The sequence below is a fragment of the Lynx canadensis genome, chromosome X (genome assembly GCF_007474595.2).
Source record: "Lynx canadensis isolate LIC74 chromosome X, mLynCan4.pri.v2, whole genome shotgun sequence".
NCBI classification, from domain to species: domain Eukaryota; kingdom Metazoa; phylum Chordata; class Mammalia; order Carnivora; family Felidae; genus Lynx; species Lynx canadensis.
The window spans coordinates 83,965,975-84,038,063 of record NC_044321.2 but is presented as its reverse complement, the minus strand read 5'-3'; the positions used below and the strand labels follow the sequence as shown (position 1 = coordinate 84,038,063).

Here is a 72,089-nt window from a genome sequence, read left to right as displayed (position 1 = left end):
AGGCTCTGGCAGCAGAGCCAGAGAGGCATCTCTCTGGCATCCAGAGAGGCTCTGGATAATTTGGGCCTTTTGGACCCTACTGGGTTATCATGAGGGAAAGCTTGGCTTTATGTTTCCTAAGCTTCGAGTGCTGCCCCATCTGTCCAAAGCAACCAAAGATCTCACAGACACAGATAGGAGGGTTCAGTACCAACCTCACTAAAAGCATGACTTTAGGAGTCAGATTCATGATGGCTGCTGAGAAATAATTAAATGTTAAACCACTATAAGATACTATTCAGGAGACTATACAGATGCCTATTTAAGGAAGGTCATAAGACCTTAAGCAGGTTTTAAGAAATCTTTGTAGCTATGTTATCTAGGATGTGGTGATGACAACCTAAAATAGTGGTGAAAGAATAGAGAGTCAGGCCATTGGCTGAAACCTCAGGTAGATACCTGAATAGACGCTTGCACAATTTTCCTCACAGTGGTTTGACACATGAGATTCCCCCCCCCCCAAATGAGAAACTTTGACTCTTAATTACAGAATAGGGAAGAATATTAATTGTACCTCTAATTCTCAACCTAATGTAATTTTAATATGAAATGTGGCTTGTAATTTAAAATGCTATGGCTAGAAAGCAGGAAGCAAAATGAATTACATTCCAAGTTCTCAACATGTTTTTAACATGAAATATTTTGTGAAATGGGGAAAGCTTTATTTACCCAGTATCTCATAAATTATGGGAAGGCTGGTCCTGTGATCTTCTTGTCTTGATTCTTACTCCAACTGCTTGTCCGGCAGAGCCTTCTCCCTGCTCAGCACTTCTAAGGTCGCACTGCCTTTCTAGGGCTCAACTGAGATCACATGCAGATTTCCCAAGTCATGTGCATCTTTGATATTAACCTACTCTGTCCAAAAAGAGAGAGGGAATCAAACCAATTAAATGGAAAAGGCATAAAGAAACTTCGCTACCAAAACTTTAGCAGATGTGTTATTCTGAAGCACAGAAATGAAGTGAAGTTTCATCTGTGATGAAGATGCTATGTTCATTACCCGTTTTGTTGTTATTTGAAATGCTCTCTGTGATACAATTGCTATTTGGTTCATGCTAAAATAAGCTCTCTCATGAAAAGTATGATTTGGGGACAGGAAAGAAGGGACATAACAATTGCCTGTGTCTTTCACATCCAAACCTGTATAGCTACTTTTTTTTTTTTTTAATGCTTTCTGTTTGAATTCTAACATCGGTCCTAGTATGGATGCTTTTTCTGTTATACATGTGAAAATTTTCAATGGAACTACAATAAAATTCTATGTACTGTTTCATAATCTGCTGATGAAAAAATATGTTTCATTGCTTTGTTCATCCACTTCATAAAAATGGGTGCCTGGAGAAAAATTAGGACACCTAGCAAGTGCCATCTTGTGACTGTAAACAGAACTGCAGATACCCTGGTCCTTTGTGGGGAAGAGTGGGACCTACAGTTATGCAGACAGTGGCTTTAGGCTTCTATATGTTTTCATTCTTTCTCTTTTATATATATATATATATGTAATATATATATACACACATAATATATTTCCTTAATTTAAGAATTGTGTTAGACAAAAATGGAATCATAATTCCTCATTTTAATGGCTTTTATTATAATATCTCTCATGCATTATTGTAGTTCTTACTTCATCTTTTAATTTTTCAAAGAAAGCAAATCCCCACCATAATGGTCAAAATATAATGGTTCGCTCTATATATTTCTAGATTTTTTTCTACAGATATTTATAAATGTGTATTTTTTTAAACAAGAATGTATTTTATCATCTCTCCACATCAATAAATATTTTCTGCATTATCTTGCCATTCCACTTGCCCTTGGGATAAGTAGGAATTACTTTTAAACAAGTTGTCTATATTTCTAAAATTTTATCTCATTTTCTCATAATGAAAATTATTTCAGGTTACTATTTTCAAAATAAGGTTAAGAAAATTTTTTTAATGTTTTTATTTATTTTTGAGACAGAGAGAGACAGAGCATGAGCAGGGGAGGGGCAGAGAGACAGGGAGGCACAGAATCCAAAGCAGGCTCCAGGCTCTGAGCTGTCAGCACAGAGCCTGACGCGGGGCTCGAACTCACGGATTGTGAGATCATGACCTGAGCTGAAGTTGGATGCTTAACCGACTGAGCCACCCAGGTGCCCCTCAAAGTAAGATTTTTTTAATGGAGAAATATTATATATAGAAGATTGAAGTGTGCTGTCTGTGCAACTAAACCTATATCCCCAATTAATAAAGTAGCATGCATATTTCCAGATTTTTCTGGCATATATTGTATTAACATAATATAGGCCATTCTGCAATTTGCCTATTTTTGGAATATATCATGGACACTTTTTCTTATTATTGCATTTAGCTCACTGCATTAGTTTCTTCTTTTTACAGCTGCATAGTACTCAACATTATGGATGCACTATCCCATGTAACTATTCTATAATATGTTTTAAGCATTTTTTGAATTATTTCTCAAGAGTACATGAAAATAAAAATAAATACCTTCTGCTTGAACCCAAGTCTGGATTGTAGTCCAAATATCTGAACTGCAAGAAAATCCAAGCAAACAGATAACCAGCCTTCTCAGATACACCTCCAGATAAAGACAATGGAGTGTGCATGGTATCTATTTAAATAACGGTAACAAAATGGATTTTCCTTTTCAGCTCCATTATGTATTTCCAAAAAAATCTAAAGGTACATAAAATCTAAAGAAGAAAATACACACTATCATTACTTCAACCACTGAGATGTTTACTGCTTACATTTGGGTCTAATCCCTTTGATTATTTCCCTCATCATACATGTTCTAGAATGTACTATCTGAGATTACATTTATTCACCCATATATTTGAATATCTTTCCATGTTTATACACACACACACACACACACACACACACATTTTGGGGAAGATAATTTTCTCCCCCATGTTTTAAAATTCTGTTTTTTATGCTGACATAAGTATTACATGCTAAGTGAAATGTGGAAAAGTGAAGAAGTGGAAAATTTCCTCTTTTTTTCCTCCAGACATCCTTTATTACTAGACATAGTGTTTGTTGTGTTTTATTATGTTAATATATGTCCATTATTCCTTAGCTTATGATTTTTCAGGTATTTTTCAGATTATAGCAAATAAAGGAATACATCATTCTTTTGATAGATAGGTAGAGATGTAGACAAAGATGGTCTTCTAAACATCCATAAAAAGGCAATTCTTTTAGGGCATTGAGTATCCCTTGACAAATAACCAAACTCCTAATTTTCAGAAGTATTTAAATCTGCACAGTTATACATTACTTCAGATTATTACCATACAAACTCCACCACAACAGTTAAGATTTGTTAGAAATACAATACAACCAAAGTAATATAAAAAGCCAACAACCCCAACTAACTTCATTTTTCATTTGGGATTATCACAATCTTTTTTCACAAGAAGAAAGATTAATTTCTCAACTTTTGTTTCATCATTTATCTCTTGTTACCACTGCTTTTTGTTTCAAACCTAAAATGCCTTATTCAGAAGTTAGCTTTGGCAACCTCATGAACTATTTTTCCTGCAGGTGTAATCTGATCACCACCTCCCCCACTTTCAAAATGTGGGCTTTTAAAATATCTGGAGGAATACAAAATCCAGATATCAATTCCCTCACAGAAACAATGACTCCCACGAAAAGACACCCCTTTCCCTTTACTCCAAACCAGCAGTCCCTTCTTTTCTCACCTTTACTCGGAAGTTTCCAGAAATCTCCGAAAATAACTAGCTTTTACGACAGCCATTACCTCCAAGCTTCTCTTCAGCGGAAGCCTCCAAGTCTGTATGTTAATACGGCTCCTCTCCCAAGACTGGCCAGGCACAGCTCACATCCAAGCTTCTAGAGAATGCTCCGCCCCCTCCCTGTGATGGAGAAAGCAGGAGGTGCTTCCTTCATTTAGAGGGAGGAGAATCACAAGTTAAACAGAAATACAGTTAAAAGGAAGAACTTACCCTTTTAAAGAATTTTGAAGTGTAATGGCAACATGTCTGTTCAGTTTCCATTCAAACCCCTAGGGTGGGTGATTTCCTGAAAACAAAAAAGAAAAAAAAGAAAAGAAATAGAGGTAGCAAATTTCTTTTTCCTCTAATAAAGATGCAGTTAAAGATTTCCTCACGTTTTTTCCAGGCCTTCTCTTATACTTTATCTCTGGTAAATTTGAAACCTGCTAGTCAAGCTCCACTACAAAAGCATGCTAAGTGTCTTGATGGGGATTTTAATGAATGAATACTTTATTTTAGGTAGAATTAATTATTTAAAATTTTGAATCTGAACCTGGGACATAATATGTATCTCTTTTCACTTAGATCTAATACTTCCTTCCTTAAGTCACTTCTAAACAAAAATCCTGAAACAAAATCTAGCTATACTCAAATTGAAAAAAAATAACCATATGTGTCAATAGTAAAATCACAATAAGCGAAAGTAAAAAATCAACCACAAACTTAGAATGCTTTTCAATCCATATGATTGGATAAACAAAAATAGCCCTAAACTAGTTCTTATATTTCATTGAGAAAGAAATGAACAGTAGGGTAGAGAAACTGGCAAAGGACACAAAGCACAAGTAGTGCAGTTAGGTTTTGCTTGTAGACTAAACAGGCCTCTAGGCTGATGGATAGTTTGCTTAAACCATGGGGTCTGTTAGTAGCATTTCACTCTCATAATGAGCAATATCCTGCAATTCGCTTTCCTCTCTTAATAAAGCTGACATTTTTGTTTCATCTGCTATTTCATGTATTTTGTTGCTATTGTTGCAATTTGTTCATTGTTTCCAGGATGTATAAACTTTTATGTATCTACAATTAACCTCAAAACGTATAATAATGTAAACACATTGCTGGAAAAGTAAGAAACTTTTGTGTATCTCAATCAGAAGTAGGAGAAAAATGCTGGTCAGCTCTTCCTGAGGCTCTTTTAACATACAAAACATTTTGATCCCTTCCAGATTAAAGTCTTTTTATTTTGGTCTTGTAATATCTGATATGATTTCTAACAGCACATTCTCTCAAGGGCTCTAATATAGTTTTGAAAACCAAATCTTCTCAGTATTGCAATTCTATGAAAACCGTTTCTGTTCATGGGAATCTTTACAAAACTGTGGAAACAGCTCTGCTGTTTATCAAGGACATAATACTAAGAAACTGCTCATTGAAACATAGCAACATTGACAACAGAGAACTGCTCAACTTTGTTTTGCAAAATGGAAAAACCGTGAGAAACATTGCTATTCAGAACAAAAAGGTTCTACTCTGAGCGTTGCTTTTTTATTGTTTTTGATACTGTTGTAATTTTCTTTGGTATTGAAAAATGCTTTAAAAAGAAACCAGTGGAATATAGACAATAAATATACCAAAATATAAAATATTGAATATACCAAGTGTTGGTGAAGATAAGGGGAAACTAAATGTTCATACACTGCTTGACTGTAAACTGGAATTAGTATTTCGAAAAATGTTTGATGTGATTCCCTAAAGTTGAACATTATAGAGATTAACAGAGAACATTTAGGGCTTTTGGTAGCAGAGTGGCATGACTAAATAGGTGGTAGAGCAATGATCTCCACCAAGAGAGATACATATACTCCAGAGCACATATGAGACTATCCAGTCGGGCCTAGGAAGCAAATATTCAAAAATTTTCATTTGTTTCATTTTATTTATAAGCTTTTATTTATAAACACTTTTAAATGCTCATAATAAATTATTTTTACTCTAATATATACTTTATAAAAATATGAACTGCGGGGCTTCAACAAATTTTTCACAGTAGTGAGAATAAAAAATATGTAGAAATCTCTGCTTTATGGGCCTCATAGTTGACCTAGTCCTTTGACTTGTCTTCTTGATTTGCATTGTTTGGGACTATTATATTATAAAAAGGCTAATTAATCTGAACTTCCTACATTGCCTCAATTACTGATTTTGCTGCTCATAGAAGTTGCCATTACTCATGAAATGTTTAAGATAATAACGAGAAACTGAATTGCAGTAAGCCAAGTTTTTACAAAAGGATCAGTTCTTGCCAACTTCAGACAATGCTACAAAATATGTGGCCCTACAATTATTCTATTTGGAATATATTATAGTATAGGTTTTCTTTGAAATATTATACAGCCAAAATTTTAATATTAACAATGATTGTGGTTTTTTAATTGTTTTTTTAAATGTTTATTTACTTTTGAAAGAGACAGAGAGAGAGAGAGAGAGCACAAGCAAGGGAGGGGCAGAGAGAGGGGGAGACAGACAATCCCTAGTAGGCTCCTTGCTGTCAGCACAGAGCCAGATATGGGGCTCGAACCCATAAACCACGAGATCATGACCTGAGCCAAGATCAAGAGCCGACTGAGCCACCCGGGTGCCCCATGATTGTGTGTTTTTTTTTTTTTTAATGTCAACTTAATTTCTAAGTTCTGTAGTTGACTTTAAGACCTCAAAAGTAATGAGGGAATATTTTTTGGATACCTGGGAAATTCCTCAGAAGATCAGAATCCATAAACACAGAGCATCAAACATACCAAGTTGCAATGCAATAATTTTTAATTATAGTTTTATGTATAAAAGTATTTACTTTTTATATATTTCTAATTAAAATGGCAATATTTTCAGCAGTTAAAATTATATTTTAAAGCTTAAGGTTAAACCTTTTCATGTATCTGGGGCTGTATGTTTAAATATATACATATAATGATACATTAGTGCAAATAAGAGCAACCTAGGAATAATAGAAAGGAGAGGATTAAGCAGTTAAAATGAAAACTGATCTTAGAATGTACAACTTCCCTTCCCAATGAGATCGTATAGACTTATTATTTATTTTTCCTTTATTCTATCCAGATTGCAGAAAGTTTTAATATGCCTCACCTGTATGTATATTTTATTTTATTTCATTTTATTTTATTTTATTTTATTTTTATTTTTATTTTTTTAATATGAAATTTATTGTCAAATTGGTTTCCATACAACACCCAGTGCTCATCCCAACAGGTGCCCTCCTCAATGCCCATCACCCACTTTCCCCTCCCTCCCACCCCCCCGCACCATCAACCCTCAGTTTATTCTCAGTTTTTGAAAGTCTCTTATAGTTTGGCTCCCTCCTTCTCTTTTTTTTTTCTTTCCTTCCTCTCCCCCCATGGTCTTCTGTTAAGTTTCTCAGGATCCACATAAGAGTGAAAACATATGGTATCTGTCTTTCTCTGTGTGTATATTTTAATTTTTTTTTAATGTTTTAATTTTTTTTGAGACAGAGAGAGACAGAGCATGAGCAGGGGAGGGGCAGAGAGAGAGGGAGACACAGAATCTGAAGCAGGCTCCAGGCTCTGAGCTGTCAGCACAGAGCCTGACGCGTGGAACTCATGGACTGTGAGATCATGACCTGAGCCGAAGTCGGATGCTTAACAGACTGAGTCACCCAAGCGCCCCTCTCTGTTTGTATATTTTAAACTCAGAACAGTTAAGTTGTATCCTTTTACACTGTCTTTTATTGTATTCATAGATTCTGCATTTAAAGAAAAGCTAAAGTTTTTACTTATTGATTTGCTTCTTTCTGCTATGTTTATTTTATTATACTTTGTAGTTCTTTTTTATTGAAGTGTAGTTGACATACAATATCTATTAACTTCAGGTGCTATGTTTATTTTAAATGTTGCATTGTCACTCGGTTTAGCAAGGTAGCCAATGATAAAACTGTTCCTTATTCTCAGATACCTATGATCAAATTTGAACTGAGCAGCCAGTATCCCCTAAAAGACCCTTTTGTTATTTTCTTCTCCAAAATCTAACCCTAAATGTAGAGTAATAAAACTGTCAAGATGTCTCTTATACCCAAATCAACTTTAGCAGTTTCTAGATACCTAGAAAATAATACAAAAGGCTTATTCCCTCACCTTATAAAAGAAGGAATGAAAAACAGACAAGTGTATTTTTTATGCTCTTTATTTTGTAATTGGATTCACAGTGTTAGAAGGACCACTATTTTTTCAGATACACTTTATAGAAAAACTGTCAAATCAAAGAGGGGAAATCAACTCCTACATTAATTTTGTATAACTGAAGTACTATTGATATAAATATGTTTCAGTAACTGTCCCTTTAGGATATGTAGAAACATGCTTTTAGGTGCATGGGCAGACACAACTTACATAAATCAAAGAGTAAGTCAAAATGAGAATGATTATTGTTTTTTGGAGGAGGAAACCAAAAGGAGTGACAGTCAAAGAAGAACAATTGTCCCCAAACTAAGAAATGGGTAAACTTTATATTCTGCATCTTTGTATCAGCTTGAAAAAAATTACTGGCACTACCATCATTTAGTGATTTGTTTCCAATATCTGTTTATTATGTTTCATGCTTTCCTGATAGATGTCCCTATTATGCACATTGCTGGAGAATAAAACCGAGCCCCAATCTCAGGCAGATATATTCTGAACATTTGCTACTTAAATGCACTTGCTTGTTATCTTCTGACTGATAGCATGTACCATCCCGCTACAAGCTTCCTTTGTAATAACTGGAACATTATATGTTTAAAGACATTATGTGTTTAAGACTTTGTGAAAGAAGATTTTAATTGGTATAAAAATCTACTTGCTTATGTAAGCATTCCTAGTCTCCAAATTTGTAATCATTCCATTTCAATATTCTTTCTGACTGGGCACACTCCTTTTTAAATGACTTTGTCATCTTCGTGGTTCCCTTACTAGTGAGTTAATGAAATTTGACACCTTAGAGATAAACTTATTTAAAGCAAATTTTTAACTTGATGATATACAAAGCATGTAACAATCGTGAAGGCATACGCCTTGACCAATACCCAACACTGGCTATAAGTAAATAGTATGGTCATAAAAATGTATCCTGTTTGCACACCTTTAGTACAAGAGCAGAAGAAAAGAACTTCCTGGAGTTGAGTGCTCAGATACAGAAGTGAGTCACTTCCAGGGCCAAAGGGGGCTGAGAAATTTCTGGTCAAATGTGTGGGAACATGGTGGTGAAGGACAAAATGCTTCCAGTGGAGAGAAATGAACTCACTCTGACACATTGCCTGCAGGGACACAAGTTTGAGTTTGACTTGTTTTGGGGATTTTGTGTTCTTGAGTCAATACTAAAACCTACATACTGCCAATTGCTAATGAAACTATGGGGTAGACCACTTAGAGTGATTTAATAGTAGGATTTTAAAAAAGATATAAGTGAAGTTGTTGAAGACTGACAACTACATTAGCACAGTGCACAGTTCACAACCACCAGCTCTTGTCACACTCTGAGATAACAGGTTACAGTTGCAGTATAGACACAACTCTTCTTGGAATTAACAAACAAAGAACAGGACCCTTTGTGGTCTTTCTGGAGGACTCCAAAACAAGAAGGAGCCATCTGACTCTCTAGGGGACCCCTAAAAGAAGGACTAGGTTGGATCAGAATTATTATTATATGCACATTAAATACAGGTCATCATCATTTTCCAGTGTGTGTGTGTGTGTGTGTGTGTGTATATATATCTATATCTATATATATATATATATGAGACTATTCACAAGGTCCACTGTCTAGCCTTTAGAAATTATTAGGGAGGTTTATTACTGGATGGTTACATATTTGATATTCTCAATAAAACAGGCAATCTTATAGATAAGAATTTATTTCCCAGCTCTGCCACTTATTAGTCATGTGATCTTTAGTAGCTTCTTTCACTTGTATGTACAAAGTACATACAAAGACAAAATGTGAATAATCTTAATACCTACCTCTAGGTTTGATAGAAGGAATCAAAACAACTTGAAATGTTCACTTGAAATGAAACCATCTGAGAATTTCCAGGAAACTACTGAAAAAAGAACTGTAAGTAGAGAAGACTAATGCTATCATTTATGAAGCCACATAAACAAAGTGACAATGATTGAAACTGTTTAGTTCTAACCTACTTAGGTGTATAGCAAGAGGCTAATGAAGGCATAGCAAGCATAGAAAAAAAAAGGGAAAATGAAACTTCAAATGAATTACAGAGTATCTGAAGATATAGATGAAAAATCCAGCATGGATTTTTTATGCTCTAGAAAAATCCTTGGGGCATTGATCTGTGTTTAATTCCTGGTTTTCTACTAAAGCAGTGCTTTTAATCAGACTCTTGTTTTAGGATTACTAATTGCCCTAACCTTGTCTTTTACTGCTTTAACTCTGAGGAGGTTGAAACTTTGTTTTTAATGGACAATATTTGAAGATACTGTGTTAAGGACAGGACAGAGCAGAAGAATCAGCAAAGAAATGTCTATATCAAAGAAGGAATATTTTTAAAAGTTTTTGTTTAAATTCCATTGTAATATTAGTTTCAGGTGTACAACATAGTGATTCAACATTTCAGTACAACACCTAGTACTCATCACAAGTGCCTTCCTTAATTAACATCAGCTATTTCACCTACCCCCCCCCCAACCTACCCTCTGGTAACCATCATTTTGTTCCCTATAGTTAAGAGTCTGTTTCTTGCTTTGCCTCTCTCTATCTCTTTTTTTCCCTTTGCTCATTTGTTTGCTCATTTGACTTATTTCGCTTAGCATAATACTGTCTGGCTCCATCCACGTCACTGCAAATGGCAAGGTTTCATTCTTTTTATGGCTGAGTAATATTCCATTGTGTGTGTGATACATATAGCACTTTTTCTTTATCAATCCATCAATCAGTGCACACTTGGGCTGTTTCTATAATTTGACTATTGTGGATAATGTTGCTATAAATATGGGGGTGCATGTATCCCTTTGAATTAGTATTTTTGTATTGTTTAGGTAAATACCTAGTAGTGCAATTACTGGATTATAGGGTAGTTCTATTTTTAACTTTCTGAGGGACATCCATGCTGTTTTCCATAGTGGCTGTATCATTTTGCATTTCCACCAATAGTGCAAGAGGGTTCCCCTTTCCCCACATCCTCACCAACACCTGTTGTTTCCTGTGTTGTTGAATTTAGCCACTCTGACGGGTGTGAGGTGGTATCTCATTGTAGTTTTGATTTGTATTTCCCTGATGATGAGTCATGTTGAGCATGTTTTCATGTCTGTTGGCCATTTGTATGTCTTCTTTGGAGAAATATCTTTTCATGTCTTCTGCCCATTTTTTATTTTATTTATTTTGTTTTTAAATTCTTTAACGTTTATTTATTTTTCAGAGAGAGAGAGAGAGACAGCAAGCAGGGGAGGGGCAGAAAGAGAGGGAAACACAGGATCTGAGCTGTCAGCACAGAGCCTGACACAGGGCTTGAACCCATGAACCGCGAGATCATCACTTAAGACGAAGTTGGTTGCTTAACCAACTGAGCCACCCAGGTGCCCCGTCTTCTGCCCATTTTTAACTGTATTATCCATTTTTGGGGAGTTGAATTGTATAAGTTCTTTTTTTTAATCACAACTAAACATTTATTATTCTGTTAGGTGAAGCAATTGCAGTGGTATTTCAGAATATATATATATATATATATATATATATATAAATGTAATGTATGCTCATAGACTCTAAACAGTATTTTAAAATATAAAATCTCTCCAAAAGAAAATATTCAACTACAGGTAAGATAGATAGCTTTTAATATAATAAAGGGGCAGCTGGGTGCCTTAGTCAATTGGGCGTCCGACTTCGGCTCAGGTCATGATCTCATGGTTTGTGAGTTCGAGCCCTGCGTCGGGCTCTGTGCTGACAGTTCAGAGCCTAGAGCCTGCTTTGGATTCTGTGTCTCCCTCTCTCTCTGCCCCTCCCATGTTCATGCTCTGTCTCTCTCTAATACATAAAAAACGTTAAAAAATTTAATATAAGAAAATGTTACAAGCTTTTAAAATTAAAGTCATCATCAGATTTTCCATAACACTATGTACAGAAATTTGCAAACTTCCTGTACAGAGCAGACTAATCTTTACTCTTGAGCAAGATGTTCAGTAACATATTGGTAATCTTCCACAAGTTCCCGAAAGCTTTCTTGCAGCTGTTCATGTTGACTGCTTATTTCTATTTGATTCATCTGTTTTGTCAATTCTTCTGGTCTGAGATATTTTCTCATTTTAGCAAGATCTCTCTGCTTTTTCTTATACCGGCTAATCCATCTTCTTTTAATGCCCAGTCAATAGCTTCTGAATTGTTCAGCATCACTCTTGTCAGTTACCAGTAGTCGAAGATTTTCATAAACCTGTGTAGCATGCACTTACTTATTTTGAACTTCTGTTGGGACTCTATTGCTATATCTTCATTGAATTCTTGCATCAACTTTTCCTGGGAAAAACATGACAAGTCTTGACAAAGCTTCACAAGCACAAAGTCTCTTAATTTCACATAGCTTTTTGATGGATCTTCCACTGTAATATCAAGAACAGAAGGAAATACAATGTGGTATCTATGAGCTGTTTCCAAGAATTTGAGGACCATGGCCTTGACCTTGAAATAGACGCAGTATCAGCATCTGACTTATACATGACTGGGTTTTGTCTGGATACACATAGTAATTATAGACTGTCAGGTAGCCTGTGGTTGCAAAGAGTGTAGCCCCATCTTTATTATACTTCTCAAAGACTAGAAACTAGTGTTATCTTTCATAATCCACGTCAATACAGCTAGCACTTTCAATAAACCACATCAAAAATGACTGAAGCCTTTAATGATATTCTCAAATGCTTTTACATGCCATGCCAGACTTGTATATCTGAAAGGTAAAGTTTTCTCCTCTTGTTGGACTGAGAACAGAGTATGTATGCAGTATGATTCCAAATGTCTTGAAATCAACTTCTTTTCCCAGCAAAGAGAGAAAATCATTCGTGTTTGTACAAAATTTAGGTGGAATGATTTGTCCAATTTTGCCCTTTACATCATCTGCCTCTACACAGTCGAAGTTTTCATCAACTCTAGATGCATATTTGACATGAAACAATGTTGACAGGCTGCAAGCAATATAGCATGATAGGTTCTTCAGATCCTTGTAACAAAATCATTTTCATCATCCCCAAAGAGTTGATGGGTTTATTCAAGTCAGAAAGTTCTAATTTAATTCTCAAGATCTTCAGGAAAATGAGCTATTTTTAGTTCAATTACTGTGTTGGTATTACATTTGTACTCTGCAAGTTTCTTCTCCACTGCACTCTGGCACTTAATCAAAAATTTCTCCAAATTTCACAAAATCCAACCATTTCCAAGCTGCAAGAAACTGTGGCTGAGGAAGGATGAATCTATAAGTTCTTTATACATTTTGAATACTAACATTTTATCATTTGCAATATCATTTGCAATAACCATTTGCAAATATCTTTTCCCAGTCTATAGGTTGCCTTTTAGTTTTGCTGTTTCCTTCCTTGTGCAGAAGCTTTTTATTTTGTGATGTCCTTTTATTTTATTTTTGTTTTTGTTTCCCTTGGCTCAGAAGACATATCTAGAAATATGTTGTTATGACCAGCGCCAGAGAAATTACTGTCTGTGCTCTCTTCTAAGATTTTTATGCTTTGGGGTCTCAAATTTAAGTCTTTAATCCATTTTGAATTTATTTTTGTGTATTCTGTAAGAAAGTGGTCCAGTTTCATTCTTTTACATGCAGCTGTCCAGTTTTCCCAACACCATTTGTTGAAGATTCTGTCTTTTTTCCATTGGATATTCTTTCCTGCTTTGTCAAAGTGTTAATTGACCATATAGTTGTGAGTTTATTTCCGGGTTTTCTATTCTGTTCCATCGATCTATGTGTCTATTTTTGGGCCAGTACCATGCTATTTTGATCACTACAGCTTTGTAATATAGCTTAAGTCTGGAATTGTGATGTTTTCAGCTTAGCCTTTCTTTTTCATGATTGCTTTGGCTATTCAGGGTTTTTTGTGGTTCCATACAAATGTTGGGAATGTTTGTTCTAGCTCTGTGAAAAATGCTGGTGGTATTTTTATAGGGACTGCATTAAATGTGCAGATTGCTTTGGGTAATATAGACATTTTAACAATATTTGTCCTTCCAAACCATGAGCATGGACTATTTTTCCATTTCTTTGTGTCCTCTTCAATTTCTTTCTTCAGTGTTTCATAGTTTTCAGAGTGTAGGTGTTTCACCTCTTTGGTTAGGTTTATACTTAGGTATTTTATTGTTTTTTTGGTACAATTGTAAATGGGATTGATTCCCTAATTTCTCTTTCTGCTGCTTTATTATTGGTATATAAAAATGCAACAGACTTCTTTACATTGATTTTGTATCCTGTGACTTTACTGAATTCACTTATCAGTTCTATCAGTTTTTTGGTGGAGTCTTTCAGGTTTTCTATATAGTGTATCATGTCATCTGAAAATAGTGAATGTTTTACATCTTTCTTGTGAATTTGGATGCCATTTATTTATTTATTTATTTACTGTTGTCTGATTGCTGTGGCTAGGACTTTCCAGTACTATATTAAATAACAGTGGTGAGAGTGTACATTCCTGTCTCATTTCCAACTGTAGAGGAAGATCTCTCAGTTTTTCCCCACTGAGGATGACATTAGCTGTGTGTTTTTCGTATATGCCCTTTATTATGTTGAGGTATGTTCTCTCTAAAACATGAGTGTTTTTATCATAAATGGATTATGTACTCTGTCAAATGCTCTTTGTGCATCTATTGAAATGATCCTATGGTTCCTATCTTTTCTTTTATTAATGTGTTGTATCACATTGATTGATTAATGTATACTGAACCAACACTGCAACACAGAGGGAAATCCCACTTGGTCATGGTGAATGATTTTTTTAAATGTATTGTGGGATTAGTTTTGCTAGTATTTTTTTGAGAATTTTTACATTTATGTTCACCAGGGATTCAAAGAAGGAAACTTGTCAATGAGAATATAGTAGAGGTATGAGAATGAAAAGAGTGGGGATCATACAAAGGCTTCATGCATGGAATATACTTGAAAGAAAAGAACTATAAGAGTCCTATCATAACACCCCAACATCATCACATTCTAACTATTGTTAATTTACTTTAAGGTGTAAGTATGTATGTATGTATTCATGTGTGCAAGAGAAAGCAACACTGGTGTTACAGATGCCCACAAGCTCAAAGTAACCTGTCACTTTTCTCATCAGAGCCAAAGCCCATGAGTGCCCTGAAGCTATGGGGATCAGAGCATACAAGTGTTGTGTTACCAAACCTTCTGGAACTCCCAAGGCCACTGTTAAAACAAGAGCCAGGAGCACATAGCTGCCTAGGCTGTTAGAACATCTGTGACTTATCACCATAGCTGGGACCCTTCTGTTTGAGTAGGAACCAAGGAGACTACACTTCCACTGAGAAGCCTGTTCCTGCTGAGGAACCCATTTCCCCACTGTTGCTGCTGTGCCTTCAGGAAGTGTGGCAAAAAAAAAAAGAAAAAAGAAAGTAAAACAAAGGAAAATAATGGAAAAAGGAAAGGAAAAAGGAAAGGAAAGGAAAGGAAAGGAAAGGAAAAAAAGAAAAGGAAAAAAAAGGAAGGAAAGTACAGGAAAAAAGAAAAGAAAAGAGAAGAGAAGAAAAGGAACAATGTCTTCTCTCTTTCTCCCACCTCCTAATCTCCAAACCTTGCCTCCCATTGACATAACATAGTAGATACCAAACAAGAAAGGGACCTGGGAAATGTAATCTATGGGATTCCATAACCTATGATACACAAGGATGAAAACAGAGCTAAGAACACCAGATACAATAGGATTATAATGTCTTTATTGACTATTTTTCTGTAAAATAATTATATGTGGTTATAGAAAAAATATTTAGCTTTCCTTAATCTTAGAACATCTTTATTTTCCCTTTGTTTGTAATGGATATTATCCCTAGAAATAGGGATTCACAACTGACATTCTTTTCTTTCAGTGCTTGGAAAATATTGTGCCACTTATTTTTGGTTTCCAGTGGTTTCTGATGAGAAATCCACTGCCACCATATTCTCTCTGGCTTCTTTCAATATTTTTCCTTCTTTAGGTTTCAAAAGTTTAATTATGATGTGTATTGGTGTGAATTTATTAACTTATCATATTTGGGATTCTTCCAGCATCTTTAATTTGTAAGTTTATGTATTTCATCAAATTTGGGAAATTTTCAGCTATTATTTCTTTGAATACCTTCTCAGTTCCACTCTCCTCTTCTTCTGGGACTCCAATAATATGAATGTAGGATTTTTTTTTGAATGTTGGATCTTTTATTGTTGTTCCACAGATCACTGAAAACGTTCACTTTATTCAGTTTCTCTCTTTTGTTCAGATAGTAAGTTCCATTAAACTATCTAAAAAGTACACTGATTCTGTCCTCTATAATGCCTCTGCTATTGAGCTCACTCAGTGAGATTTTTATTTCAATGATTGCATTTTCATTTCTAAAACTTATATTTTGCTCTATTATGTAACTTCTATTTCTTTACTGGGGTTATCTTTATTTTCAGCTTTTAAAATAATTTCTAGGTGCTTATTCAAGCATTTTTATGATGGCTACTGTAATCCTTGTCAGATAATTCCAATAGCCCATTCATCTTGGTACGGCATCTTGGTGTATAGTCTATTATCATTTATTTTGTGGTTTTTCTGCTTATTGGTATGTTTGGAATGATTTCCAGTTGTATCTTGGACATCTTACATATTATGAGACTTGTATCTTGTTTCATCTTAATTTTTCATGGCTCTCCCCCCTGCTGAGGTGTAATGGAACGCCCAGGCAATATGTATGTTCAGCTTCTATCTCAACTTTACCAACACCATCCAAGCAAAAGTGGGACACTCACTCACACTTCCTTATTGTAGACATGTGACATAGAAACACAGATCCACACTGGGCCCCACTGATTCTAGAGAGAAGGACAGGGCTGTCTCGAGGGGAAGATGGCGGTGTAGGAGGACGCTGGGCTCACCGCGCGTCCTGCTGATCACTTAGATTCCACCTACACCTGCCTAAATAACCCAGAAAACCGCCAGAGGATTAGCAGAACGGAGTCGCCAGACCCAAGCGCAGACGAGAGGCCCACAGAAGAGGGTAGGAAGGGCGGCGAGGCGGTGCGAGCTCCACGGACTGGCGGGAGGGAGCCGGGGCGGAGGGGCGGCTCGCCGGCCAAGCAGAGTCCCCGAGTCTGGCTTGCAAAAGCGGAGGGGCCTGACAGACTGTGTTCCGACAGCAAGCGCGACTTAGCGTCTGGGAGGTCATAAGTTAACAGCTCTGCTCGGAAAGCGGGAAGGCTGGAGGACAAAGGGAGGGAGAGCTGTGAGCCCCCCCCTCCCCGGTTGACAGAGCTCAGTTTGGTGGGGAACAAAGGCGCTCGCCAGCGCCATCTCCCCCGCCCATCCCCCAGCCAAAATCCCAAAGGGAACCGGTTCCTGCCAGGGAAATTGCTCGCTCTGCGCAAACACCCAACTCTGTGCTTCTGCGGAGCCAAACCTCTGGCAGCGGATCTGACTCCCTCCGGCTGACACAGGGCCCCTCCTGAAGTGGATCACCTAAGGAGAAGCAAGCTAAGCCTGCCCCCCCTGCCGCCTTGCCTACCCACCCCAGCTAATACGCCAGATCCCCAGCATCACAAGCCTGGCATTGTGCAAGTAGCCCAGATGGGCCACGCCACCCCACAGTGAATCCCGCCCCTAGGAGAGGGGAAGAGAAGGCACACACCAGTCTGACTGTGGCCCCAGCGGTGGGCTGGGGGCAGACATCAGGTCTGACTGCGGCCCCGCCCACCAACTCCAGTTATACACCACAGCACAGGGGAAGTGCCCTGCAGGTCCTCACCACGCCAGGGACTATCCAAAAGGACCAAGCGGAAGAATTCCCCTCAGAAGAATCTCCAGGAAATAACAACAGCTAATGAGCTGATCAAAAAGGATTTAAATAATATAAGAGAAAGTGAATTTAGAATAATAGTCATAAAATTAATCGCTGGGCTGGAAAACAGTATACAGGACATCAGAGAATCTCTTGTTACAGAGATCAAGGGACTAAGGAACAGTCACGAGGAGCTGAAAAACGCTTTAAATGAAACGCAAAACAAAATGGAAACCACCACGGCTCAGATGGAAGAGGCAGAGGAGAGAATAGGTGAACTAGAAGATAAAGTTATGGAAAAAGAGGAAGCTGAGAAAAAGAGAGATAAAAAAATCCAGGAGTATGAGGGGAAAATTAGAGAACTAAGTGATACACTAAAAAGAAATAATATACGCATAATTGGTACCCCAGAGGAGGAAGAGAGAGGGAAAGGTGCTGAAGGGGTACTTGAAGAAATAATAGCTGAGAACTTCCCTGAACTGGGGAAGGAAAAAGGCATTGAAATCCAAGAGGCACAGAGAACTCCCTTCAGACGTAACTTGAATCGATCTTCTGCACGACATATCATAGTGAAACTGGCAAAATACAAGGATAAAGAGAAAATTCTGAAAGCAGCAAGGGGTAAACGTGCCCTCACATATAAAGGGAGACCTATCAGACTCGTGACTGATCTCTCTTCTGAAACTTGGCAGGCCAGAAAGAATTGGCACGAGATTTTCAGTGTGCTAGACAGAAAAAATATGCAGCCGAGAATCCTTTATCCAGCAAGTCTGTCATTTAGAATAGAAGGAGAGATAAAGGTCTTCCCAAACAAACAAAAACTGAAGGAATTTGTCACCACTAAACCAGCCCTACAAGAGATCGTAAGGGGGACCCTGTGAGACAAAGTACCAGAGACATCACTACAAGCATAAAACATACAGACATCACAATGACTCTAAACCCGTATCTTTCTATAATAACACTGAATGTAAACAGATTAAATGCGCCAACCAAAAGACATAGGGTATCAGAATGGATAAAAACACAAGACCCATCTATTTGCTGTCTACAAGAGACTCATTTTAGACCTGAGGACACCTTTAGATTGAGAGTGAGGGGATGGAGAACTATTTCTCATGCTACTGGAAGCCAAAAGAAAGCTGGAGTAGCCATACTTATATCAGACAAATAGACTTTAAATTAAAGGCTGTAACAAGGGATGAAGAAGGACATTATATAATAGTTACAGGGTCTATCCATCAGGAAGAGCTAACAATTATAAATGTCTATGCGCCGAATACCGGAGCCCCCAAATATATAAAACAATTACTCATAAACATAAGCAACCTTATTGATAAGAATGTGGTAATTGCAGGGGACTTTAACACCCCACTTACAGAAATGGATAGATCATCTAGACACATGGTCAATAAAGAAACAAGGGCCCTGAATGAGACATTGGATCAGATGGACTTGACAGATATATTTAGAACTCTGCATCGCAAAGCAACAGAATATACTTTCTTCTCGAGTGCACATGGAACATTCTCCAAGATAGATCATATACTGGGTCACAAAACAGCCCTTCATAAGTTTACAAGAATTGAAATTATACCATGCATACTTTCAGACCACAATGCTATGAAGCTTGAAATCAACCACAGGAAAAAGTCTGGAAAACCTCCAAAAGCATGGAGGTTAAAGAACACCCTACTAAAGAATGAGTGGGTCAACCAGGCAATTAGAGAAGAAATCAAAAAATATATGGAAACAAACGAAAATGAAAATACAACAATCCAAACGCTTTGGGACACAGCGAAGGCAGTCCTGAGAGGAAAATACATTGCAATCCAGGCCTATCTCAAGAAACAAGAAAAATCCCAAATATATAATCTAACAGCACACCTAAAGGAACTAGAAGCAGAACAGCAAAGGCAGACTAAACCCAGCAGAAGAAGAGAAATAATAAAGATCAGAGCAGAAATAAACAATATAGAATCTTAAAAAACTGGAGAGCAGATCAACGAAACCAAGAGTTGGTTTTTTGAAAAAATAAACAAAATTGACAAACCTCTAGCCAGGCTTCTCAAAAAGAAAAGGGAGAGGATCCAAATAGATAAACTCATGAATGAAAATGGAATTATTACAACCAATCCCTCAGAGATACAAACAATTATCAGGGAATACTATGAAAAATTATATGCCAACAAATTGGACAACCTGGAAGAAATGGACAAATTCCTGAACACCCACACTCTTCCAAAACTCAATCAGGAGGAAATAGAAAGCTTGAAGAGACCCATAACCAGCGAAGAAATTGAATCGGTTATCAAAAATCTCCCAAAAAATGAGTCCAGGACCAGAAGGCTTCCCAGGGGAGTTCTACCAGACGTTTAAAGCAGAGATAATATCTATCCTTCTCAAGCTATTCCAAGAAGTAGAAAGGGAAGGAAAACTTCCAGACTCATTCTAGGAAGCCAGTATTACTTTGATTCCTAAACCAGACAGAGACCCAGTAAAAAAAGAGAACTACAGGCCAATATCCCTGATGAATATGGATGCAAAAATTCTCAATAAGATACTAGCAAATCGAATTCAACAGCATATAAAAAGCATTATTCACCATGATCAAGTGGGATTCATTCCTGGGATGCAGGGCTGGTTCAACATTCGCAAATCAATCAACGTGATACATCACATTAACAAAAAAAAAAGAGAAGAACCATATGATCCTGTCAATCGATGCAGAAAAGGCCTTGACAAAATCCAGCACCCTTTCTTAAAAAACGCTTGAGAAAGTCGGGATAGAAGGAACATACTTAAACATCATCAAAGCCATTTATGAAAAGCCCACAGCTAACATCATCTGCAATGGGGAAAAACTGAGAGCTTTTTCCCTGAGATCAGGAACACGACAGGGATGCCCACTCTCACCGCTGTTGTTTAACATAGTGCTGGAAGTTCTAGCATCAGCAATCAGACAACAAAAGGAAATCAAAGGCATCAAAATTGGCAAAGATGAAGTCAAGCTTTCGCTTTTTGCAGATGACATGATATCATACATGGAAAATCCGATAGACTCCACCAAATGTCTGCTAGAACTGATACATGAATTCAGCAAAGTTGCAGGATACAAAATCAATGTACAGAAATCAGTTGCATTCTTATACACTAACAATGAAGCAACAGAAAGACAAATACAGAAACTGATCCCATTCACAATTGCACCAAGAAGCATAAAATACTTAGGAATAAATCTAACCAAAGATGTAAAGGATCTGTATGCTGAAAACTATAGAAAGCTTATGAAGGTAATTGAAGAAGATTTAAAGAAATGGAAAGACATTCCCTGCTCATGGATTGGAAAAATAAATATTGTCAAAATGTTAATACTACCCAAAGCTATCTACACATTCAATGCAATCCCAATCAAAATTGCACCAGCATTCTTCTCAAAACTAGAACAAGCAATCCTAAAATTCATATGGAACCACAAAAGGCCCCGAATAGCCAAAGGAATTTTGAAGAAGAAGACCAAAGCTGGAGGCATCACAATCCCAGACTTTAGCCTCTACTACAAAGCTGTCATCATCAAGACAGCATGGTATTGGCACAAAAACAGACACACAGACCAATGGAATAGAATAGAAACCCCAGAACTAGACCCACAAACGTATGGCCAACTCATCTTTGACAAAGCAGGAAAGAACATCCAATGGAAAAAAGACAGCCTCTTTAACAAATGGTGCTGGGAGAACTGGACAGCAACATGCAGAATGTTGAAACTAGACCACTTTCTCACACCATTTACAAAAATAAACTCAAAATGGATAAAGGACCTAAATGTGAGACAGGAAACCATCAAAACCTTAGAGGAGAAAGCAGGAAAAGACCTCTCTGACCTCAGCCGTAGCAATCTCTTACTCGACACATCCCCAAAGGCAAGGGAATTAACAGCAAAAGTGAATTACTGGGACCTTATGAAGATAAAAAGCTTCTGCACAGCAAAGGAAACAACCAACAAAACTAAAAGGCAACCAACGGAATGGGAAAAGATATTTGCAAATGACATATCGGACAAAGGGCTAGTATCTAAAATCTATAAAGAGCTCACCAAACTCCACACCCGAAAAACAAATAACCCAGTGAAGAAATGGGCAGAAAACATGAATAGACACTTCTCTAAAGAAGACATCCAGATGGCCAACAGGCACATGAAAAGATGTTCAGCGTCGCTCCTTATCAGGGAAATACAAATCAAAAGCACACTCAGATATCACCTCACGCCAGTCAGAGTGGCCAAAATGAACAAATCAGGAGACTATAGATGCTGGAGAGGATGTGGAGAAACGGGAACCCTCTTGCACTGTTGGTGGGAATGCAAATTGGTGCAGCCGCTCTGGAAAGCAGTGTGGAGGTTCCTCAGAAAATTAAAAATAGACCTACCCTATGACCCAGCAATAGCACTGCTAGGAATTTACCCAAGGGATACAGGAGTACTGATGCATAGGGGCACTTGTACCCCAGTGTTCATAGCAGCACTCTCAACAATAGCCAAATTATGGAAAGAGCCTAAATGTCCATCAACTGATGAGTGGATAAAGAAATTGTGGTATATATACACAATGGAATACTATGTGGCAATGAGAAAAAATGAAATATGGCCTTTTGTAGCAACGTGGATGGAACTGGAGAGTGTAATGCTAAGTGAAATAAGCCATACAGAGAAAGACAGATACCATATGGTTTCACTCTTATGTGGATCCTGAGAAACTTAACAGGAACCCATGGGGGAGGGGAAGGAAAAAAAAAAAGAGGTTAGAGTGGGAGAGAGCCAAAGCATAAGAGACTGTTAAAAACTGAGAACAAACTGAGGGTTGATGGGGGGTGGGAGGGAGGGGAGGGTGGGTGATGGGTATTGAGGAGGGCACCTTTTGGGATGAGCACTGGGTGTTGTATGGAAACCAATTTGTCAATAAATTTCATATATAAAAAAAAAAAGAAGGACAGGGCTGTCAACAAGCTCTGGTTTATACCATAAATGGTATATTAGCTTCCTGCTAGACTCTCCACCACCTGGCTGAGGAATCACAATGCTGCCTGTGTCTGCCAGGTAGAGCATGAGTTAGCTTCTTGACCAGCCTCACTGACACCATTATGTATAAAAGTACACCTGATTTCATGGAGTATGTAAGATGGACAATCCACTTCCTGTTCACCCCACTGAAACTGTGGGAATGAGTGTAGTTTCTCATCGGTGTTTCTCTGAAGTAGGGTGGGTATTGTCAAAAAGTTTTTCTGTTGTTAAGCCACACTTATCCATGACCTGGCCAGGGGAATAGCTTTTTCTTTGAGCTTTGGTTATTTTTGTCTGTGCCTGTTGGTGTTTCAGAGTTGGATGTTTCTACAGTCACTTTCTGGGGCATATGAGAGGCAATAAGGAAACCAAAGTACCTCACTTGCTGTGTCCTTTAAATCCCAAGGTCCCTGGACAATCTGTCTTCTCCTTTCCAGTGATCTGTTTTTTTTTTTTTTTTCCATATTTGCTATGTTATGTCCAAGGTTTTTATTTGTAAGTATAGAGTGAGGGAGATGATCATGCTTATTAAATCCCTAAACATGCCTATGCAAACAATGATACAAAATTAATGTTTGCCTATCGCTTTTGGTAACATTAAAAATAAACTTAATATAGTGACTTAAAGTATGTAGAAAAAGCACACTGCAGGTGGTGTTATATACTGTTATAATAATTTTGCAGTAAGTGTCTTTCAATATTTAAAAGTATTTTGGGGGGCACCTGGGTGGCTCAGTCAGGTGAGCATCCCACTTCAGCTCAGGTCATGACCTCACAGTTCGTGAGTTTGAGTCCTGGGTCGGGCTCTGTGCTGACAGCTCAGAGCCTGGAGCCAGCTTTGGATTCTGTCTGTCTCTCTCTCAAAAATAAATAAACAGGGGCACCTGGGTGGCTCAGTCGGTTAAGGGTCCGACTTCAGCTCAGGTCATGATCTCATGGTTTGTGAGTTCGAGCCCCGCATCAGGCTCTGTGCTGACAGCTTGGAGCCTGGAGCCTGCTTCGGATTCTTTGCCTCCCTCTCTCTCTGCCCCTCCCCAACTCATGCTCTCCCTCTCAAAAATAAATAAACGTTAAATAAATAAATAAGCATTTTTAAAAAGTTTAAAAGTATTTTTTATAGCTAGCCCTATTGTAGTGGTTTTAATTTTATTACAATAGATGTATTCATAGATTACCTGTCATTTTGCCCTGTATTAAATGTGTATAAAGAGAAAAAAATAAGATATTTGCTTATAATTGTTGACCAATTGTTGACCAAGTCAAATGTGTTGATTTTGGGGGCACCTGGGTGGCTCGGTTGGTTAAGCGTCTGACTTCGGCTCAGTTCACGATCTCATGGTTCATGAGCTTGAGCCCCACATAGGATTCTCTGCAGTCAGCACAGAGTCCACTTCAGATTCTCTGTCCCCTTCTCTCTCTGTCCCTCTCCCACTTGTGCTTTCTCTCCTTTTCTCTCAAAAATAAATAAAAACATCAAAATGTATTGATTTTTAAATTATCACTTTTATCTTTTCAACTTGTTTTTTGTCCACTGTGTTTCACTTTTCTCAGTTGAGGCACATGTTTCAAAAATTAAAATAAATATTATTATACAGCTCAATGTCACTTCACATATATAAACATCCTGATAACCACCACACAGTTCAAGATGTAGAACACTTATTCCATCATAGAAAATTTTCTCATACCCTTTTCTAATCAGTAGATGTAGCTACTGAGCCAGCAGCTTTTTTGACCTGTATCAACATAGATTAGTTTTTTCTGATCTTGAACTTCATATAAATAGAATCATACAGTTTATAGTTTTTTGTATAGTTGGTCTATTTTATAAGCATCATATATTATATTCATCCATGTAGATTTATTAGTAACTTATTTTTCATAGTGGCATAGTATTCCATTGTATGAATGTATCTATCATACTTCAAGAGGAGTGCAGGAATGACGTCAAGATGGTGACATATGTCATTCCTGACTTCAGTCCCCCTCACAAGAAGATCATTTAGCAAATATCCTTAGACAAGATACAACTGTGAAAATCACAGATTGCAAGGGTGAGGCTGAAGCATACCCTTGGACCACAGAGGCCAGGAAAGACCAAATTAGAAGGATCAGAAAATCGGCTTCATTTTAACCACATTGCCCCTATCTGAGACCAGCACACTGACAGAGCTCCACAGAATTTATGGTTTTCTCCCGTGGAAAGAAGAGAATCCAAGATGGACATCCAGCTTCCTAGCATTGTGGGACACTTCCTGGGAGGCCCATAGAGGTTTCATCTCATGGGGTCCCGGGAGAATCTGTGGAGTTTTACTGGGGATCAGATAGAGATGGGAAGGGGGGAGGAAGTTACAGCAACCAGCACTCAGATCTTGGTGGGCCATGTTTCTGCTTACAGTGGGGCTTGAGCAGAGATCCCAGCTAGTGGCTCTGCCTATCTGCAGAGTTGAAGCTATAGCTCCCTCTAGCCAAGGGAGTTCTGCCTGATTTGGATCCCTAGGCAACAGGCCATACCACCTTTGGAGCCCATTCTAAGGCTCTACCCAGGCAAAGGAATTAATTTGCCTTAGCCTAACTGCTAAGCACTACTTCCAGTCCTGCCCCTCTGGGAAGTATGGACACAGATGCCCAACAGCTGTGGAACACATTCTATCGCCTGCCTGGCAAGAGAGCAAATTTGCAGTCTTGCCCAGTTGCTGAGCATAGCCTCCAAGTCCTGCCCCTCCAGGAAGTGTGGCCAAAGTCACCTGGAAAGTTCAGAGCCCATCCAATGACCTACCTGGGCAGAGAGCCAAGCCCGCATCCCTGCCCAACTGTTGAACATAGCATCTGGTCCTGCATAATCAGGGAGCCTGAAAAGTGACACTGAGAAGCCTTGGAGCCCATCCTATAGTATCACTAAGTCCAGCCTGTAACCCTACCCAGTGGCAGAGAAAAGCTTAAAGTCCTGCCTTATTTCTGAACAAAACTTGTGGCCTCACCCAAGCAGGCATCTCAACCATTGGGTCTGGGCAATAGGGAAGCACAGCTTGTGACCTCACCTGACCAGAGAAGCACAGCTTGTGACCCCAGCTGACCAGAGAGCCAAGACAGCAACAACCTACCTGATTGCAAAACCAAGCCTATGGCCCCATTTAACTTTATGGCACAGCCTGAATTCATCCATTTGACCTCAGAGCATAGTCTGAGGCTCCAACCAACTGTAAAGCCTGGCTTATGGCCCCACTTGAATGTGGAGTCCAGCCAGTGGCACCATCTGGTTGTTTGGGGAGCACAGCTGGAAGCCCCACCAAATCATATGTGGTTGCAGAGACCAGGTAGTGGACCCAGCTGACCTTGGAACACAGACAACAGCTCCTCCCAACCATAGAGCTCAGCCTGAAGTCCTGCTTGAACAAAGAGCCCAGCTAATAGGTACACCCAACCATGGAGCCAAGGCAGCAGCAACCCTCCCACCCTCAAGATCATGGGCACTATCTCACCCAACTAGAGACCCTGACAGCAAGCCCTGTCGACCCTTGAATGCTACCAGCTGGCTTGTACAGTACCTTGAGCTAAGCTGACTGGTGAAGCTTTTTTCCTGCCAAACCAAACCAGTAAAGTTTGGAAAAGAGACTACTTGTTCAAATGTGCAGATACCAATGCAAGCATAAAAGAATTGTGAAGATAAGATAAAAATGGAACACTAAATGATTAATAAAGCCCCAATAATTGACCCCAAAGAAATTGAGTTCTATGAACTGACAAAGAATTCAAAATAATCTTTAAAATGTTCAGCACACTACAAGAACACACAGACGACAAGGAAAAAAGAACAAAGGATGTACAAAACAGAAAACAATTAACAAAATGGCAACAGCAAGTGCTTGTCTATCAATTACTTGAAAAGTAAATGTATTAAACTATCCAATCTAAAGACATAGAATAGGGGCACTGCACGGCTCAATCACTTAAGCGTCCAACTCTTGATTTCGGCTCAGATCATGATCTCATGGTTCATGGGTTTGAGCCCCACATCGGGCTCTGTGCTGTCAGTGTAGAGCCTGCTTGGGATTCAATCTCTCCCTCTCTCTTTCTCTCAAAGATAAATAAATAAGCATTAAAAATAAAGAATAAAACCATAGAATGTCTAACTGGATTTAAAAAATATCTAATGATATGCTGCCTACAAAAGACTAAAGTGAGGGATATACTTAGTCTGAGAATGAAGAGTTGGAAAAATATATTCCAAACAAATAGTAAACAAAATAAAGCAGAGACAGCTATACTTATATCAAACAAAATAGAATTTATGCTAAAAATGTTCACAAGATACAAAGGAAGTCATTATAGAATGACAAAAAGGTCAATTCATTGAGAAGATGTAACAATTGTAAATAATTATGCACCCAACATCAGGGCATGTAATATATAATGCAAATAGTAATAGAAATAAAAAGAGAAATAAACAGTAATACAATAATAATTGAGGACTTTAATACCCTACTCTTGACAATGAATAGATTATCTAAAGAATCAATAAGGAAACAGTGGGTTTGAAAAATACTGTAGGTTAAATGGACTGAACAGATTTATACAGAACATTCCATCCAACATCAGCAGAATACACATTCCTCTCAAATTCAGGACATTACTACTGAACTACTGAAAATAAAAAAGATATAAGAGATTATTATGACCAATTACAAACCAATGAATTAGATAACTTAGATAAAATGGAAAAGTTTTTAGAAACACACAGACTACTAGAACTGATTCAAGAAGTGGAAATCTTGGGGCGCCTGGGTGGCGCAGTCGGTTAAGCGTCCGACTTCAGCCAGGTCACGATCTCGCGGTCCGTGAGTTCGAGCCCCGCGTCGGGCTCTGGGATGATGGCTCAGAGCCTGGAGCCTGTTTCCGATTCTGTGTCTCCCTCTCTCTCTGCCCCTCCCCCGTTCATGCTCTGTCTCTCTCTGTCCCAAAAATAAATAAACGTTGAAAAAAAAATTAAAAAAATAAAAAAATAAAAAAAAGAAGTGGAAATCTTAATAGAACTATAATAATTAAGAGATTAAATATCAAAGATCTTCAAAAAAAGAAAATCCCAGTAATAACATCAATAGGTAGTTCTACCAAACATTTAAAGAAAAAAAAAATAGCACCAATCCTTCACAAATTCTTCCAAAAAAATTGAAGAGAGGGGAACACTTCCTAATTCATTCTATGGGGCTAAGCTTGATAACAAAGTCATATGAGAACATTACAAAAAGAGAAAACTATAGGCCAATATGTCTTATGAATATGGATGCAAAAATCCTCAAAAAATACTAGTAAATGGGTTACAGCAGCATGTAAAAGGTATTGTAAACCATGACCAAATCCTGGAATTTATCCCAGGAATGCAAGGGTAGTTCATCACATAATAATCAATAGAATAACCTTCAGTAATAGAATGAAGAAAAAACCCAACATGATCATTGCCACTGGTGCAGGAAGAGCCTTTGACAAAATCTATTACCCCTTCATGATAAAAAACATTCAGTAAATTAGGAATAAAGGCGATCCTTCTTCACATGATAAGAGCATTTATGAAAAACCCACAGCTAACATCACATTAACGGTTCCTATGATTAGTAATAAGACAAGGTGCCCACTTTTACCACTTTTATTCAACATTTTACTGGAACTTCTAGTCAGAAAAATTAGGAAAGAAAACAAAATAAATGACATTCAAGTTGGAAAAGAAGTAAAACTATCTCTATTTACAGATGACATGCTATAAAAATTCCTAAAGAATTCACAAAAAATGAATATATCTAATAAACAAGTTCAGCAAGACCACAGGATACAAGATGAATACTCAAATATTAGTTGTATTTTTGTATATTAACAATGAATGTTCCAAAAAAAGAAATTAAGGAAAGAATTCCACTTAAATTAGCATAAAAATAACCACTTAGGAATAAATATTATCAAGAGATGTGATACTTGTACACTGAAACTATAAAGCATTGCTGAAATAAATTAAAGAAGACCTAAATAAAGAGATACACATTCTGAGTTCATGGATTAGAAAATCTAATATTGCTAAGATGATATTACTCCTCAAATTGATATACAAAGTCAATGCAATCCCTGTAAAAGTTCCAACTGTCTATATATATTTTGCATAAATGCACAAGCTAATCTTAAAGTTCAAAAGGAATTTCAAGGGACCCTGTATAGCCAAATAAATCTTGGAAAAGAACAAAGTTGGAGAACTCAACTTCCCAATCTCAAAACTCACTCTAAAGCTACAGTTATCAAAATTGTGTGGTATAAGCATAAGGATAGACATATAGATCAATGGAATAAAATAAGAGTCCAGAATTAAATCAATACATATGAAATCAATGATTTTTTAAACAAGGGTGCCAAGGCCATTCAACGGGGGACATCAATCTTTTGAACAAGCAGTGTTAGGACAACTGAATAGCCACATGCTAAAGAATGAACCTGCATCGTTACCTCATACCATATACAAAAATTAACTGAAAATTGATCAGTGAACTCTTAGAAGAAAACATTGGGTAAATATTCACGTTCTTGGATTTCAGAATGGATTCTTAGATATGACTCTAAAAGCACAAGCAACAAAAGAAAAATAGGTAAATTAGACTTCATAAAAGTGAAAAACATTTGTGGATTAAAGGACACTATGAAAAAAGTAAAAAGACAACAAAAAGAATGAGAGAAAATATTTGCAAATTATACATGTAAAATATGTAAAAATGGTCAATAAACTCATGAAAATCTGCTTAATACCATTAGGAATTAAGAAAATGTAAATCAAAACCACACTGAAGCACCACTTCCAAACTACAATAGTGGCTATAATAAAAAATGTGGAAAACAACAATTATCAGAGAGGACATGGAAAAGTCAGAATGTTAATATATTCCTAGTGGGAATGCAGCTGTTTTGGCACAGTTTGTTGATCTCTCAAGAAGTTAAACATATGGGGTGCCTGGGTGGCTCAGTCGGTTAAACGTCCGACTTCAGCCAGGTCACGATCTCGCAGTCCGTGAGTTCGAGCCCCGCGTCGGGCTCTGGGCTGATGGCTCAGAGCCTGGAGCCTGTTTCCGATTCTGTGTCTCCCTCTCTCTCTGCCCCTCCCCCATTCATGCTCTGTCTCTCTCTGTCCCAAAAATAAATAAACGTTGAAAAAAAAATTAAAAAAAAAAAAAAAGAAGTTAAACATAGAATGATCATATGAACCACACATATATATATTACTCATATATATATATATTATATATAATAGGTATATATAGGTCTCTTTTATATATATATGTATATATATATATATGTATAATATATATACATATAAAAGAATTAAAAACAGAGGTGCCTGGGTGGGTCAGTCAGTTAAGCATCAGCTCAGGTCATGATTTCATGATGGTGAGATTGAGCCCCACATCAGTCTTAGCACAGACCCTGCTTAGGATTCTCTCTCTCTCTCCCTTTTTCTCTGCCCCTCCCCTACTTATGCCCTTGCTCTTTCTCAAAAAAAAAAAAACCTAAGAAAACAAATAAACTTAAAAAAAAATTAGGAGCACCTGGGTGGCTCAATTGGTTAAGCATCCGACTTTGGCTCAGGTCATGATCTCACAGTGAGTTCCAGCCCCACATAGGGCTCTGTGCTGACAGCTCAGAGCCTGGAGCCTGCTCAGATTTTGTGTCTCCCTCTCTCTGCCCCTCCCCAGCTCACACTCTGTCTCTTTCTTAAAAATAATAAATAAACATTAAAAAAATGAAATTTTTAAAAAAATAAAAAAAAAGAATTAAAGGGGCACCTGGGTTGCTCAGTTGGTTAAGCCTCTGACTCTTGATTTTGGCTCAGTTCATGATCTCACATTGTGAGATCAAGCCTCATGTTTGGTTCCTTGCTGAACATGGAGCCTGCTTAAGATTCTCTCTCCCTATGCCCCTCCCCCTACTCTCAAAAAAAAAAAAGAAAGGGATAAGGATTATACAAAATAAAAAGAGGCATATGGACACTCAAACTTTTCTGAGTGTAGAAGACAGTTTATTCAGTTTTATTTATTCATTTTAAAAGTTTGTTTATGTATTTTGAGAGGGGGGGAGTGGCAGAGAGAGGGAGAAAGAGAATCCCAAACAGGCTCCACGCTGGCATTGCAGAAAAGATCATGACCTGAGTTGAGATCAAGAGTTGGACGTTTAACCAACTGAGCAACCCGAGAACCTCTGGTTACTCAGTTTTAAACAGTCTGCTTCTCAGGGAAAAATAAAGATAACTCAGAAAGTAAAAGCAAGATCCACAAAGCAAATGAAGAACCACAGAGACTAGATCTCAGGGGGTAGGACCAATCCCTAGTCAAGGAACGTCAAGAGGAGACTAGTTAGAATTTGAATTGCCATGTTCAGTGGCTGTTATGTGCTTATTATTTCCTTCTGAATGGTAGTGTCTATAGTAATTTTCCTGTACCTGTCTCAAATTTTATGTTGGGAAGGAAGGGAGCAATTATTTGTCACATTAACTCACAGGTCTTCAGATTGAGAATGGTACTCAAATAGGTGAACCTGAAGAACAATACCTGAAGAGCCTCATGTGCACTGGGACTTAACTGAGATGATGAGATCTTGGTCTTGAGCAGAATTTTTAGTGGTAAGAGACTTTGGAAGGTCTTGAAGGAGACAAGTGTAATTTGCATTCTGAAGGAATATAAATAATTGTGGCCATATGGCAGATTGTAGAAGACTGTATTTTCCAAAGATGGTTACTACCTCATCTTCCATCCTACATGCTGTTTAAGAACATTGTTATACACCATTGAGGCTTGGGGAGTCTATGTTCCTTCTCCTTCCAACTGGGCAGGTTTGGGAGAATGTTTCATCTAATGGAGTTTGGTGAAGATGACATTATTTGACTTTCAAGGATAGACAATAAGAGTCAATGCAACTTCCATATGGCTTTCTGGGACACTTGCTTTTGAATCCTGAGCTGCCATGTAATAAGTCTAATCATCTGGAGGCCACCATGATATAAGAAAGCTAAGTCATGTACAGAGTTCATGTGCAAACATGAGCTCTGACTTACAGTCAGCATTTGAGTTCTTCCAGTCCAGGTATGATATGTGTGAGTGAATGTCCCTTTATATTATTTCATTTCCCAGCAAATGAGTGACCCCTAGATTTCAAGTCTATCAAGCTGAGGCACCAGATATAATGGAGCAGAGATGTCTTTTTTACTGTTCCATCTCAGAGTTACTGACTAAAAAAATATAGCATAATACAATTTTTGTTTTATACCACTATATTTTGGATGATTTGTTAAATGTAATAATAACCAGAATAGGAATTGGCATCAGAAGTGTTTCTAGAGGCACCATTTTAAGGATGCATTCTCTGAATTAGTTCTTGATAATTGGAAATTGGTTCTCTGATCTTAATATATTTAAAGACATCAATGATTCTGTTTCCATTGGCAAAGGGTACAATGATAGTTCATGGTGTACATCAGCAAAACAGTTTTTTATATTATCACCTATAGACACCTGGAAGCAAATGCATATATATGGCAAGACTTTGGGTGACCACAACACATGTGTAGCTATAAAACAGGTTAGTGAAAATAAGTATTATAAAGGGAAGATTTTTTGCTTCTACATGTTCCAGAGAACTTGAGAAAGAAAATGATGAGCTCAGGGTTTTAAATCCCCATATCAAATTTTGGATAGGGAACCAAACCACACCTCTGACTGCTCTAAAAAATAGTCATCATTTTTTGTAGTCATGAGGCTAAGGTTTCTGAAAAGTTAAACTGAAGTGTAATCTTGTGGAATGCTGAAGTATGATACAAGTTTAGTTTTCAACCTCATGGATTCTCTTACATTAAAGTTAGAATATTGATAGGGAAGAGATTAAACAATGAGGATTTAGACAAGGACATACAGGAAAATCAGGTTGAATCAAAAATCCTTGAAATCCTAAATTCTGCTGCTCTGCCTTTGCTACTAGTAGCAGCCTTTACACTCATGTCTGAGAAGATCAGTCTCCTCTAGCATGAAAAACTTCTAATGGGTTTACCTGAGGTAGTTGCCTTGCAAGTGACTACTGATTCACCTTAGGACCTACCCATACAATGTATCATTGCTTTTATTTGTCATTTTATTTTTCCAACATTATTAAGATATGATTGACATATAATACATGGAAGTTTAAAATGTGTTGATTTGATATACTTATATATATTAGTCCTTCACCCCTTATCTGCAATTTTGCTTTCACGGTTTTAGTTACCTGTGGTCAACTGCAGTTTGAAAGTAGAGTATCTTTTTTTTGACAAATCATCAAAAGGCCAATAGTAGCTTAACACTATGTCACAATGCCTGTGTCATTCACCTCACTTCATTTCATTATGTAGGCACTTTACCATTTTATATCATCACAAAAGGATGAGTACAGTAAGATAAGATATTTTGAGAGAGAGAGACAGAGAGAGAGAAGGCACATTCACATAACTTTTATTATGGTGTATTGTTATAATTGTTCTCTTTTATTATTGTTAATCTCTTACTATGCCTAATTTATAAATTAAAATTTATCCTAGATTTGTATGTAAGGGAAAAAAACATAATATATATGGGGCTTGGTACTATCCATGGCTTCACACACCCACTAAGTGTCTAGGGATATTAGAAAATATCTGCCAACAGACAAGGGGGGGCTACTGTACTGCAAAATGATTTCTACTATAGTGTTAGTTAACACCTCCATAATGTAACAGTTGCCATTGCTTTTAGACCTATAACCAGATTCAAGTCCTAGCAGCTTCCAGAACATGAATTCAAAAGTATAGCCTATGAATAAATGTGATATACATAAAATGAGTTATATGATTGTGTTCACTTATATTAATGGAAACCAAAGAAACATATACAGAAATAGATCCTAAAGTTGTTAGGTCAGATGATAAAAATGTGTAGCATTGGGCCAAATTTACTTGTATGGTCTCACTGAGTAGAAACCTCATATTTAATATGCCAGATAGAGTGGCAAGAGTGAACCTAACAATTTGCTTGGTTATTTAACAGAAACATGAACCCAAAGACATGCTATAGTAAATGAAATTAAAATGTCAGAACTTCCTTAGAACAGCAGAGATAAAAGTATCCAAAGGTTTAGAGGGTTTGAAAGGATAGACTGGATTTATCACTTAATACCTCCACAATGGTGTCTGGAAAAGCCCAGAAGATTCTCTTTACCAAAGCCGTCAGAAACACATTCCCGACGCGAGCTCCAGAATTATTGAAGGCTTTGTGAGGTATAATCTTGTTAGGGCATGATAAGAGTGGAAACTGCTACCATCAAATTGGGCTTCCTGAACTGAAAAAGGACATTGTGTTCCTGGTTTGGAAGGAGCCAAGTGGAGACATATATTTGCCAAAGACAAGATGAGTATTATTACTATAATAGGTGGCAGAGCTCAAGCAGTAATAATAATTTTCTGACTCACAGTGATCTTTGGTATTGACAAGTTGATTATGGTGTCCCTAGATGGGCAGCCTACTCAATTCTACTTCATCTGTATAAATAAAATGACTCTATACCTAATGAGTTGAAATCTAACTTAAATCACTATAATAATCACAGCCTGTCATCAGTTTCCACACTGGATCCACTTCACAGACAGGATGCCCTATAAAAAGGGAGAAGCCAGATCTCCTTGAAAAAGGATTATGCTACCTAGCCAAAATAAATATTGTAAATCTTCATCTGGTCTTCCCTAAAAGGACTTGCATCCTCTTACCAGGACAACTGTGCATTGAGGAAACAGGTAGGAAATCAGACTTGTCAAAGGTTACTAGACATTGACTCTGAAGTAACTCTAAATCCTGGCGACCCAAAATGCCACTGTGGAATTTTCACTCAAGTAAGTGACACAGCTCCTGCTAACCTGTTGTTATCTCCTTCACAGAAGGCATAAGGCATAATAGACATACTTAGAAACTGAACTCAACCAATTTTCACACTGGTTTCCTGATTCATAGAATATGAGTTATTATGATAGGGAAGGTCAAATGAAGAACAGTAAAACTGTCTCTATCCATATAGTAAACCAAAAGCAAATGGAGGAAACTTCAGAGGTTAGCACCACCATCAAGGACTTGAAATATTCAGGGAGTAGAGATTATCATAACAGTCCCATTCAACATTCTGATCCGGTCTGTACAGGAGAGGGATGGATTTTTTAGATTAACAGGGGATTATTGTAAACGTGGTCAGATGATATTTGGGATGGTGGAAGATGGTGGAATAGGAGAACACTGGGCTCACCTTGTCCTGCTGATCACTTAGATTCCACCCACATCTGCCTAAATAAACCAGAAAACCGCCAGAAGACTAGCAGAACAGACTCTCCAGAGCCAAGCATAGACAAGAGGCCCACGGATAGATGGTAGGAAGGGCAGAGAGGCGGTGCTTGCTACGTGGACTGGTGGGAGGGAGCCAGGGCAGTGGAGGGGCAGCCAGCCTGGCAAGGCAGAGCCCCCGAGTCTGGCTTGCAAAAGCGGAAGGGCTGGACTCCGTGAGTTCTGACGGCCAGCGGGACTTAGCATCTGGAATGTTAAAGGTCAACAGCTCTGCTCTCGGAGAACAGGGAAGGTGAGAGGACGCTGGGAGGGAGGGTTGTTGAGCCCTGGAAGACAGAGCTCAGCTAGGTGGAGGAACAAAGGTGCTGGCAAGCACCATTTCTCTCTCCCATCCCCCAGCCGAAAATCCAAAGGGAACCAGTTCCCGTCACCGAACTTGCTTGCATGGCGCAAACGCCCAATGCTGTGCTTCTGTAGATCCATCCCTCCCATGGGCCTGCCTCCCTTCTGGTGTTGCAGGACCCCTCCCACAGGGGACCACCTACAGCAAAGCAAGCTAAGCTTGCCCCTCCTGCCCCTGTGCACCTTGCAGATCCACCCTGGCTAATATGCCCTTGGCCAGATCCCATCAAAGCAATACCACAAGCCTGGCATTGTGCAAGTAGCCCAGACAGGGACCACACCACTCCACAGTGAGTCCTGCCCCTGGGAGAGGGGAAGATAAGGTACACACCAGTCTGAATGTGGCCTCAGTGGTGGGCTGGGGGCAGACATCGGGTCTGACTGCAGCCAGCCCACCAACACAAGTTACCCTGGACAGCACAGGGGAAGTGCCCTGCAGTTTGGAGCCACTGCAAGGACTACCCAAAATGATGAAATGGAAGAATTATCCTCAAAAGAAACTCCAGGAAGTAGTGACAGCTAACGAATTGATCAAAAACGATTTAAGTAATGTAATGGAAGAAGAATTTAGAATAATAGTCATAAAATTAATTGCTGGGCTTGAAAAAAGCATAAAGGACAGCAGAGAATCTATTGCTACAGAGATCAAGGGACTAAGAAATAGTCATGAGGAGCTAAAAAATGGTATATATGAGGTGCAAAATAAAATGGAGGCACTCATAACATGGATTGAAGAGGCAGAGGAGAGAATAGGTGAATTAGAAGATAAGATCATGGAGAAAGAGGAAGCTGAGAAAAAGAGAGATAAAAAAAATCCAGGAGTATAAAGGGAGAATTAGAGAACTAAGTGATGCAATCAAACAGAACTATATCCATATAATAGGAATTCCAGAAGAAGAAGAAGAGAGAGAAAGGGGCTGAAGGTGTACCTGAACAAATCATAGCTTAGAACTTCCCCAATCTGGGGAAGGAAAAAAGCATTGAAATCCAAGAGGCACAGAGAACTCCCTTCAGAGGTAACTTGAATAGATCTTCTGCATGACATATCATAGTGAGACTGGCAAAATACAAGGATAAAGAGAAAATTCTGAAAGCAGCTAAGGATAAACAGGCTCTAACTTACAAAGGGAGACCCATAAGACTAGTGGCAGACCTATCTACTGAAACTTGGCAGGCCAGAAAGGAATGGCAGGAAATCTTCAATGTGATGAACAGAAAAAAATATGCAGCCAAGAATCCTCTATCCAGCAAGTCTGTCATTCAGAATAGAAGGAGATATAAAGGTTTTCCCAAACAAACAAAAACTGAAGGAATTCATCACCACTAAACTAGCCCTACAAGAGATCCTAAGGGGGACTCTGTGAGTGAAATGTTGCAAGAACTACAAAGTACCAGAGACATTACTACAAGTATGAGACCTACAGACATCACCATGACTCTAAACCCGTATCTTTCAATAATAACACTGAATTTAAATGGTCTAAATGCTCCAACCAAAAGACATAGGGTATCAGAATGGATAAAAAAATAAGACCCATCTATTTGCTCTCTACAAGAGATTCATTTTAGCCCTGAGGACACCTTCAGATTGAAAGTGACGGGATGGAGAAACATCTATCATGCTACTGGAAGTCAAAAGAAAGCTGGAGTAACCATACTTATATCAGACAAACTAGACTTTAAATTAAAGACTGTAACAAGAGATGAAGAAGGGCATTATATAATAATTACAGGGTCGACCCTTAAGGAAGAGCTAACAATTATAAACGTCTATGCACCGAATACGGAAGCCCCCAAATATATAAAACAATCACAAACATAAGCAACGTTATTGATAAGAATGTGGTAATTGCAGTAGATGCTAATACTCCACTTAAAACAATGGATAGAACATCTAGACAGATAATAAAGAAACAAGGGACCTGAATGATATATTGGATCAGACGGACTTGACAGATATATTTAGAACTCTGCATCCCAAAGCAACAGAATATACTTTCTTCTCCAGTGCATATGGAGAATTCTTCAAGATAGATCACATATTAGGACACAAAACAGCCCTTAAAAAGTCTAAAAGAATTGAGATCATACCATGCACACTTTCAGGCAACAATGCTATGAAGCTTGAAATCAAGCACAGGAAAAAGTCTGGAAAACCTCCAAAAGCATGGAGGTTAAAGAACACCCTACTAAAGAATGAATGGGTCAACCAGGCAATTAGAGAAGAAATCAAAAAATATATGGAAACAAATGAAAATGAAAAGACAACGATCCAAACGCTTTGGGATGCAACGAAGGCAGTCCTGAGAGGAAAATACATTGCAATCCAGGCCTATCTCAAGAAACAAGAAAAATCCCAAATACAAAATCTAACAGCACACCTAAAGGAACTAGAAGCAGAACAGCAAAGACACCCCAAACCCAGCAGAAGAAGAGAAATAATAAAGATCAGAGCAGAAATAAACAATAGAGAATCTAAAAAACCTGGAGAGCAGATCAATGAAATCAAGAGTTGATTTTTTGAAAAAAAAAATGGACAAAATTGATAAATCTCTAACCAGGCTTCTCAAAAAGAAAAGGGAGAGGATCCAAATAGATAAAATCATGAATGAAAATGGAATTATTATAACCAATCCCTCAGAAATACAAGCAATTATCAGGGAATACTATGAAAAATTATATGCCAACAAACTGGACAACCTGGACAAATTTCTAAGCACCCACACAATTCCAACTCAAACAGGAAGAAATAGAAAGCTTGAATAGACCAATAACCAGTGAAGAAATGGAATCAGTTATCAATAATCTCCCAACAAATAAGAGTCCAGGACAAGATGGCTTCCCTGGGGAATTCTACCAGACATTTAAAGCAGAGATAATACCTAGCCTTCTCAAGCTCTTCCAAAAAATAGAAAGGGAAGGAAAACTTCCAGACTCATTCTATGAAGCCAGCATTCCTTTGATTCCTAAACCAGACAGAGACCCAGCAAAAAAAGGGAACTACAGGCCAATATCCTCAATGAATATGGATGCAAAACTTCTCAACAAGATACTATCAAATTGAATTCAAAAGCATATAAAAAGAATTACTCACCATGATCAAGTGGGATTCATTCCTGGGCTTCAGGGCTGCTTCAACATTCGCAAATCAATGTGATACATCACATTAATGAAAGAAAAGAAAAGAACCATATGATCCTGTCAATCGATGCAGAAAAAGCCTTTGACAAAATTCAGCATCCTTTCGTAATAAAAACTCTCGAGAAAGTCGGGATAGAAGGAACATACTTAAACATCATAAAAGCCATTATGAAAAGCCCACAGCTAATATCATCCTCAATGGGGAAAAACTGAGAGCTTTCCCCCTGAGATCAGGAACACAACAGGGATGCCCACTCTCACCACTGTTGTTTAACATATTGTTGGAAGTTCTGGCAACAGCTTTTTGCAGATTACATGATACTATACATGGAAAACCTGATAGACTCCACCAAAAGTCTGCTAGAACTGATACATGAATTCAGCAAGGTCACAGCATACAAAATTAATGTACAGAAATCAGTTGCATTCTTATACACTAATAATGAAGCAACAGAAAGACAAATAAAGAAACTGATCCCATTCACAATTGCACCAAGAAGCATAAAATACCTAGGAATAAACTTAACCAAAGATGTAAAAGACCTGTATGGTGAAAACTATAGGAAGCTTATGAAGGAAATTGAAGAAGATATAAAGAAATGGAAAAACATTCCATGCTCATGGATTGGAAGAATAAATGTTGTTAAAATATCAATACTACCCAAAGCTATCTACACATTCAATGCAATCCCAATCAAAATTGTACCAGCATTCTTCTCCAAGCTAGAACAAGCAATCCTAAAATTTGTATGGAACCACAAAAGGCCCCAAATAGCCAAAGTAATATTGAAGAAGACCAAAGCAAGAGGCATCACAATCCCAGACTTTAGCCTCTACTACAAAGCTGTAATCATCAACACAGCATGGTATTGGCACAAAACCAGACACAGAGACCAATGGAATAGAATAGAGACTCCAGAATTGGACCCACAAATGTATGGCCAGCTAATCTTTGACAAAGCAGGAAAGAATATCCAATGGAAAAAAAGACAGTCTCTTTAACAAATGATACTGGGAGAACTGGACAGCAACATGCAGAAGAATGAAACTAGACCACTTTCTTACACCATTCACAAAAATAAACTCAAAATGGATGAAGGACCTGAATGTGAGACTGGAAACCATCAAAACCCTAGAGGAGAAAGCAGGAAGAAACCTCTCTGACCTCAGCCGCAGCAATTTCTTACTTGACACATCTCCAAAGGCAAGGGAATTAAAAGCAAAAATGAACTATTGGGACCTCATGAAGATAAAAAGCTTCTGCACTGCAAAGGAAACAATCAACAAAACTAAAAGGCAACTGACGAAATGGGAAAAGATATTTGCAAGCGATGTATCAGATAAAGGGTTAGTATCCAAAATGTATAAATAACTCACCAAACTCCACACCCAGAAAACAAATAATCCAGTGAAGAAATGGGCAGAAAACATGAATAGACACTTCTCTAAAGACGACATCCAGATGGCCAACCGACACATGAAAAAATGCTCAACATCACTGATCATCAGGGAAATACAAATCAAAACCACACTCAAATATCACCTCACGCCAGTCAGAGTGGCTGAAATGAACAAATCAGGAGACTATAGATCCTGGAGAGGATGTGGAGAAACGGGAACCCTCTTGCACTGTTGGTGGGAATGCAAACGGGTGCATCCACTCTGGAAAACAGTGTGGAGATTCCTCAAAAAATTAAAAATAGATCTACCCTATGACCTAGCAATAGCACTGCTAGGAATTTACCCAAGGGATACAGGAGTGCTGATGCATAGGGGCACTTGTACCCCAATGTTTATAGCAGCACTGTCAACAATAGCCAAATTATGGAAAGAGCCTAAATGTCCATCAACTGATGAATGGATAAAGAAATTGTGGTTTATGTATACAATGGAATACTACTTGGCAATGAGAAAGAATGAAATATGGCCTTTTGTAGCAACGTGGATGGAACTGGAGAGTGTTATGCTAAGTGAAATAAGTCATACAGAGAAAGACAGTTACCATATGTTTTCATTCTTATGTGGATCCTGAGAAACTTAACAGAAGTCCATGAGGGAGGGGAGTGAAAAAAAAGAGAGGGAGGGAGCCAAACCATAAGAGACTCTTTATAACTGAGAACAAACTGAGGGTTGATGGGGGGTGGGAGGGAGGGGAGGGTGGGTGATGGATATTGAGGAGGGCACCTGTTGGGATGAACTCTGGGTGTTGTATGGAAACCAATTTGGCAATAAATTTCATATTAAAAAAAAGTGGTCAGATGATGACTCCAAATGTACATGCTTTTCAAGATGTGGTTTCTTTGCTGGAGGAAAGCAACATATCCCCGGAAGCATGGTATGAAGGTTTTTTTGTTTTTTGTGTTTTTTTTTTTTTTTTTTTTTTTTTTTTTTTTTTTTTTTTTTTTTTTTAGCAGTGAAGACCATATAAAGCAGTTTGATTTTGGTGGCAGGACCAGCAAGTTACTTTACATTCTATGTCAGGGCTATATTAACTCTCCAGACCTATGTCAAAATCTAATCTACAGAGAGCTTTATCAACTTTCTATACCACAGGACATTATACTGTCATATTACATTGATGACATCATGTTGATTTGGCCTGATGAGCAGGACGTAGTGACAATCCTGGCAATATGAATACATCCTGAGTAATGGAAAATGAACCCCACGAAAAATTCAGGAGGCTGGCCTCCTTGTTGAATATTCCAGGGGTTCAGAGGTAAAGAGAATGTTGAAATACCCTTCAAGGGGAAGAACAAGTTGTAGCAACTGGCCCCTACTACTAGGCAAAATGCCTAGTGGGCTTTTTTGATTTTGAAGTCCATCATATATCTTATTTGGGAGTGCTAATTGTACCCATTTAGGGAGTATGCTAAAAGGCTGTCAGTTTCGAGTGGGGCCCAGAACAAGAAAAGGATCTGTAGTATACCCAAGCTACCATGCTAACTGCTCTGCCACTTGGTGAATATGGTTTAGCAGATGCAATGGTACTTGCAGTGACTGTGGCAAATCAGAATGTTAGGTGGAGAATTTTTCAGACCCCTAAAGGTGATAGTTTGATTATATATCTTTCAAAATCTATGGCAAATAGTTTATTTAGATTGATACTATTCTACAGATGATGGTGATATACTAGCTGACTTACTTCCCACCCCTTTGCTTTTTTTCAGAGAGGACCAGTATGAGGTTATTCTCACTCTAACAATTCCCACATTAATATTTTATTTTCTAAAATTAGCAATATAACTTTTATTTTTAATAAAGAGGTTAAAGATTTCTCAATTCACAGAGGAACATTCTAATGTTTTCCAACTTCTTTGTAGCTTCCTCGGTCTTTTGCTCTGTTAAAAAAAAAACCCTACATTTGCAAAAATAGAAACTGTTCTGTAGCCCTTCTCAATATGTGTAACAGAGGAGATAAATCACATAAGATATTGACACGTCAGACCAAAAGATTGCCAGAGAGTGCATCAATTGTAGTTACTCCCATTTTATTTTAATTTTTAAATTTGTTTAGCTTACAAACCACAGAAATGTATTTCTTTTATTTATTTTTCAAAATATAATTTATTGTCAAATTGGCTTCCATACTACACCCAGTGCTCATCCCAACAAGTGCCCTCCTCCCTGCCCATCACCCACTTTCCCCTCTCCCTCACCCCCATCTACCCTTAGTTTGTTCTCAGTCCTTAGAAATGTATTTGTTTTAAATTCCAGTTAGTTAACATACACTGTTATGTTAGTTTCAATTATACAATATGATGATCCAACAATTCCATACATTAGCCAGTGCTCATCATTACAAGTATACTCCTTAATCCCCATCACCCATTTCACCCATACCCCCACCCATCTCCCACCTGGTAATGGGAAGTTCTCTATAATTAAGAGTCTATTTCTTGATTTGTCTCTCATTCTCTTTTTTTACCCCTTTGCCCCTTTGTCTTGTTTCTCAAATTCCACATATGTGAAATCATATGATATTTGTCTTTCTCTGACTGGTTTATTTCACTGAGCATTAAATACTCTCTAGCTCTATTCATGTTGTTGCAAATTAGATTTCATTCTTTTTTATGGCTGAATAATATTACATTTCATACATATACATATATATGTATATATATCACATCTTCTTTATCTATTCATCAGTTGATGAACACTTGGGCTGCTTCCATTATCTTGGCTATTTTAAATAATGCTGCAATGAATATAAGAATGCATGTATCCCTTTGAATTAGTGTTTTGTATTCTTTGGGTACAAAGAGCAATTATTGTATTAGTGAAATTACTGGTTAATAGGGTAGATCTATTTTTAACTTTTTGAGGAACTTCCGTACTCTTTTTCAGAGTGGTTGCACCAGTTTGCATTTACATTAACAGTGCAGGACTCTTCCTTTTTCTCCACATCCTTGCCAACACCTATTGTTTTTTGTGTTGCTGATTGTAGCCATTCTGACAGGTGTGAGGTGATACCTCATTGTAGTTTTGATTTGCATTTCCCTGATGGTAAGTGATGATGAACATCTTTTCATGTGTTTGTTGGACATCTATAGGTCTTCTTTGGAGAAATGTTTGTTCATGTCTTCTGCCCATTTGTAATTAGATTTTTTGTTTGGGTGTTGAGTTTAAGTTCTCTATATATTTTTGGATACTAACCATTTTTCCGATATGCCATTTGCAAATATCTTCTCCCAGAAGAATTGTTCTTAAGGATTGTTCTGTATGATCCTGAATGGGTTCCATACAGGTGTACCTGAATGAGATGATTACTGGTAGCCTTTAGCTGGCTATTTTCATGGGACATAAGTGGTCTTGAATAACAGAATTTGTGTACTCAATATATGCAGAGAAAGTGAGATGTGTGGGAAAGAGGGTGGATGGGCAGAGGGGAAGGATGGTTGGTGGTTATACTTTAGCTTTGCTTGGGAATTAGGTCCATAGGTCCAAGCCCTGTAGAATGATGGCCCATGGGATTCAGCTGTAGAGGCTATTTCCAGAGCAAAGGGTAGCACTCTTTCAGTACTTAGGAAACAAAGTTGACAGGGAGTGAGGAAGGAGAAGGGGGTGATACACCAAATATTTAATTTGGACCACCTGTAACACATAATGTTCAAAGGTTTCAGAGCAAGAGTTCAATTGGGGGCCTACCTGCCATGTATAATATGTGAAAGATTTAAATAAACTAATAGACTGTTAAATAAAATATCTTTTCTACCATGAAAAATATATTAATTTGTATTAATCTGAATGGCCAGGTTCTAATTAGACTATTCAGTGTATTTTAATGTTTCTTTTTCTTATATAGTTTATTGAAGGAGTTTTAACACAAAGTTTTCAGTAACAGGTTCATGTCAGGAATGGTTGGGTGATACCCAAGATCACACATATAGATGCCTGGAGTCTCCACGACTGTTAAGTGCAGTGTATTACTTTTCTGTTGTTATATAACAAATTATCATACAAAGGATATCTCTCAAAATAAAGAAATACACTTAAAAAAGAATATGCAGAGACAGAGAGACAGAGACAGAGAGAGAGAGAGAGAGAGCGCCAGTGGGGAAGGGGCAGACAGAGAGGGAGACAGAGGATCCCAACTGGGCTCTGTACTGACAGCAGAGAACCCGATGCAGGGCTTGAACTCATGAACTATGAGATCATGACCTGAGCTGAGGTCGGATGCTTCACTGAGACAACCAGGCACCCCTCTATCCATATTCTATTGGTTGGAAGGAAGTCATTGGTGCTTCCAAACTTAAGAATAGGGGATTATACAAGTATGAATACTGGAAAGTGGGGATTATTTGGGGCCAGCTTATGGCCTGTGCACAATACTTGGACTCCTCTAAGTTCTATATAAGTGATGTAGGGAGAATGGAACCCCCACCCTTAGCCCGTGGACCTCATTCCAGGTCCCAGGTTCTAGGGCCCAGCCTCTCCTCCATCCCTTCTCCACACACACTGAGCTCCATTTCTATATGTGGATAATGTAGCCCACTTATCCTCTGTTCCCTGTATACAACAACTACCTATTAGTCAATTTGCAGTCCTGGGAATATTTATACCCTGGAAGTAAATACAACCCCCAGAAGTAGATCATGAGGACCCATTGAAGAGGAGCATGCAAGGCTCTTAGGGCTTAGGAGTTAGGGCTACATGAGGAGAAAATTCAGGGCCTCATATATATGGAGCATGGTTCAAGGTAGGGGGCATGGTTTCTGGGTATGCATATCCTCTTAACCCCACACACTGGACTCTTGGCCATTTTCAAAGTTTCAGGCTACCATGTAACCCTTCCCAACTAAATTGTCTTTACTCTGTCTCCACACAATGTTGCCACTGTCCTAAGTTATTCTCATGCATGACTTTCTGCATGCTACATATGGATGCATGATTCTTATGTATTATTTTTAGTACATGTATATTTATTGTAATAAATTCATGGCACTTTAAAAAAATGTTTTTTAAACTTTGCATACATGGCATTATAAACTTTGTATACTTTTGGAACTAGATTTTTACCTTATCAATTTTTTCACTGCTGCCACCCAATCTTTGCACCTGTAGGTCTTTCTCTGTGTCTCTACCTCTGAGAATTCTAGTCTCTTCCAGAGTCCAATTTTTGTTACCCTGTTCATTTACCTGAAACAAACTCAAGACAGTGAAGTAAGGCTGGCCATAACATAGATGATGCTCAAACCAGTGGTTCTCAAACTTTAGTATATTTCAGAATCATCTAAAGAACTTGTAAAACTCTAATTATAGGCGCATCTTCAAATTTACAGTTAGGTAGGTCTGGAGTGGGGCTAGGGACTTTGCATTTCTAACAAGTTCCCATGTAATGTTAATGCTACTTGTCCACATCAGCCCAGTACCAACCCAGCACCATTTGGTCTTCAGGTAAGCTAGGTCATCCATTAAGTTATTTCAACAAAATTCAATAGGGAAGGGCAACTCCCCCATATCTCTTCACATAAATTGTTTATAACTTGATATTTTAATTAATTTGTGGCTACAGTAAAATAAGTTAAAACATGGTTGAAAGTGATCTTTTTCAATTATGCTAAGATGAGACAAAACAAAATATATAAAGGTAGATTTGGATGAGCATTATTTATCTAAAAGATCTGAAGCTTATATATTTCAAACAAACTTTAAATTTTTTTAATTTAATGTTTATTTATTTTGAGAGAGAGAGAGAAAGAGAGACCGAGCCCCTGCCCAGCAGGGGAAGGGCAGAGAGAAAGGGAGACACAGAATCTGAAGCAGGATCCAGGCTCTGAACTGTCAGCACAGAGCCTGACGTGGGGCTTGAACCCACCACCCGTGAGATCATGACCTGAGCAGAAGTCAGATGCTCAACTGACTGAGCCACCCAGACGCCCCTTAAGCAAACTTTTATTTTTAACCTGAAAAAATACTGTCAGATACATCTGAAAGATGTAAGAGAAAAGTCAGATATCAGTGGATGTTACTTTTTGGGTGAAGAACTTTGGAGCAAATCCAGTGTTGATAAAATTTCCCATGGACTACTGAAATCAGAAAATCTTGAAATTGGTGAAGAATAAATTCATTGTCTTTTCCTCATCCATGTCTTTCTATGCTTTCACACTGTACAAAGAAATAAGAGAATATTAACAATTGAACATAATTAACATACACCAATGACCTTCTAAATCTAAGCATAGTCAGTCCTGTGTATATCTGTTGTCTCAACAGGAGAAAACCATGCAATTTTCCTCTTGCAACACAGACTTTTGGGTATCAGGGTGTTCATGCATCATTTGATGTCTTCAATCATTTGATCACACCAACCTCACCTCCCACTTGCCAAACACCAAAAATTCTTGTTGTTTTTTTGGTGGGAGGTGGGGAAGACCATTTAGGGTTATAAATGTTTCTCCACCTTAGAAGCCTTTGCTTCTTTCATAAACCATAATCTCTTAACCTCCCAGGCCTTTAGTGTTCATGTCTGTGAAAGGAGAAAGAAAAGAGGGAAATAAATGATGATATGTAAGTTAAAATAATAATTCAGTGATAACCAAAATCTTACTATGAGTAATCTTTCTTTTGACGTCACATGAAACACAAAACTTAAAATGAATGAATACCTAGGAATCAATCTTTAAATGTGGTCCTACTTGAAATTATTATTTTTTTACAAGTTTTTAGGTAGACACATTCTCAAAGGCATTGTCTCCAGAGACCACATAAGTGACCACCAAAGATGAAGGCCCATCTAGTGTATGTTTCAGTCACTTTAGCCACTTGTTCTAGTAACTGCATTCTAAACAAATGTGATATCAACTACCAGGTCTGAAATTTCTTACCTGTAGAAGTCTTATAGTTTCAGCTCAAAGAGTAGTATGCCTGTGAAAGAAATATATTTCAGAACATCCTGCATTCTATATGTTCTAGTATATATGTACATTTTTAACACTAAAAGTGGTTTATAAAAGTAAATTTAAAATATTTTTTAATTATTAAGTTTACTGGAAAAATGTAAAATTATAACATGCGTATGGCAAGAATGGTTGGGTGATACTCAGCATGCACTGTCCCAGGCTATATTCTACTGGATCTGGTTCCTTTTCAGGTCCTTCTGGTTTCCATTTTTATCCATTCTTTTCTCCTCACTTTCAGCTATTTCAGTGATGTATGTCAGAAATGGATGAATGTTACACAAAGCTGTACACAGATACCTGAGTTCTCAGGGACTGCTCTCTTCTGGGTCCATATCTTCTTCAGGTCCTTTTTCAGGTTCTTCATTTCTGATCACTTCTACTTTCTTTTCTTCACCTCCAGCTTCTTGGGCCTCATCATCAGAACTTTCATACTTATATACACTGGCTTCATTAGTGAAGAATAATACAGACTTCAGGACCAGAATTTCATGGAAAAAATAGCCCAATTTATGACCAGTGGTGACATTCAGTACTCTACCTTCAGGACGATCAGGAGGACAGAAGTAGGTGAAAATAGAATAGCCGGGCATCAAAAAAAAAAAAAATAGCTGGGCATCTTCTTAGTGGTTGATACAACACTTCTGTGGCCCTCATATTTCTGCAGCTTGATAGTTTTCACAGTGACATATCCCCCGTCTTTCCAGTGGATCTCACACCCTGTGCTGCTGATAATTTCTGGCCCTTTGGAGAAGAAGGGATCAGAGTCATCTGGGTCTGATCGCATTCGGTGTGTTTTCATCAGGACTTCGTTAGAAAAGTATTTGTTTCACTTAAAGATGAATTCTATGGTGAAGCTCATTGGTTTCTTAACTTCTGAAAATTTAATTTTTACATGTTTCAAGTGCTCTAAGTAGAAGTTCATCATTTCTTTGGATCATCCTACCAAGGATCTTTGCATTGTTTTGTTTTTTTTTTTTAAGTTTATTTATTTGAGAGAGAGAGAGAAAGAGAGAATATAAGGGTGCAGACAGAGGAGGAGGGAGAGAGTCCCAAACAGGCTCCATACTGTCAGGGCAGAGATCAACCTGGGCTTGATCTTACAATGTTGAGATCATGACCTGAGCTGAAATAAAGAGTCAGAAGCTTAACCGACTGAGCCACCCAGGAGCCCCGATCTTTACATTTTTAAAAGCTGTCAACCAAAAGTCAGGTATGCCATTTGTTTGCTCTTTTCCTGCAGGCTCTCTTTCCACCCCCCTCCACGCCTTCCTGAACACCTCCTTGCCACTGACATTCACTTTCTGTGGGCTCATGGATTGCATTGATTATCTCAGATCTCTTATCAAACAAAGGATGATAGAAGGCAGCATATTTTTTCTCAAGATCGTGAAAATTTTTATAGAATTGAGCTTCTACTTGCGCATATTGGGCCTGAAGGTTTTTGAGAGCTTTGACCCATTGCTTACCTGCTAAAGGAAAGTGTTGAACACCCCTTGCTTTTGAGCTGGATACCACAATGGGGGTTGCAAGGGCCTGAAGATACTACTGCCACTTGCTAGCTTCAGTCCCCTGACTGCACAGGCCCCACCTCATAAAATACCTTTGTATTGTGGACTTGCTTTCTTGGACCCTGACCTCTTCTAATTCTCTGCCTTCTGGCTTTAGTCCCTCTGTAGTTTCCTCAGACACTTGGGTGTAGGTTGCCTTTGCCAGGTACTCACCCTCCCACTTCTCCATTCCCTCTGCATGTCCTTGCCCTCTGGAAGTGTGGGTCCCTCTACTGGATCCTCAGATTTCCAAGGACCATGCTTTACCAACATGTGGCCTCCATGGGGCTGAACCAGGAGGGGGTCATTATACTGGATAGGGTATAGAACGGAACAGACCAGATCATGAAACAGGGACCAAAACCATGCTGTGGGGAACTTATGAGCCCCTACAAGGACAACTTCAACACTCTCCTTCTGTATCTCCTTGTCATGGTCTTTCCCTTCATCTTCATCTTCCTCCTCCTCACCATCATAGTCCTTTTCTTCTTTTTCCTCTACCTCCTCATTGCCCTCCTCTTGACCCTTCTGCTCACTGAATGTCCCTGTTCTCCTCAACTGTGGACTGGGAGGCCTCTTCCCCAGCCTCTTCCTCTAGAAGGGCTCTCACAACCTCCTGGGAAGTCAAAAAGGCCATGGTCCCCCAAATTCCATCTAACCCTTCTGCAGGAACCAGATACCTTGAGGAGCCTGGGGTCATGGTCTGTTTCACCCTCAGCTCTCTCCTGGTGACCTGTGCTGGGTCTCGCTCCTGTTGCAGACATGGTAATAAAAATGCTCCAGTCTGTGTTTGGACCTGAGTGATATTCTTGTTGCTGTGATGACTGTGGTGAAGATGACAACTAAGTGAGGTGACTGCTGCCAAGGGGAGGCTATTGACAATGGAGCCTGCCTGGAGGCAGTGGAGGCAGCAAAAAATATGACTGAAAGGGCGACAACAGTCTTTAAAATTGTGGAAGCCCTACCACAGGAATGGCAGGAGGGCTGTTAGAGGAGTGGCCAACCAACATTGCACTTGAGATGGCATTTAAGAAGGTGGGAAAAATTGGATGAGCAGATGAAAGGAGGCAGAGCTTGTAAGGGTCAACAAAGGGCCCATCCTGTCATTGAAAGCTCCAAATTCATTTGCTGGGAAGTGAGGATTGACATTCCTGGGGTCCAGTGAATGATCAAAGCCTTTTGGTTCTAGTCTCGGAATCTATATCTTTGAGACCTTAGAGGTCTGGGTTATGTTTTAAGCCCATGAAAGTCCTATCCATTTAATTCCACTATTTTCAGCAAACTGTAGAGTTCCAATGTGACTGTACCCTGCAGCACAGGAACTGTGATCCCCACCCCTGTTCCCTAATTTCCATCTAGAGACAACTTATGTCAGTAGGGACAGAGTCATAAAAAATTGCAAAACTCAGATCTCAGCAGTGGCAAAAGTCTCCAAGAAGAGAGACAGAAAAGAAATACTAACATTATTAAAGCTGCTTAATAAAGAACATATAAAATTAAAATGGACTCAGTCAGAACAGAGTTGAAGAAATATTAAAAACAGGAGCTTTGAAGTGTTTAATAAATGCTGCCATTTTACATCAAGCCTTTACAATACGAATACAGAAAAAGAGACACTTACAGGCAACCATTAAAGACTTTAAAAGGGCACCTTGCTATAATGATCTGAGTAAACTAAGGGTTTCTGTTGCATTTAGACACACTAACAAAGAGATCAATTATAAAAAAAATTCTTACAATGATGGATAAATCAAGAAATTTTTCACATTTGTCCAGAAAGCAAAATGTTATACAACTCTGGAAAATATTTTAGCTAATACCATTGCAAATGAATTAAGAAACATCACATTTCAGAAAATAACACTGAGAAATCCCTTTTATCAGCCAAGCCCACTTTCAATGTGTTTAATTTTGTCTCTGATCCCACTTCAAGATGGGAGCATGGAAACGTCCAAAAACATTGATTTAAATTTGAAGGAAATATAGTAGGTAACTAACCAGAAAGAAGGAAAAAATCAATGGCACAGAGCACCTAATTGACTTGCCAAAGGTCACACAAATTAGTGGCAGAGTCAAGTATCCCATCTAGATTTCCTCATGTGTAATTTGCATTTAAGACAGGATTGCTTCTTTTCTATGCAGCTTGGGGGAAATCATGACAACTAAAGGTTAATTAACCAGCCACAGACAAAGTCAATGGCCCTGACTGGCAGAATCTGAAAGGACCAGACCAAGTGTCACGAGCATGGCCCTTCCACCATTGATTGAAAACATTTTCAGGGACTGAGAAAGAAGTTCCATAATCCCAGGAAACAACAGGCCCAAAATCTGACTTGGAGAAAAGGGTAAATGTAAAGTAAATCCATAACTAAACTATCTTTACATGTAGTACATTGACTACAAACTGTGTAGTTGGAAGAGTCAGAAGGGGTCACAGTGGGTGGGCTCTTCTCAAGAAAAAATGGAGGACTTGAAGTAGACACCAAAAGATAGCAGACCTCTAAATGGATAAGACAGATTTCACTTTGCCTCTTCAGAATGCCCTTGTCTTCCCAGAGCATTCGTGACTTTCTGTGGTAGAAAGTAATTCTAATAGAGATTTGAATTTGCACTACTGTAGAAACTGGTAAAATAATCTTGGTCCAGCTGTTTCTTTGGAGTTTTATGCTGATCCTTAACATACAGGGCACATATTCAGGAAGTAACAATGAAAATGAACTGGGAGAATGTAGGGAAAACTGAAGTATGCAAATAAGATGGAATCTGCATCTTTTCTCTCACTGAACTCCAGATCAGACTTTCTCTCTTTTCCAGCCTAAAAATTTCCTGCCATGAAAGACATGCAGGAGAAATGGAACTCCTACTACAAACCCTCAATTAAACCTGGTCCAGAAAATAGAGAAGCTGGAGGTTACGACTGGTAGCAAAAGCTGTGAGCCTGGCCACAGCCATTTCCAACAAGGGGAAGTAGCAGATGCACAAAAGAGTGAGTGATCTACAACACGGCTCTTGATCTACATCATCCTTCCAAGAGTGAAACATGGCTACTATTTCATTTCTGTTTTCTAGATTTTAGGCAAAATTTTACAGTGGCCAACCCTAACTGAAAACATGCAAAATAAATGATTCTGGGAAATCTGGTTTCACTTAACCAAGTTGACACATTACGGAAGTTTTATAGTCAAGCCCTTGTCAACTTGGCACACATAAAAACTAACAACTAAAGAAAAGAGCAAAGCCATGCTGCTGCCTATCTTGATACAACTATCCCATGAACAACTGAGAACACACTTACCTTCTTCATAAAAGATATTACAAGGTCCTTTTTATCCACCTAGAGTGATGTTCATTCTTCTTCCCTGTTTTCTTTGACATCCTGTAACTTGTCTACTGAAATAAAAATTAGTCATAATTAACACATCTTATGTAAATAAGAAAAAATAAGGATAAAAGAGGGTAAAAGAAAATGGTTTAGCTGAAACTTCCCAAATCTGGGGAAGGAAACAGATATTTAGATCAAGGGTCACAAAGATCCCCCAACACAATCAACACAAGGAGGTCCACACCAAGATACATAGTAATTAAAATGACAAAGAGTGATAAAGAGAGAATTTTAAAAGCAGCAATAGAAAAGAAGAATGTTACATACAAGAGAAACTAAATAAGGCTATCAGGGGATTTTTCAGCAGAAACTTTGCAGCCAGGATGGATGGGAGTGCACAATATATTCAAAGTGGTGAGTGCGAAAAATCTGCAGTCAAGAATACTTTATCCAGCAAAGCTATAATTCAGAATAGAAGGAGAGATAAAGAGCTTCCCAGACAAGCAAAAATTAAAGTAAATCTTGACAACAAAAGCAGCCCTTCAAGAAATGTTAAACGGGACTCTTTGAGTGGAAATGAAAGACCATAAGTAAGAGTAGGAAGCAAAATGCAGTAAGAATAAGCATATCTGTAAAAATCACTCAAGGGACTCACAAAATAAAAGAATGTAAACTATGACATCATATACCTAAAATGTCAGGGGGAAAAGAGTAAAAAATGGATTCAAAGTGAAGTGACCATCACTTTAATATAGATTGATATATGTAGAAGCTTTACATACAAAAAAATGGTAAACACAATAAAAAAATACTAGATATACCAAAAATAAAGAGAAAGGGACCCAAGTATATCACTAAAGAAAGCCAACAAACCATGGGAGAAGAGAGCAAGAGAAGAAAGGAACAGAGAACTACAAAAACAACCATAAACAAATAACAAGATAGAAATAAATATATGCTTCTGAATAATTACTTTGAATGTAAATGAACTAACTGCTCAAATCACAAGACATAGATTGAAGGAATGGATAAAAAAGTAAGACTCATCTATATCCTGCCTATGAAAGACTCATTGCAGAGCTAAAGACGCACACAGATTGAAAGAGAGAGGATGGAGAAGAATTTATCATGTAAATGGATATGAAAAGAAAGCCAGGGCAGGAATATTTATATCAGAAAAGAATAGGCTTTAAAAGAAAGACTGTCACAAGAGACAAAGAAGAACACTATATGATCATAAAGGGTACAATCCAAAAAAAGGATATACCAACTGTAAATATTTATGCATCCAACATGAGAGCACCCAATTACATAAAAGTTAATAACAAACATAATGGGACTAATCAATAGTAATACAATAATAGTAGGGGACTTCAACACTTCACTTATATCAATGGACAGATCATATGAATGAAATATCAACAAGGAAATGGTGGCTTTGAATGACACACAGGACCAGATGGATATAACAGATATATTCAGAACATTCTATCCTAAAACAGCAGAACACACATTCTCTGGAATATATTAGATATTAGGTCACAAATCAAGTAGCAACAAATTTTAAAAAAACCCATGAAGTCATACCATGCATCTTTTCTGCTCACAATGCTATGAGACTAGAAATCAAAAGGAAATATGGAAGAGAACAAATACATGGAGGTTATCTAACATGGTACTAAACAATGAATGGGTCAACCAAGAAATCAAAGAAAAAACAAAAAATTACATGGAAACAATGAAAATGTAAACATAATGGTCCAAAATCTTCAGGATGCAGCAAAGCTGTTTTAAGAGGTAAGTTTATAGCAATACAGACCTATCTCAAGAGGCAAGAAAAAAACTCAAATAAACATCCTAACATTTTACCTAAAGGATCTAGAAAAAGAAGAACAAACAAAACCACAAACCAAAAAAAGGAAGAAAATAATAAAGATCAGAGCAGATATAAATGCTATAGAATCTAAAAAAACAATGGAATAAATGAAACCTGGAACTAGTTCTTTGAAAAGTTCAAGAAAATTGATAAGCCTCTAGGCACACACATAAAAGAGATAGAGAGAGAGAGAGAGAGAGAAGTCAAATGAACAAAGTTAGAAATGAAAGAGGAGAAATAACAACTGACACAACAGAAACACACAGTTTTGTAAGAAAATGTTATGAAAAAACATATGCCAACATAGTGGACAACGTAGAAGAAATGGATAAATTCCTAGAAACATATAAATTACCAAAATTTAAACAGGAAGAAATAGAAAATTTGAAAGGGTCAATAACCAGCAATGAAAATGAGTCAGTAATCAAAAAATTTCCAAGAAACAAAATTTCAGGACCACACAGCTTCACAGATGAATTTACCAAACATGTAAAGAGGAGTTAATATCTATTCTTCTCAAACTTTTCCAAAAAAAAGATGAAGAAGGAAAACTCCCAAATTCATTCCATGAAGTCAAGTATTACCTTGTTAGCAAAACCAGATAAAGACACCACACAAAAAGAACTACAGTCCAATATCTCTGATGAACATAGATGCAAATATCCTCAACAAAATATTATCAAACTGAATTCAACAATACATTAAATAAATCATTCATCACAATCAAGTGGGATTTATTCCCAGGATGCAAGTGTGCTTCAATGTTCCCAAATCAATCACTGTGATACATCACAACAATAAGAGAAAGGATAAAAAGCATATAACCATTTCAATAGATGCAGATATTTGACTAAGTAAAAAATCCATTCGTGATAAAAACCCTCAACAAAGTAGGTTTAGAGAACATACCTCAACATAATAAAGTCCTCATATGAATAACCCACATGTAGCATCATACTCAATGGTGAAAAATTGAGAGCTTTCCTGCTAAGGTCAGGAACAAGAGAAGAATGTCCACTGTCACCACTTTTATTCAACATAGTAATAGAAATCTTAGCCACAGCAATAAAAAACAAAAAGAAATGAAAGGCATCCAAATTGGCAAAGAAGAAGTCAAACTTTCACTATTCGCACATGACATGACACTATATATAGGAAACCTTAAAGACTCCATTGAAAAACTACTAGAACTGATCATTGAATTCAGCAAGGTCACAGGATACAAAAACAATGAAGAGAAATCGGTTGCATTTGTATACATTAATGATGAAGCGGCAGAAGGAGAAATTAAGAAAACAATCCCATTTAGAATTTCACCAAAATAATAAAATACCTAGAAATAAACTTAACCATGGAGGTGAAAGACCTGTAGTATGAAAAGTATAACATGCTGATGAAAGAAATTGAAGACAACAAAAACAAATGGAAAGACATTCCATGCTCATGGTTGAAAGAACAAATATTGTTAAAATGTCCATACAACTGAAGGTAATCTATCCAGTTAATGCAATCCTTATCAAAATACCAACAGCATTTTTCACAGAACTAGAACAAACCTAAAATTAGTGTGGAACCACAAAAGATCCTTAATAGCCAAAGTAGTCTTGAAAAAGAAAAAGCTGGAAACATCACAATTCCAGACTTCAAATTATATTACAAAGTTGTGAAAATCAAAACAATGTAGTACTGGTGCAAAAATAGACACCTAGATCAATGCAACAAAATGGAGAGCCCAGGAATAAACCTACGATTATATGGTCAATCTATCTTTGACAAAGCAGGCAAAAATATGCAGCGGGAAATAGATACTCTTTTCAACAAATGGTGCTGGGAAAACTGGACAGCCACATGTAAAAGAATGGACCTAGACCACTTTCTTACATCATACACAAAAATAAACTCAACATGGATTAAGGACCTAAATGTGAGACCTAAAACCATTAAAATTTTCAATTTTAGAAGACAGCACCTGGTAGTAATTTCTCTGACAGCAGCCATAACAACATCTTTCTAGATATATCTCTTCACTCGAGGGAAACAAAAGCAAAAATAAACTATTGGGACTATATCAAAATAAAAAGTTTCTGCATGGTAAAGAAAACAACAAAACTAAAAGACAACCTACTGAATGGTAGGATATTTGCAAATGATGTGGGTTAGTATCTAAAATACATAAAGAACGTATACAACTCAATACCAGAAAAATAAATCATCCAATTAAAAATGGGCAGAAGACATGAACAGATATTTCTCCAATGAAGACATATGGATGTCTCACAGACACATGAAAAGATGCTCATGATCACTCATCATCAGGAAAATGCAAATCAAAACTACAATGAGATATCACCTCACACCTGTCAGAATGGCTAAAATCAAAAACACAAGAAACGGTAAGTGTTGGTGAGAATGTGGAAGAAAAAGGAACTCTTGTGCACTGTTGGTGGGAATGCAAACTGGTGCTGCCACTGTGGAAAACAGTATGGAGGTTTCTAAAAAAGCTAAATACAGAACTACCCTATGATCCAGCAATTGCACTACTGGGTATTTTCCCAAAGAATACAAAAACACTAATTCAAAGGGGTAAATGCACTCCTGTGTTTATTCCAGCATTTTTCACAATAGCCAAATTATGGAGGCAGTCCAAGTGTCCACTGATAGATGAACAGATAAAGAAGATATTTATATATATCTGGATATATATATACACACACATATATATATAATATATATTTATTGCCATTTAGTGAGACATGTGGAAGACTATAAACTTATGCAACTCATGGGATATAGCTTGTGGCCTAGACATTTTTAATATATATATATATATATATATATATATATATATATATATAATTTTGTCATAAAAAAGAATGAAATCTTTCGTTTTGTAACAACATGGATGGTCCTGGAAAGTATAATGCTAAACTAAATAAGTCAGAGGTGGACATATACCATAAGATTTCGCTCATATGCAGAATTTAAGAAACACAACAAATGAACAAAGGAAAAGAAAGAGACAAAGCAAAAAGCAAACTTAAATATAGAGAACAAACTGATGGTTACCAGAGGGGGGGTGGCAGGGGGAATATGTGAAATAGGTGAAGGGGATTAAGAGCACACTTATTTTGAGGAGCAGTGAGTAATATATAGTATTGTTTAATCACTATATTGTACACCTGAAACTAATATAATACTGTTTTAGAACTATACTGGAATTAAAATAAAAAAAATAAAGAATACCATGATTGTAGATCAGGCAGTCTATAAGTACACAGATGGTAGTTTTTGTATGAACACTGAAGGCAAGAAAGGCAAAGCCATGTTTAGAGTCAATGTCTATTTCTGTGAGAATATAATAATGCTCATTTTATAATGGAAGTGGTGCAATGTAATCAAGCTAAAATCAAGCAGCTTGCTAGTCCCCGTGAGGAATTGTGCCATGTTTGAATCTCAGTGTTGGTATATGCTGTGACGATAACAATGTCGATTTTGGTAAGTGGAGGTCTTTTTTTTTTTTTTTGTCCATGTTTGTGACCCATGCATAAAACTTTATCCCAGTTGGCATCGCAACACTCTTTATGAACTCATCCAGGAATAACTGGGAAAAGCAGTTGACTGCCATCCACAGGATGCGTCATCTAATGCACCTGATAATTAAACGTCTACTCTGCTGATGTTGATTTTTGGTGAATATTCACATGAGACACAAATATTCATGCTTCATTACTGTTTGCAGAGAGTTACTCTCATATGTCTTTTTCAGACCTCCTTATCACTTATTTTCCAATCATGTCCTTTTCATGTCCCCAAACATCCAGGCAAACCATTAATCAATATTCATGAATTAAGGTAGATGCAAATATATGTTCATATTTCTTTTTAGGGAAAATAAGCACTCTGGTACACTGTTGGAAGTACTGCCCAATTAGATTTTTCTTCATCATTGCCTTTTTGAGAGAAGCTTCTTGTTTGATCCTGAATGCTAGAATAAACCATTTACTTGACCATGGACCACCAAACACTAATGTGACCTAAACTCATGATGAACTAATGTTGCTTAGACCATTAAACCATAAAGTTGGAGGTGAACAATAGCATTTCATCAATGAATGACAGTAGTATAGCTTGAAAATGGAAGAATTGGCTTGAGCAAGTTCTGAAGGGACAACAAAGTTGCACAAGTATAGTATAATAGGAAATATATATTTAGTCTTTGTCTCCAATTCCTGTCACGGAGCTCCTTATACCCTTGGAACTTCCTGAGTGATAGGAGTGATGGAAACTTCTTTTGTTTTTCGTAACAAGCTCCTTTCAGCTATATCTCAGTTTATGCTAATGAGGTTATTTAACTGGACCCTAGATAGCTTCAAGATTGGGGCTGTTCACTAGAAAGACCAAGCCATGGTTACAGGGTTAGAACTTTTAGCCCCACACACTAATTTCTAGGGAGGGGAGAGAGATTGGAGATTGACCTACCTCAATCACCACTGGCCAATGATTGATCAATCATGCTTATGTAATTAAATCTCCATTACAAAACCTTAAACGACAGAATGTGGGGAAGCTTCTAGGTTGATGAATACACTAAAGTGCTGGGAAAGTGGACTGCCTGCAGAGGGCAAAGAAGCTTCATGCAACTATCCCATATATCAGCTTATACATTTCTTCTACTTCACTATTCCTGAATTGTATCTTTTATAATAAACCAGTACATGTTTAATGGCTATTTCTATTTCTCACATATTTGGGTATTTAGAAAAGAGTAAGAGGATATGGAAGGCCTTTGTAGGGTCTAATACAGAGACCAAAGTGTCAGTACTATAAGGGAAAGGTACACAACTGAAGGAAGGGAGTAGAGAGATGGATCAAACATATGGTAAAAATGACAAGTGATTTTTTGGGGAAATTGCTATTGTTGATACCCCAGACTACTCATGTGAGATATGTAGTCCAAACTGGGATGATCCTGTCCCATTTCATCAGCCTATCCTTTAATTATACTTCAGATTACCCAATCACCTCTGTGGCTTGAGAGTGATATAAAGCATGGAAATTCATATCGTGCACCCATGATTGGATGCACTGATGAGCAGTTTGGCTCATGAATCTGGAGCCATTATTGGACACAACGTGTTCAGGAAAACTTAAAGGGAAATAAATGGTTTTTCAGGTCCTGGATAATATGGTCCATGTCAGTGGAATACACGGGAATGGCTAAGCCAAAAACCTCAAAGAAAATGTCAATAGCAGTCAGTATCTATTAAAACCCTCTAAATAGGACCAGAGGTTCAATATGGTTAAGAATGTCCTGGCACATAGCTGTGGAAAATTTGTTCCTGGGCAGTGTTTTTAGCTTTGGCCAGCGTTTGTCAGGTGTGACAACTTTTCCATGTTGCTTCAGCATTTTTTTTTTATTTTTATTTTATTTTTATTTTTTTTATATATATGAAATTTATTGACAAATTGGTTTCCATACAACACCCAGTGCTCATCCCAAAAGGTGCCCTCCTCAATACCCATCACCCACCCTCCCCTCCCTCCCACCCCCCATCAACCCTCAGTTTGTTCTCAGTTTTTAACAGTCTCTTATGCTTTGGCTCTCTCCCACTCTAACCTCTTTTTTTTTTTTCCTTCCCCTCCCCCATGGGTTCCTGTTAAGTTTCTCAGGATCCACATAAGAGTGAAACCATATGGTATCTGTCTTTCTCTGTATGGCTTATTTCACTTAGCATTACACTCTCCAGTTCCATCCACGTTGCTACAAAAGGCCATATTTCATTTTTTCTCATTGCCACATAGTATTCCATTGTGTATATATACCACAATTTCTTTATCCACTCATCAGTTGATGGACATTTAGGCTCTTTCCATAATTTGGCTATTGTTGAGAGTGCTGCTATGAACACTGGGGTACAAGTGCCCCTATGCATCAGTACTCCTGTATCCCTTGGATAAATTCCTAGCAGTGCTATTGCTGGGTCATAGGGTAGGTCTATTTTTAATTTTCTGAGGAACCTCCACACTGCTTTCCAGAGCGGCTGCACCAATTTGCATTCCCACCAACAGTGCAAGAGGGTTCCCGTTTCTCCACATCCTCTCCAGCATCTATAGTCTCCTGATTTGTTCATTTTGGCCACTCTGACTGGCGTGAGGTGATACCTGAGTGTGGTTTTGATTTGTATTTCCCTGATAAGGAGCGACGCTGAACATCTTTTCATGTGCCTGTTGGCCATCTGGATGTCTTCTTTAGAGAAGTGTCTATTCATGTTTTCTTCCCATTTCTTCACTGGGTTATTTGTTTTTCGGGTGTGGAGTTTGGTGAGCTCTTTATAGATTTTAGATACTAGCCCTTTGTCCGATATGTCATTTGCAAATATCTTTTCCCATTCCGTTGGTTGCCTTTTAGTTTTGTTGGTTGTTTCCTTTGCTGTGCAGAAGCTTTTTATCTTCATAAGGTCCCAGTAATTCACTTTTGCTTTTAATTCCCTTGCCTTTGGGGATGTGTCGAGTAAGAGATTGCTATGGCTGAGGTCAGAGAGGTCTTTTCCTGCTTTCTCCTCTAAGGTTCTGATGGTTTCCTGTCTCACATTTAGGTCCTTTATCCATTTTGAGTTTATTTTTGTAAATGGTGTGAGAAAGTGGTCTAGTTTCAACCTTCTGCATGTTGCTGTCCAGTTCTCCCAGCACCATTTGTTAAAGAGGCTGTCTTTTTTCCATTGGATGTTCTTTCCTGCTTTGTCAAAGATGAGTTGGCCATACATTTGTGGGTCTAGTTCTGGGGTTTCTATTCTATTCCATTGGTCTGTGTGTCTGTTTTTGTGCCAAGCATTTTTTGATGGTAGTGGTATTCCATGTGTGTAGACCAAGTCTAGGATTGTGTCTGAGTTTCTATTGACTGTCCTCTTGTGGATTAAGAGGCAATCTATCACACATCTACCTGCTGTAATGCAGAGGACGCATTGGTCTCAGTATTTAACTGATAAGCATAATCTACTCATTGAATATGTTATCCCTTATTACTATTAGGGGCCTTTCTGGTGAGTGTCAACATGGATAATAAAAAAACTTTATGGAGAACTGATTTTTATTTAAAAGTCTCTGCCTCACAAGGGGGCTTGTTTTTCGTGCCAGTCTGAGGCTTGCTAGTGGCCTGAAAAATGTCTATGCCACAAGCTATATCCCATGAGTTGCATAAGTTGCATGTCTTCCACATGTCTCACTAAATGGCACTAACTGTAGCAATTCCCATCAAGGATTGAGAGCAAGACTAGCAGGGATGTATGCGGATAATATATCAATAACAGTCATTAGTAGGAGCCATTAAAATAGAGATTTTTTTAGAAGCCCTAAGAGACCCACCTATAGGCAAGCTTGGGCAAGGGTCTTTATGGTTATGGCTTTAGATTCCAAACCAGACTGTATTACCAACTTTTCTCTCATCTTGGTGCCAGGGGTTGTGGGGACCACAATCATCTATGAAATAATACCTAGAAGGCCAAGGAGTTTAATTTGTTCACATATTAAACTTTGGTATAGGAACTGCTCTTTCCGGTGGGTACAGAGCGACATTGGCTTGCCCACTAGTCTTGTTTATATTTAAAATCTGAGATGTCAGGCTCCAGTTCAAGGTGGTGATGTATGAAGATCCTTAATTCGCTTCCTCTTACAGTCACACTACATGAGTTTACAGCTACACATGGAAGAATTTCCTCCGAAAACAACTGAATGGGTGGCTGAGCAAAAGCTATACATTGGGCAAATGAGAACAAAACTACATCAAAGTGGTAAGAGGAGGCTGGAACACAATTTCACTGTAAACCCCACCCACAACATGGCAACCTACAAATTGGGAGGGGCCTTAGAACCCAAGAGCATCTCTCTGAGAAATGAAGGATTTGAACTTCACATCAGACACCCTAATTTTTAAGACTTGAACCTGAGAGAAAAGTTCCTAAAATATCTGGCTTTGAAAACCAATGGAACTAGCATTCACAAGACCCACAAGACTGTAGTGAACTGCAAAACTTCTTAATGGGCTCATGCACTTGGGCTCACCCATCCCAGGGCCAAGCTCCAAGGCAGTTGCACTGTGACCTTAAAAGAAAGAGACTCATATGTGTATAGTAAAGGGTTGAGGGCTAGGCATCTAATTTAACACACATATCTAAGAATCTGGAAAACACTATCTGGGGACAAAGATTGATGGGCATCATCTTAGCACTCTCCCTCTGCCTTGCTCTAGCCAAGGGTGTCATATTTCTCCCCCCTCATTTTCTTTTCTCAGTGGGTACCATCTTTATGTTCCCTCTCTGCCTCACTGCAGCCAGGTGGTGTCATCTTCCCACTCTCCCTCTGCTATACTCCAGAGCACCAGTATCTCACAGAAGGGACCCTTTACATGCATCTGGTGCCCTAACTTTTGCAGCCAGCACCCAGTGGAAGCCCCTTCATGGTCTGGCCCTAGAGGCCAAGATAGTTTGCATTCCTGGGTCCTATGGGACTGAAACAATCCCAAGGATAGTTCTTGGGAGTCTACCACCCTGAGGGCATTGCATGGGCAGGAGACTGAAACACACTGTAGTTTTTCTGTGAAATAGGCCTATTTGCTTCTCTATGAACTTTGGTCTGAGGGGCAGGCTTCTGGTTTGACATACAAGTAGTGGCCTAAGAAGTGATTTCAGGGAACAGAGGCTGGTAGATGCAATCTCTGTACTCTCTTTCAGCTTTGTTAAGCTTGCTTGTATCTCCCAGAAAGGATCTTATATCCTTGTCTGGTTCCCTGATTTTTGAAGCTACTATTAGGGGACACATCTACATGGCTTGTGTCTGGTGGCCATCAGGGTTTATGTTCACAGGTCCCACAGGACTCTAACCAATGGAAAAAGAGCTTTTAAATAGCTACCACTTACAGGGAATAGCAAGAGGCAACAGACCCAGGATCTCAGTCTCTATGAAAGAAGATTATTAGCATAGATGCATTCTGATGGATGGGCTTTGAATTAAACACATATCTAAGGGCTAACAATAATCCTTTCCACACATATCAGAGGGTGGGTGCTCTCTTCACACTCTCTCTCTTCCATGCTTCAGAGTACCAGTATCCATCACAGAAGAACTCTTACACAAATCTAGTTCCCTGGTTTATATGTTTGGTAACCTATTTTTTATTAGGTTATTTTGAGAGAGAGAGAAGCAGAGAGATAAATTGAGAGAGAGAGAGAGAGAGAGAGAGAACCTCCCAAGCAGGTTCCACACTGACAGCACCAAGCCTGATGTGGGGCTTCAACTCATGAACTATGAGATTATGACCTAAGCCAAAACCAAGAGTTTTGGACACTTAACCAACTGAACCATCTAGGCACCCCTGGTAACCTATGTTTTATCACTGCTGCTCATGGGATGCCTCATGACCGCTGGCTCTGGTATCCAGGGAAGCTTGTATTTCTGGGTCCCATGGTACAATAACAATCAGAGAGAAGATTCTAAGCAGGCTACCACCAGAGGAGACTGTACAACCAACAGACTGAAACACATTCCTAGTCTTTTTGTGAAAGAGGCCTATTTGTCCTGGGTCTATGGCTGTAGACTGCAGGCTTCAGGTTCAACTCACACCTAGAGGTCTACAGAGCTGTTCTCAAGGAACATAGGCTAATGATGCCATCTGTGTCCTCTCCCTCTGCTTTGCTACAACTCATTGGTATATTCCAGTAAAGAGCTTACACACTTGTCTGGAGCCTCAATTTTTGCAACTGCCACCCACGGGACACTTCCAGATTTCCTGACTCTAATGGCTAGTGGGGCTTATGTTTGTATTCCTATAGAATTGTATATATTTCCAGACTTTAAAAGCTGATGCCTACAGGTCTGTGTTCTAATCATCCTGAATCTAGATTCTGACTTCAGGACACTAACAGGTCTTGGTACACCCCTGACTACTGTAAGCTATTAAAAATATAATAGGCTGCTTGGCCATTCTTAAAGGTTTGAGAGACAAAAATTTCTAAGACAAGCTTGAGTGACAAGCTTCATCTCCTACACAAAAGCAATATTTCAAGATTGGGAGAGGTAACTGTTTCATTGCATAGAATCTAACACAGAGGGTCAAACAAAATGAAGAAACAGAGGAATATGTTCCAAATGAAGTAACAAGATAGATCCTCAGAAAAAAAAAACCTTAATGAAATGGAGATAATTAATTTACTTGAGGAGTTCAAAGTAATCATTATAAAGATGCTCACTGAACTCAGGAGAAAATTGAACACAGTGAGAATTTCAACAAAGATGGAAAATATGAGAAAGTAGAAAATAAAAAAATCAAAGAAGCAGTAAAAAATATCTTGGGACAAATGCAAATGGAAATAACACATGCCAACATTTTTGAGATGCAGCAGAAATAGTTCTAAGAGGGAAGTTCATAGACAATAAACAAGAAAATATAGACAAATTCCTAGAAACATAAACCTACCAAGACTAAATGATAAAATATATATATATATATATATATATATATATATATATGAACAGACAAATTGCTAGTAAAGAGATTGAATCAGTAAACAAAAACCTCCCCCAAAACAAAATTCAAGAACCAGAATTTGGTAAATTCTACCAAACATTCAAATAAGAATTAATAAAAATTATTCTCACACTTTTCCAAAAATGGGAGAAGAAATGCTTCCAAACATATTTTAAGGAGCCGTTATTACCCAAATGCCATACCAAACGAGGCCACCACAAGAAAAGAAAATTATGGCCAATATCTTTGATGAATGTGAATGCAAAAAACCTCAACAAAATATTAGCAAACATAATTCAACAATATAGTTAAAAAGATCATACATCATGAGCAAGTGGGATTTATTCCAGGAATGCAAGGATGGTTTAACATCCACAAATCTATCAAAGTAATACACCACACTAATAAAATGAAAGATAAAAATCATATGATCATCCCAATCTGTGCAGAAAATACATTTAATAAAATTCAACATCCATTTTTGATAAAAACTCTCAACAAAGTGGGTTCAGATGGAGTATGCCCTAAGATAATAGAGGCCATATATGAAAAGCCTACAGCAAACATCAGATTTAATGGTGAGAAGCATAAAGCTTCTCCTCTAAGATAAGGAATAAGACAAGTATGCCCACTCTGGCACTATTATTTCACATAGTAGTTGAAGCCCTTGCAAGATCAATTGGGCAAGAACAAGCAATAAAAAGCATCCAAATAGAAATGATGAAGTAAAACTGCCTCTCTTTGTAAATTACATAATATACATAGAAACCTTTAAAAACTCCATAAAAATTGTTATAAACAATAAAAGAACTCAATAAATTTGTAGGATACCAAATCAATATACAAAAATCTGCTGCATTTCTACACACTAAATAATGAACTATCAGAAAGAGAAATTAAGAAAACAATTTCATTTACACTTGCACCAAAAAGAATAAACAACCTAGAATTAAATTTATCCAAGGAGATGAAAGACCTGTACACTATTAGACATTGGTAAAAGAAATAGAAGATACAAATAAATGAAAAGATATTCCATGCTCATGGATTCCAAGAATGAATATTGTTAAAATATTCATACTACCCAAAGATATTTATCCAAGCTCAATGAAGTCCTTATGAAAATTACAATTGCATTTTTCACAGAAGTAGAGCAATTCTAAAATTTTTATGGAACCACAAAAGACTCTGAATAGACAGGGAAATCTTGAGAAAGAAGAACAAAACAGGAGGCATCACACTCCCAGATTTCAAAGTATATTTACAAAGCTTTAATAATCAAAACTATATTGTCATAAACACAGCACATAGATCAATGGAACAGAATAGAGGGCCCAGAAATAAACCTACACATATATGGCAATTAATCTATGACAAAAAAGCCAAGACCATAGAGTGGGGAAAGTTATTTCAATAAATGGTACTGGGAAAACTAGACAGCCACATGCAAAAGAATGAAACTGGATTACCCTCTTATACCATAAACAAAAATTAACTCAAAATGGATTAAAGACTTGAATGTAAGGCCTGCAATCATAAAACACCTAGAAGAGAACATAGGCAGTAAGCTCCTTAACATTGGCCTTGGTGATTATTTCTTGGACCTGACTCAGAAAGCAAAGTCTACAATAGCAAAAATAAACAAATACAAATACCTAAAACTAAGAAAAAGTTTCTACAACGCAAGGAAAATCATCAACAAAATGAAAAGACAATGTACTGAATGGGAGATAATATTTGCAAATGTATATATGATAAAGGGTTAATATCTAAATATATATAAAGAAATTATATATAAAGAACTTATATGACTCAACAACAACAACAACAATCTGATTTAAAAATGGGCAGAAGATCTGAGTAGTCATATAAAAATTTTTTAATGTTTATTTTTGAGAGAGAGGGACAGAGTGTGAGTGTGGGAGGTGCAGAGACAGAGAGAGTGACACAGAATCCAAAGCATGCTCTAGGCTCTGAGCTGTCAGCATAGAGCACAATGCAGGGTTCGAACCCATGAGCCATGAGATCATGACCTGAGCCAAAGTCGAATGCTTAACCGACTGAGCCACCCAGCCACTCCAATAGTCATTTTTCCAAAGAAGATAGAGAGCTTGCCAACAGGAACATGAAAGGTGCTCAATATTACTAATCATCAGGGAAATGCAAATCAAAACCACAGTGACATATCACCTCACACAAATTGGAATGGCTATTACCAAAAAGACAACAAACAGCAAGTGTTGGCAATGATGTGGAGCAAAGTGAACCGTTGTTCACTATTGGTGGGAATGTAAATTGGTGAAGCTGTTATGGAAGACAGTATGGATGTTCCCTGAAAAACTAAATAGTAGTACCATGTGATCCAGCAATTACACTTAAGGGCATTCATCTGAAGAAAATGAAAACACTAACTCAAAGAGATATATTCACCCCCATGTTCATTACAGCATTATTACAGCCAAGATATGGAAACAACCTGAGTATCCATTAACGGGGAGGGATAAGGTATATATATACAATGGAATATTACTCAGCCGTAAAAGGGAAATCTTGACATTTGTGACATCATGAATAGACCTCGAGGGCATTATGCTAAGTGAAATAAATCAGACAAACACACAGTATGATTCAATTATATGTAGAATACAAAATCAATACAGAAGTAAACAAAAAAGTTCAGATACACAGTACAGATTGATGGTTGCTAGTGGCAGTGTGTAGGGGTAAAAGAAATGGTTGAAGGGGGAAAAAATGTACAAAATTCCAGGTATAAAACAAGTAAGTCATGGAGGTGTAATGTACACCATGGTGTCTATAGTTAATAATACCATACTGCATGTTTTAAAGTTGCTAAAAAATAAATCCTAAAAGCTTTCATCACAGGAAAACCTATAAAGACTTTGTAATTGCCTACGGTTAGGCCTCAATAACTTCTTGTGGTCATTTCACAACATATTCAAATATTGAATCATTACGTTGTACATGTGAAACTAACATAATGTCATATGTTAATTGTACCTCAACTTAAAAAAATAGTAAGAAAAAAAAGAAGAAATAAGAGAGCTGAGACTAGACAAAAGCTGCTGGGCCTTTTAATCTATCCTGAAGCTCATAAGGACAGGAGGAGTGAACAGGACCAACATTAGTCACATGCCCCAGTAGGGCCACCTCACTGCATTTGGTCTAAAGTTTTCTGGAGAGAGAGAGAGAAATAATAGAGAGTGGGTGAAGCAACTGGCTTGGATGGACAGCTGTTTCCTGGCTGAGATTCCTAGGGACATGCTGGGTAGGTCTGTTCAAGCAGAACCCAGGCTTCTCTGAAGGGGGGCAACAACCAGAAGCCTGCAGCTGTTTTTGCTTCTGCTGTCTGCATTATTATCCTGGCAACGGTTGCTATACAGACACTCTGAAGCAGGGGGTTTGAAGTAACACACTCCACTTATGCCCCTCTCCCTTTATTAACTTTAGCCAGATTACATCTGGAGGAATATAAGTCAGTTTCTAAGGTCTTTTCAGGGCTGATGGACAAAGCAATCTGGAAGGGTACTACACTGTTCTTTCTCTTGAAGTTTTAACAACTTCAACATACTTAGAGTTACTCAGTGGTGTGAGAGTCCCCATCCCCACTCTAGTGCCATCGTTGGAAAGCCTTAAGCAGTGGCTTATCACTTATCTGACCAGCCAGGAATGATAGGCTGGAAAGTCAGAGACTAAAGAGATCTCCCCCAGAACTGAAAAGTTTATAGTAAAAATCTGCTAAGACCTTCCAAGAATGCTGCATGGTTTTCCTCTAGCACTCCTCAAGATCCATAGGCATGGCTGACAAAATGCCCCATGGGACATTAAGACTCTCAAAATTATCTACTAGCACCCTTCTGATATGCCCTAGAGATTCTGTGAATATTCTCCAAAGGTACGTCATGGGATCTGTGGGCTTTTTGCTTCTCTCAAATGGCACTGTGGTTAATTGCCTGGCTTACTACATGAATTTGTCAGGAGCTCAGTTGACCTGGAGAGAAAGCTAATCTGCCAAGTGTCAGAGTAGATGCTTTATACAACAAACCAAAATGAAAGGAAGCCTTAAATCACTTACTGCATAAAAAAGCAAAAAGCTAAACTGGAGAGAGTGTGCACTCCTCTCTGTTCCATTCTTGCCTGTGGATCAGCACCAGTTTGGGTCAAATTGATGAACACAGAAGTGAGGATTGTGTCACTGTGGAGGGACCCCTGAAAAAAATGCTCCTGTAGTTTTATGGATACAAAATCTCAGGAATATTGGAAGGGAAAGGGCTCAGAGTGTAATGAGTACTAATATAGAAAGAAGAAAAAGTGTCTTCAGTCTTCCTTCCCTCTCCATCTCCTCAAAGGAGATTTCAGATGAGGTACCCAAGGAAGGTCTCTGCCAAAGCAAATGGAAGTGCCTGGGCTAGGAATGCAGCTCTGTGTAACAGCATGACCAGCCAGGACAACTTGAATTCTTGACAGCAACTCCCTTTAGAGACTTCAGTTCATTGTACAAGTCTGGTTTGGGGAGAGCCTTTGTAATTGCCTGTGGTTAGGCCTCAGAGAGCACACATACTTTTTTTTTTTTTAATTCCAGTATAGTTAACATACTGTGTTAAATTAGTTTCTGATATATAAATATAGTGATTCAACAATTCTATATATTACTACGTGCTCATCAAGATAAGTGCACTCCTGGGGCTCCTGGGTGGCTAAGTCGGTTTGGCTTCTGACTTCTGCTCAGGTCATGAACTCACGGTTCATGAGTTCGAGACCCACGTTGGACTTTGTGCTGATGGCTCAGACCCTGGAGCCTGCTTCAGATTCTGTGTCTCCCTCTCTCTCTGTCCCTCCCTCACTCGCACTGTCTGTCTCTGTCTCTCAAAATAATAAACATTAATTTTTTTTTAAAAAAAAGGTAAGTTCACTCCTTAATCCCCTTTCCCTATTGCACCCATCCTCCCTCCCACCTCCCCCCTGGTAATCACCTATTTGTTTTCTATAGTAAAGGGTTTGTTTTTTGGTCTATCTCTTTTATTTCCTTTGTTCTTTTCTTTTGTTTCTTAAATTCCACAGATGAGTGAAATCATATCATATTTGTCTTTCTCTGACTTATTTCGCTTAGCATTATACTCTCTAGATCGAACCATGTTGGTGCAAATGGCAAGGTATCATTCTTTATTATGGTTGAATAATATTTCATTGCAAATATATACCACAACTTCTTTATCCATCAATCTATCCATGGATACTTGGGCTGCCTTCATAATTTGGCTATTGTGAATAATGCTGCAATAAACATAGGGGTGCATACATTTTTTTCAATTAGTGTTTTCATATCCTTTGGATAAACAACCAGTAGTGTGATTGCTGGATCATAGGATAGTTCTATTTTTAATTTTTTGAAAAAGCTTCATACTGCTGTCCACAGTGGTTGCACAACTGTGCATTCCCACCAACAATGCAAAAGAGATCTCTTTTCTCCACATCTTCATCAACACTTGTTTTTGTGTTTTTGATTTCAGCCATTCTGACAGGTATGAGGTGATATCTCATTGTGGTTTTGATTTCCATTTCCCTGATGATGAGTGATGTTGAGCATCTTGTCATGTATCCATGGGCCATCTGTATGTCTTCTGTAGAGAAATATCTGTTCATGTTTCCTGCGGATTATTAATTTTTTGTTAACATTTATTTATCTTTGAGAGACACAGAGCACAAGCGGGAGAGGGGCAGAGAGAGAGAGAGAGAGAGAGAGAGAGAGAGAATCTGAAATAGGCTCCACACTCTGAGCTGTCAGCACAGAGCCCAATGTGGGGCTGGAACTCAAACTGTGAGATCATGACCTGAGCCAAAGTCAGACGCCCAACCGACTGAGCCATCCAGGTGCCCCTACCGGCGCAAGTTTAAATTGGATTAGTTTTTTAGATGTTGAATTTGATGACGTCTTTATAGATTTTGGATACTAACCCTTTATCAGATATGTCATTTGCAAATATCTTCTCCAATTCCATAGGTTGCCTTTTTTTTTTAACAGCTCAATATGCCTTTTATTTATTTATTTATTTTTTATATATATGAAATTTATTGACAAATTGGTTTCCATACAACACCCAGTGCTCATCCCAAAAGGTGCCCTCCTCAATACCCATCACCCACCCTCCCCTCCCTCCCACCCCCCATCAACCCTCAGTTTGTTCTCAGTTTTTAACAGTCTCTTATGCTTTGGCTCTCTCCCACTCTAACCTCTTTTTTTTTTTTTTCCTTCCCCTCCCCCATGGGTTCCTGTTAAGTTTCTCAGGATCCACATAAGAGTGAAACCATGTGGTATCTGTCTTTCTCTGTATGGCTTATTTCACTTAGCATTACACTCTCCAGTTCCATCCACGTTGCTACAAAAGGCCATATTTCATTTTTTCTCATTGCCACATAGTACTCCATTGTGTATATATACCACAATTTCTTTATCCATTCATCAGTTGATGGACATTTAGGCTCTTTCCATAATTTGGCTATTGTTGAGAGTGCTGCTATGAACATTGGGGTACAAGTGCCCCTATGCATCAGTACTCCTGTATCCCTTGGATAAATTCCTAGCAGTGCTATTGCTGGGTCATAGGGTAGGTCTATTTTTAATTTTCTGAGGAACCTCCACACTGCTTTCCAGAGCGGCTGCACCAATTTGCATTCCCACCAACAGTGCAAGAGGGTTCCCGTTTCTCCACATCCTCTCCAGCATCTATAGTCTCCTGATTTGTTCATTTTGGCCACTCTGACTGGCGTGAGGTGATACCTGAGTGTGGTTTTGATTTGTATTTCCCTGATAAGGAGCGACGCTGAACATCTTTTCATGTGCCTGTTGGCCATCTGGATCATAGGTTGCCTTTTTATTTTGTTGTTTGTTTCCCTCACTGTGAAGAAGCTATTTATTTATTTATTTATTTATTTATTTATTTTAAATATGAAATTTATTGTCAAATTGGTTTCCATACAACACCCAGTGCTCATCCCCAAAGGTGCCCTCCTCAATACCCATCACACACCCTCCCCTCCCTCCCACCCCCCATCAACCCTCAGTTTTTTCTCAGTTTTTAAGAGTCTCTTATACTTTGGCTCTCTCCCTCTCTAACCTCTTTTTTTTTCTTCCCCTCCCCCATGGACTTCTGTTAAGTTTCTCAGGATCCACATAAGAGTGAAAACGTATGGTATCTTTCTTTCTCTGTATGACTTATTTCACTTAGCATAACACTCTCCAGTTCCATCCACGTTGCTACAAAAAGCCATATTTCATTCTTTCTCATTGCCACGTAGTATTCCATTGTTAATGTACTCCCAATAGTTTATTTTTTCTTTTGTTTACCTTCCATCAGAAGATATATATGGGAAAATGTTACAGCCAATGTTAGGGACAAGGCTGCTTGTCCTCTCTTCTAAGCTTTTAATGGTTTCAGGTCTCACATTTAGGTCCTTAATTCATTTTGAGTTTATTTTTGTATGTGGTGAAAGAAAGTGGCCTAGTTTTATTTGTTAGCATATACTTATCCAGTTTTCCCAGTACAATTTGTTGAAGACACTGTCTTTTTCCATTGCGTATTCTTCCCTCCTTTGTTAAATATTAATTGATCATGTAATTGTGGGTTTATTTTT

General features: G+C 38.0%; 1 pseudogene; it reads right to left on the bottom strand.

The window, feature by feature from the left end:
* Positions 1-11,966: 11,966 nt before the first annotated feature.
* Positions 11,967-35,713, bottom strand: LOC115506849 (annotated as a pseudogene).
* Positions 35,714-72,089: the final 36,376 nt, after the last annotated feature.